General features: G+C 29.8%; 4 protein-coding genes across 5 annotated transcripts; all 4 read left to right on the top strand.

Annotated features, from left to right (window-relative positions):
- Positions 1-12,101: 12,101 nt before the first annotated feature.
- LOC126667062 (putative GATA transcription factor 22) lies at positions 12,102-14,374 on the top strand. The gene is made up of 3 exons (XM_050360026.2): positions 12,102-12,368; positions 12,462-12,881; positions 13,878-14,374. Exons 1-3 carry the CDS (start codon positions 12,156-12,158, stop codon positions 14,220-14,222), a joined length of 978 nt encoding a protein of 325 aa, XP_050215983.1. The 5' UTR covers positions 12,102-12,155; the 3' UTR covers positions 14,223-14,374.
- Positions 14,375-24,935: 10,561 nt separating this feature from the next.
- LOC126670131 (glycine dehydrogenase (decarboxylating), mitochondrial) lies at positions 24,936-31,441 on the top strand. Its single transcript, XM_050363795.2, has 15 exons — positions 24,936-26,415; positions 26,791-27,030; positions 27,110-27,187; positions 27,289-27,389; positions 27,472-27,667; positions 27,939-28,064; positions 28,511-28,696; positions 28,814-28,927; positions 29,361-29,513; positions 29,776-29,964; positions 30,138-30,215; positions 30,296-30,421; positions 30,501-30,599; positions 30,749-30,866; positions 31,082-31,441. Exons 1-15 carry the CDS (start codon positions 25,156-25,158, stop codon positions 31,174-31,176), a joined length of 3,159 nt encoding a protein of 1,052 aa, XP_050219752.1. The 5' UTR covers positions 24,936-25,155; the 3' UTR covers positions 31,177-31,441.
- A 6,627-nt stretch (positions 31,442-38,068) lies between these two features.
- On the top strand, positions 38,069-46,687 carry LOC126667734 (serine/threonine-protein kinase EDR1). 2 transcript variants are annotated; one of them, XM_050360792.2, is made up of 13 exons: positions 38,069-38,710; positions 40,044-40,469; positions 40,669-40,772; positions 41,194-42,347; positions 42,784-42,824; positions 43,375-43,477; positions 43,603-43,648; positions 44,788-44,866; positions 44,954-45,052; positions 45,195-45,263; positions 45,366-45,415; positions 45,540-45,716; positions 46,153-46,687. In XM_050360792.2, exons 1-13 carry the CDS (start codon positions 38,261-38,263, stop codon positions 46,229-46,231), a joined length of 2,877 nt encoding a protein of 958 aa, XP_050216749.1. In that variant the 5' UTR covers positions 38,069-38,260; the 3' UTR covers positions 46,232-46,687. The 2 variants fall into 2 exon arrangements, with proteins under 2 accessions (XP_050216749.1, XP_050216748.1); XM_050360791.2 differs by having other exon boundaries at positions 38,070-38,710; positions 43,375-43,443; positions 43,548-43,648.
- Positions 46,688-48,967: 2,280 nt separating this feature from the next.
- On the top strand, positions 48,968-50,893 carry LOC126670716 (uncharacterized protein ycf36). The gene is made up of 4 exons (XM_050364528.2): positions 48,968-49,476; positions 49,575-49,603; positions 50,372-50,428; positions 50,539-50,893. Exons 1-4 carry the CDS (start codon positions 49,008-49,010, stop codon positions 50,743-50,745), a joined length of 762 nt encoding a protein of 253 aa, XP_050220485.1. The 5' UTR covers positions 48,968-49,007; the 3' UTR covers positions 50,746-50,893.
- The last annotated feature ends 4,957 nt before the right edge of the window (positions 50,894-55,850 follow it).

Genomic DNA, 55,850 nt, shown 5'->3' with positions numbered 1-55,850 from the left:
ACAAAACATAATTTATATCAAATGAACATTTATCATTAATTCATCATACAAACTTATTTATTTGTTGCATGAATGAATAACTATTGCATTGGATAGTTATTCTTTAAAGTTTTTAGTTGCCTCTCTTTTGGTTTTAGTATTTTTTTTTTCATTTCATTTATAATAAATAGTCTTCTTATTTATTAAGTTATGAAAAATTGTAATAAATTTTTTAATATTGAAAAGAAAAACGCTTGTAGAGAAAATTAGATTAACGATCTTAATAGAAAGTTGAATTGCGCTTATATCATTTAACCTATAATTAGTTGGTAATTGTTATAATTATATGATGTAATTTTTAGTTTACATTTGATTTTAAATTAAATTATAAAACAATTTAAAAGGTTACAATATTTATATGATTAAATTCTTTGACAATTTCAATATTTGATGGAGAGAAAGTAATTAACTAAATAATAATAATAATAAAACAGATGGAGAGGAGTTTTGGGCTTAAAAGGCTGGTTTATGAAAGCTCAAGAAACCCTAGGTTTATGGAATGAGTTTTGAACCGAAAATAAGTTTTCTTTCACCAACTGGATCCATTGAAAAGCCTGGCTCAGCCCATAACAACGAATCTAGTACTGCATTATCCTTAGAGAAAATTAGACAATATACGGTCTTGGGCCAAATTATTGTAAATTGTTTTTTGCTAGTTTAATGCTTTTAAAGTGTGAACTATTTATTTATTTAACTTTACATTATGATTTGGGAATGAATAATCCTTTCTGGTACATTGCTATAGAGAGCATTAGCTTTGATTTTATGTCATTGATGTGATTTATTTTATTTTTTAACAAAAAAACTAAAGATGGAATAATGTGTATAACTATATGTAGTCTACTGGTTAACTGATAGTTGTTATAGTAACTTTTTGTATGTGGATCAATTATGTATCAATTAGGAATAGTATATGCTGTCTGATGGTTAACAAATAGTTAATTTAAAATAATTAAAGATATATAAATTGTCTGATGGTTATTTAATAGTTAACTTGAAATAATTAAGGGATATTATATGTTGTCTGGTGGTTAATTAATAGTTAACTTGTTTTATTTCAATATTAAATCCTTTTTTAAATTACTGGTGTATCGTCAAATGTTAGTATATATTGTTGTTAGGTTTGTGTAAGATGACTTTATGATGTTAATAGTATTTTTTATTAGATGTAGTTTACCAATGGTTATCTATGTGTAAACTGACAGTATACCAGTGTTTTTCTTTGACAGCGAAGAGAAGGTGGAACCGAAACCAAAGATGAAGGGGCTGCAGTAGGATTAGATGTGTTAGCAAATTGGAAGATTTAGATTTAAATTTTACTTTTTAAATGAAAACAATTGTAATTATCTAACTGGTTTTAGGCTAGTTTTTTTTTGCCCTGTTGTGAATTTTTTTGTTATTGTTGAACATATCATATATTTTGGTTACTAATTATTTAACATTTTTATGTTATATTTTCATTTGAATTAATAAATGTGTTTGTGTGTAAATTGTATTTAATATAGATGTGCTAATACTAAACTATTAGTTAACTAAAAATATCCAACTAGTTAACTGCATAATGTTATTCCACGTGATTGGTTATTTTTATTTTTCCAACCAACTGTTAAATTATAAAAAACAAATTGATATTTTTTAAATAGTAGTTTTAAACTATTAGTTAATTGAAAATGAACTGTTAGTTCACATAAAAAATCTTTAAATTAGTAAAATGATATATAACATGGAATGAGATTGAAGGCTTTCATTATCATCAATGTCCATAGCTTGTTGATTTAATTCCAACTGATATTTGATGTTTATTTCAGCTTCTCCAAATTTAACCTTTAATATACCAAAAATCAAAGTTTTTAAAGTTTCAAAATCTGCATCGATCGTCTTTAACTAAAATGCCTTTGATCTTATAATTTGAGTAGTTTAGATTTTCATCCAATAATCCGTCATAGTAAACAAGAACCTTCAATGTTGTCATTCCTGCAGTTATTTAAAAAATAAATCATGTTAATAATTATTTAAGTTAACCTTTAGTTAACCATTAGTACACCAATAGTTAGCTTACATAACTAAAAATGTCAGTTGATATCCTCTTTAATATTGCAACATTCAGAAAAAAAATATGCATGCAATTGCATGAACAATCAATTCTTTAATTACTATGAAATACGCTTGTAATTCACTACTTATAACACAATTTTTAAGCTGCTGTTTTATTAATTTTGGTTTGTTTGAATCACTGAAGTTTTTGAATCATCACTGATTCGAATCATTAACAACACATAATTAACCAATTATAATACATAATTCAGCCTACTTGTACATGAAAATGTTTGTTTTAATTCCAGAAACCACTTACCCGATTGAAATGCTGAATTTATGAATGTCTTCTATTGCTGCAATTTTTTTTTATGTCAAGCGGTTGAATTTTTTAATGTCTATTTTTGCTGGAAATTTGATATATTGTAAATTGTTTGATGATTTTCTATTTTCAAATCAGTTCATGTATTTTAAGAAGCTTTTAATCTCCGTTTTTTATGGTATTTTATTAGCATTTATAGATTCTAAGAGATTTTCATCATCTTTCCATAACAGCATCCTTCCATAATGGTTGCTACAAATAAGCATTCTAAAAGATTCAGCATCTTTTCTTTCCACATCATCACCGTATATCTCATATTAACAAAAGCTATTTGTGCAATTTATAATATATTAATTAATGTTGTCAACTTTATTTTTGACCATAATATATTTCTTAATAAGTTTCTCTATGTTGGGTACTTATTAATTTTTCTCTTATCCTTAACTCTCAGCCCACAAGTATCTTTTTACAAAACTTTATTATAATTCCATGCAATTCTTATATTTTTATCTATATTTTAAATCAAAATTGCTTCTGTTTTCTATCAATTCTATGAACCAAGCATCATCTAACAGTTTTTGATTTAAATTGCTCCTAACAAAATGTATTTAATTAAGACTGAACCTATTTTAAGTTTATGTACTTTTTATTTTTTTAACTTCATTTTTGATCGCTTTTGTTATTTATTTGGTCTCTATATTTTTAAAAACAGTTTTATGGAATTGTTCTATTTTTTTTATTTAATTCTTATATTTTTAAAAACATGTTTAGTCAGTTCTTAGAGTGCATCACACTTCACCATTTTTACTAACAGAAGGAGGCCATAAAACTGTTTTTAAACGTATAAGGATTAAATGAAGATTTTTTTTTAGAAAGTAAAGAGAAAATAAAGATATAGAAAAACTTTAGTGTAGGTCTTGCATTTGATTAGGATGGGGAAAGAATATATTTTGCAATGGAAAATATATAAATAGAGAGTATAATCTTTGCTCAGCATAATTTAAAATTGACCCACATGTTTCATCTCTAATTAGCTAAAGAATCAAACATTAACATAAAACAATAAAGATTAGTACACATTTATTTTAGGTAATTTTGTGCAAGTGTCGCTATCATCAAACTAATCATGCAAATCTAAATTTGATTTTAATGGTCAATCTCTTGCATATAAAATAAAAGGGAGGGAGTGATTAAAATGAGTTATACGTAGCATGTCTCTTGATCTTATAAATTATATTTATATATTATTAATTTTAAACTCATTTTCTATCAAATGTAAGACCACATTTAACGTTATCTATAAGATAGAGAATCTCATGAAAATGTAACATTTGGGTGGTGACAAATTAAGGAGTCTTGTGGTTCACTAATGCTTCAATTTCATGTACTTGCATACATATCCTTAATTTAAAGCATCTCTTTGAGACTACTATTTATATTTATTCTTCTAAAAGTCCTTTTTAATGCCGATATGTGATTTGATTGGGTGAAAGTTGACAATGGGATCATGATCTTCCAATACCAATGACAAATCAAAATTATTAGAAATTAAAGGCAATTTTGGACTGAATAAATTTTATAAATTTTTATGGCTAAATCTATTTTAAAATCTAAAACTAATTATTTTAATTTATCAGATACCTCAAATTTTATTTAGCTTTCTCAATTTTCTAAACTTTCACTTTTTGATTAAGCAGGTCCCTAAACTTCTTTTTGGATTCTCAGATTCCTATATATATATATATATATATATATATATATATATATATATATATATATATATATAACTTCTTTTTTTCCAAATAAATCCATTTTTCTAAAAAGTAATATTATTTTCTTATGTGTTTAAATGCCTAAAATGTATAATACATTATATTTTAACTTAGATTTGATTTATAGATTTAAAATTTCTTAATTCTTATCTTAGTATCTTTAAAAATTTGCAAAAAAAAACATATTTTTGAATTTTGAAAAAATAAAACTAAATTGAACCAAACTTTATCCATTTAATTCATCTAGATTTATATGTTCTTAACAAAAACCCAATTAGTTTCTACATTTTTGATACTGAACCAAATCCATTAACTGTTTGCACATCCCTATTTGCAACCACATTTGGTTTTAGTATAAATGAACTGATCCATTCATGAGTTGTTTGGTGTTTGACTCGATAAGAAATCACTCGAAATGAATTCATTTCTTTATCTAAATGAACGAGTTCAAACTTCTATTTGTATTTATTTACTAAACAAGTTGAACTTGAATTTATTAGTGTTTGACTCGTTTATGTTCACAAACAACTCGTGTATGAAATCATTAAATGATTTAATTATGAGCTTGAGAACGAGCTTGTATATGAACCTAGTTATGAGTTCATGAGTTTGTTCGTATATGTGTTCGATTAGGATCCCATGAATTGGCTTGTATGTAAGAAAAACAATGCATTTTTTATATAAAAAGAAACTTCGAAAATTGAGTTCGAGTACGGCTCATCTAGCCTTTAAATAATTGAGTTCGAGCTAGTTTAGCACGTATATGAGTTCGAGTTTGAGCTCCTTGAACGTTTAAATAAACAAATTAACACGAGCTGAGTATATATGCGCTAAAATGACTAGGCCTAATACTTCAAAAAATCCCGGCCTTTTAGCCCTTTTTCAATTTTACCCTAGAAAACTGGTCAATTTGATCGTGTTTTGCATTTTCTCGTTTTAATTGTACCCTAATTTTTTAATTTTTCACAATTTTTTTATTTAAATGATGAAATCATTTAATTAACTAAATTTAAAGATAAAATTAAATTTATTTCCATTCAAAAAAGTACAAATAAGTCTTTTATTTAAAAAACTAACTAAAAACCATATTCAAATTAAAACTAATTTAAATTCTTAATTAATTAAACTAAATCTAAATAAATTTTCTACATATACAATTAATATATGCTAGACATGGAGAACGATTTTTTTAATTTTTTTCCAAACGAAAAAAACGTACTTTAATATTTCAGGATACAATTGAAACACAAAAATGCAAAATATGGTAAAATTGACCAGTTTTCAACGCCATGATAGAATTGAAAGGGGGCTAAAAGGTCGGGGTTTTTGAGACATTAGGCCAAATGAATATAATAAAACTTAAATAAATCGAGCTTGAACTCAATATTCAAAACTAATTGAATATGAACACCCCAAAATTCGGCTTAGTTCGGTTCGTTCACAAAACCTAGTGTAAAGGTGTAATATATTTAAATATAGCCGAATTAATTGATCGGATAAAACAATTTTATGTTAATTTTTGGTTAATTTGGTTTGATTATGGTAAATAATTATATTTTTCTAATAGTCTAATAGTGAAAAAAATTCAAATCTTTACAATTTATTGCAATTTAATCCAACCTTTGTAATTTTATAATATAATAACCAAATTACATATTTCTGTTGCAATAATAGTCAAATTAGTGGCCGAACTTGTTATTTTCAATTAGACTATTAGGCTATTATTATTATTTGATAAATAATGATATATTAAAGCCACAAGAATTCAAAACTAAAAATCTTTCGCACAAAAAGTGCAATTTAACTATTATAACAAAAATTAAAAATTTGAATTAAATTGCAATGATTGTTAAAGGTTTTTTTTTTACCATAAGGCCTTTTCAATTGATTTGGTTAAGTTGGTTTTTATCAGTCATATATTTTAAAATGAATTGAACTGAACAAAGTGACCTAATTATTATTTATATCATCTTTCATAAGTCCCATTTGTTTTTATACACATATTAAAGAAATATTTATTATCTTTGTTTATTTTTTTATATTTTGTCCTTATTAATGATAGTGGAATTTTTCATAAAATTTATTTGAAATGACCAAATGAAAGGTAATAACAGAAGTTCAATATAAGATTACTCTAAAAATAAAAATAATACTTTTAAAATGAATCATCCCAAAATAAGAATATGAGACTTTTAAAATGAGACGGAAGAAGAATCAATTTACATCTTGAATCTATATATAATGAGAGTTAATAGTACGTTAATTTTATTTGGTTATTCACCTCCGAGTAAATAAATATATTTCTCAATTCAATTAAATTTGGTTTGTATAAATTTCAATTAAAAAAAAAATTAATTCAGTTAAGTGGTGGAACCGACCTATGCGCGCTAATTTGGAGAGGCGTAAAGTTGACAAAACAGTTGAAAACATGCTCCTAAATTAGGCCTAATGATAAAAAAATCCCAAACCTTTTCGACTTGTTGTAATTATATCCAAATCTTTTAATTTTTGCAATAATATTCAAATTGCATTTTTTGTAATAATAATAGTCAAATTGATGGTTAAATTTGTTGTTTTCAATTAAGATATTAGACTATTATTATGTTTTGATGTATAATAATCCCAAAAAAAAGGCAAAAAATTCAAAAAAAATTCACATAAAAAGTGCAATTTGAATATTATTGCAACAAAATAATGCAATTTGGATATTATTATAAAAATTAAAAAGTTTGGATATAATTGCAACAAGTCATAAAGGTTTGGTTTTTTTTTTCTCATTAATTAAGCTTTAACTTTATCGATAGGTGTTGGAGTATGTTTATGATTACTCGATCGAGTAATTGTAATCAAGTGATCCAGAATTAAACGTACAAGTCATCATTTAAAATTACTTTTATGAAATGTAAGACTAATTATTTGCCAATCCACCAAGAAACGAAATTATTTTCTGAACATTAATTTCTTTTAGAGAAAAGGGGCAGATATGCCCTTAATGTATATATCAAGCACCAATAAGCCCTTCAAAATGGGATACTTAACCCATTTATACAAACAGTGTACATGTTACGTTCCCCTTTCCCATTTTTATGGCTATATGCAACAAAATGCCCCATTTAAAAGTTGCTTAATTATCTCCCCACCTTTCATTATTTGCCAAATTCAGATTCAGCACTATAATCCGATATTGTTTTATTCAAAATAAAACTGCCAAATATGACAACATTCGGTGCATGACCGGCAATTGTTTTAGGCCATAAATTGTAAAAAAAAGAAAGGTTAATTAGTCAAATATGGAGCTTAAATCGCTAAAATAGGTAAAATTAATTGAGACATTTTTATGTAAATAATAAAGCAGCAATTTTAAACCCAAGATGTTACTTTTAAGGGCAAACCCTATTGTTATTTGCTAGAGGACTGGATAATGGTCTCAGTTAAGATTTATTCATGAACACTTACCTTTTTAATAATCTACGAATTATATTATCACGAGAAAAAAGAAGTGCATCGATCATGTTACTAGAAAAGAGTAGAACCCACAATTATAACTTGTCAGGCGTGGAAAGATTTTAACAAAATTTTATTGTATCATTATACGTCAAGCTAGTCATCATTGTTCACTGATCATGTGAGAACAAAGTTAACTTAAAACCCTAAAAAAAAATATTATGCGGGTTTTGTTAGTCTTATCTAGCAGATCAACTAAATTAATTTAACTGAAAGCAAATAATTTGCAGCACTTTCGAAGGTCATCATTAGAGTATAAACGAGTTGGACTATTAACGAGTACTCGACATTTGAAAATAAATTTGAAAAATTTGAGTGGAGTTCAAACTACTTGAAGATTAATTAATTAAAGAGGTTTGTGAGTCTCACGAGCAGAAACGAATCTCTTAAACACATAAAATTATAGTTTATTTTACATCAAATACGGCTGTCTTTAAATAACTATTTTAATTTTCTTTTATTGTCGAGCTTAAGCTCGAGTTCGAACTTGAGGATTACGGATGTCATTCAATCTCAAGATCGAGCTTAGAAATTTAAGTCTATTTGAGCTGGAACTCGATCTAGAATTTGTATAACACACTTGAGTTCAAGTTCGAACTTGGTCTAATTTAAGCTCGGGTCATTTACACCCCGGAGTCATCACACGTCGCTTTTGGGTATACCTCATTTGTTCTATCCTGACATAAGGTGAAGAAAAGAAAAGAAAAGCAGAATGCCATTTTTGTTATGATCTAAGCGAAACAAAATTTAAAAGATGAGATCAAAAAAGTAAGAAGTTGATGAAGAAACGGTACTGTGGGGACTAAAAGAAAGGTCCAGATTAAAGGATATTCTCCCATGCACAAATCCTTACCCATCATATATACATCTCTGAATTATTACCACATTCCAAAATTCCATTAATTCATGACAGAACTCGTACAGTGCAATTACATGCTAGACAAATATTGAGTCATGATCAATGATTTTCAATCAATTAATTAATTTGAGCATATATAACCTCTCATATATATATATATATATACATCTGTAATTCCACATTAATCATATAATTTTTTTACAATTTATGTGATACTAAAATTTAGCATATATATATTTCTTGAAGCCTTTAAGTTATATAAAAAGTTCATCAACTTGAAGATTTGAATGGCATTAATGGGGTGGTATTGGAAGGACAAATAAGGGCATGTAAGATGTAGGGTATATGAAGCTTAAATGCTGAATTGGGGCAAAAAAAAAATGCTAGTTGGAGTTTTAAAACAGTGTTTAAAATAGAGGCAGTGATCATATAGTGCAGATAGGGTTTTGTCTTAATTTGGGTCGAGTAGTAGCATTCTACACCTCCTCTTTTTTTGTCTTGTCTTAATTTGTTTGTTTTTAATGAGTGATATGAAGTCACGTGAAAGCCTTTCGAGCCTCTAATTTATCTCGTTACTAGGGTGGTGTGGAAAAACCGATCAAACAGAATAATCAAATTGAAGTGGTAGTTTGATTTGATTTCATTATATATTTAGTATTTTAGTTCGGGTTTAGATAGAAAAGTTCTAATTAAAATTTTGTACAAATTGAACAGAAATAACCTGATATGAACTTAAAAATCAATCGAATCGGCTAGTTTCTCACATGTATATTTCGAAGTTGGGGGTTTGATCGCAACTTTTGCACATGCTATGTTTACTTGATTTAAAATTTTTAATCCGGATGATAAGTAACTGACATAGTACAACACTTGAAATTATAAAAATAAAATAAAATTAGTGTTGAAAAAAGCAAATTTTTAGTTAAATTCGTTCTGAGTTAAACGCACGCCCTGCTTACCACCACATATAATAGGCTAACAACACTTCATATCCATTTCGGTTTTATGCTGGTGTGAAATTAATGAAGCAAATTCTAAATTCTAGTCGCAAGTGACGTTTTTCTAATTCTATCCAATCTCATGGAATTTTTGGATTAATTAACATTTCATAAAAGTAATTAATTTTTTTTATTTTATTAGTGAGTTATAGCTCAAATGGTATAAATGCTGAGTATTAAACTGCTAAATCGTGGGTTAGATTCATTCCACAAGTGCTTCAACTACCTGATCATCAAAAAAAATTTCTTTTGTTTTGCCAATTTAGAAAGTATTTGAATCGATAAAGTGTTAATGTGTAAATAACTAGTTACATGGTATTTTTTTGACAGCCGATAGATTAATAAATTTATTAAAATTTCAGTACGACATAATTATTGTAAGAAAGAGTAATCTTACAAAATTAGTAAAACTATTATATTAGCAGTCAAAAATCTGTTACAGCGGAGATAAAAGTACCAGATTTAAATCATTAGCAAAGGTAAGTAAGGAGTACATTGAAATCATTAAATTGGAAAAAAGATCATTCATACCCCTAAGATTTGGAGTCTGGATCAAGTAAACCCTCAACGTCCGGAAAGATTCACCCAATACCCTCAACGTTTGTAAAAATAAAGAATCAGGCCCTTTGGTTTAATGTCATTTCACTACTCCTAAGACTCCGTTCGTGTGATCCTACGTGGCAAAGATAAAAGGATCATTTATGCCGTTAAGATTTGGGTCCGGGATCAAATGAGCCCTCAACGTTTGAAAAAGATTCACTTATGCCCCTAATATTTGAAAAGGTTCACTTATACCCCCAACGTTTGAAAAAAAATGAACCATTAGCCCCCAGTTTAACATTGTATCATTGCTTCCCAAACTCCATTAGTGTGAATAAACGTGGCCAATTTTTTGTGTTTTCCATAATTGAACTACATGTTCGAACAATTAATCGGTAATAATTGTCTGCTATATTGAAGACGATTAAACGTAATGAATAATGAAACATACATCATAAAAAATCAGTTTATTCATCTTCTTCATGTGTTTTGATTCGAGAATTACATTACTCCAAAAATTGGAAACCCAATAATTATATCAAAAATTAACTAAAAGGATAAAAATTGTATTCCTTTTTATTTGGCGTTTCATCTCATGCACTTTTCCTTCTACCTCACCAAACACTTTTTTTTCTCTGTTTCTGGCATTGAAAGTTTCATCAAACAAGATACTGATTAATGAAGAGAATTTCTTATTCCATTGTTGGAGAAGGACAATCTATCAGTTTAGTTCGGTCTTGTAATAAAATGACTTTGCAACGACAGACTATTGTTGTTGAGAGATAGATCGTCACCGTGGAGAAAAATTTGACGATAAACATTAGCCACGTAGGACGCTAACGGAGTATGGGAAGCAATGAGACGATGTTAAACTGGGTATCTAACTGTTCATTTTTCAAACGTTGGGGGCATAAGTGAACCTTTTCAAACGTTAGGGGCATAAGTGAAATTTTTTTAAACGTTGAGGGCTTATTTGATCCTAACTAGACCCAAACCTTAGGAATAAACAATTCTTTTATCTTTGTAACGTATGATCGCACTAACGGAGTATTAGGAGCAGTGAAACAACATTAAACCGAGGAGCCTGATAATGTATTTTTACAAACATTGGGGGCATGTGTGAACCTTTTCGGACGTTGAGGGTTTACTTGATCCAGACTCCAAACCTTAGAGGCATGAATGACCGTTTTTTCTATTAAATTAAAATAGCTTATTCATTCAAAAATATATATTTTTAAAATTTTTTTCATTTATATCTTAGATTTTTAAAATAATTGATTTGACTCTATTTCTTAACTTTTAATTTTCATTGTAGCCATTTCTCAAAATGAAAATTTTTACTCTAAAAAAATCCGAATATGTCCTTACGTTATATATGTAGTCTAAATAAATCTTTATTGTTTTTAAAAATATTACAAATTGAAAATATGTGTCAAATATGAAGAGTATTTTAACTTTTTTTCAAATGAAAAAAGAATTAATTAAAAAATGGGTGCCATTAAAATTGAAAATAAAAAAAATTAAAAAATTAACGATATTAGAAAGTTTGAGATAAACAAAAAAAAAAGGAAAAGATTGATTTTTTCTTTTTGATGATAAGGCAAGCAGAATTATAGTAACTAGTATATTGTGCAACAATATACATAGGAGTATTTATAAAAGAATTATTTACATATTAAATCTCAACGTTTTCTATTTATAGCAATTTAAGTTTGACATTTAAAACATTGTATTACAATACCATTTCTTTTCAACTTTTTAGCACATTTCTGTTGTTTAACGTTGTTTTATATAAAACAACCTTGTTTACTACACATTTTGTAGCTTTATATTTTATAAGAAATGACTATATGCTATACAATGTCAATAATTAAAGGGATAGAATGTGTCATGCGATATTTTAAACGTTGTGCTTAAATCGGTTCAAATGGAAAGTGATAAGATTTAAAATAGAAATTACGCTGCATAAAAGTACCCTTATCACTATTGTTTAAGGTCGTTTTAGCCCCTGTTAATTTTTTTATATATAATCTCCATCTTTGGCTACACTTACATAACAGACAATAATTCTCTTTCTCCCTCACACAATGACTCCACTCTATGATCTCAACAAATTTCCAACTGTTGAGCTACAAGAAGATCAACACCTGCAACTGTTCTTGCCACCTCATCATCATGCTTCTTCTTCCTCCTCCTCCTTAAACCCTACTAATAATTTCTTTACCAGTACAAATTTTCAAGCTCATAAAGAATATTCCACCAAACTAACTGGGGAATCCTCACACCACCATGATCACCAGGCAAGATTAACGTACACATCAATTTAATTTCACTTACTTGTGAATTCTTTATCTTGTTTTATTAAATCCTCATTTATTTGTTTATAATCACAGGTTGATAACTACAAATCAGAATATCATAGCAGATCAAGTACTGAAGATCATGTAACCATTTCTTCATCTTCATCATTTCAAGAAAGTACTGTAAAACATAATAAAATTCAGAAACTATCCTCGTCGTGTAAAAGAGAGCTGGCTGAAGATTATGATCTCCATGAAAGTGGCGATGGATCGGAGAAATGGATTCCCTCTAAAATGAGGTTGATGCGAAAAATGATGAATTGCAGCTCAGAAGCTGATAATAATAATAATAAGCCGCCGATGAAATTTACACTCAAGCTTCAAGATCTTCATCAGCAACATAATAATGACATAAACTCCTCCGCCTCCTGCAGCAACAATGTAATTAGGGTATGCTCCGATTGCAGCACCACCACCACCCCTCTGTGGAGGAGCGGCCCTCGGGGCCCTAAGGTGATCTTCTTCCCAAAATATGTGGATTATTAGTGTATGTGGTACCAAATCTTTGTCTTTAGGGTTAATTTGATACCCATATATTAATTACATATATCAAAATGGTGTAGTAAGTTTACTTTCCATTTCAGGCCACCATATATATGGACAAATTCAGATAAATGTGTGATAATGTGGTATTCAGAGACGAAGATATTTATTCAATAATCATCTGCCATGTTAATATGTTTCAGTCTGAATTTATTCAAGAAACATCGCCCTAAAGTATAAATCAAATTTGGATAATTGATTTTAGAAATCACTAAACTTTTGAATTATTTAATTTTGATCATGGAACTTTAATTTGTTAATTTTGTTTCAATATGATTAATTTTTTTATTTGAAACCAAATTATGCACGTGTCATTCAATCATTATTTGATTGTTTATGCTAAATCATGCCAATTATTATGTAAACACATAAGCAATCAACTCAATATTTATTTAATTAGCGACAAAAAATCCTTTTTGATTAAATGAAATCATAGGCCAATTTTAAAAAATGAAAATTTAACTTAACAACTTAAAACTAACAACTAACGTAATTAGATTCTAACTCTGTAAAAAGAAATGAAATCATAGTTCCACGACTAAAATTAAATAGTCAAAAAGAAATAACTCAAAAGTTTAGTAATTCTCAAAATCAATTACCTTTCAAATTTACTTAACATGACATTAAATTAGAACTAAAGATAAAATTGTGGTACCACAGGGGCTAATAATCCAAAAATGTTATTTCCATGGCTCCAAATCATTCATTAATCATGATTCATGTACATTTATGATATACTTTTTTTTTTTATGATTGGGGAGGGGGAGCGCTTGTGGGAGAAATTGAACCCACGACCTTGACAGTTTGCTGTCTAGCGCTTATACCATTTGAGATACAGCAGCTCGTTGGTACATTTATGATATACTTATAAACAAGTTTTGCTAATTCTATGCATAATTGATGCAGTCCCTCTGCAATGCCTGCGGGATTCGTCAACGGAAGGCCAGACGTGCAATGGCCGCCGCTACCGCCGCAGCTGCAGTGGAAAGCGGCACGGTTATTACCACGGAGGCATCATCTTCAAAGACTGTTAAGGTAGTTAAAGAAAAGAAAACAGCACAATGCAAGAAAATCTGCAAGGCTCATGATCATGCACCTCATAATCAGGTAGGTCAAAAGACAAAGATTAGCTTGAAGAATTTTGCAATAAGTTTAAGCAAGAATTCTGCTCTTCAACGAGTGTTTCCTCAGGATGTGGAAGAAGCAGCAATACTACTTATGGAATTATCTTGTGGTTTTATTCACAGTTAGACTTTTTATTTTTTAATGAGGAGTTTTCTTAATTGTAATAGAAAAGAGAAGAGGTAGATTATTAGAACCTAAAAGTTTTAAATTTTAAAAATAAGTTATTTAGCACTAGATTATATTAGCGGAAAATTTTATGATAAAAATAATTTTTTACACCATTTGGGTTATTTGTAATTTTATCCTGCAATAAAGTGAAAAATACTAAAAGAAAGCGCATTGCATTTTTAACAAATATTAAATTAAATTAGAGAATGTCACAAAAATACCACAAAAATGGCTCAACATTTCATACATTGTCACCTAACTCCATTATTTATCATTCCTATCAAAAAAGCACAAAAGTTTACAACAAACACCATTCCATTAAAAAGGTGACACATGGCAAACATGACACTATCTTAATAAAAGAGAATAAAAACAGCTAGCACTTGTGATTTGTGTGTCAGAGTGCGTCAGCATGCGTCATAGCGCGTCAGCCTATAGCACGCAAGCATCAACAAATTAAAAACACAGTTTTGTAATATCATCTGATACATCTCCGATACATCTCTGATACATCTCTGAGATGTCCTTGATACATTCTCCAAAAAAATAAAATTGATAGTTATTTATTTATTTTTTAAAAATATATTTTGATTATATATCGTATTTTATTATTCATGTATATTTATAAATAAAAAAAATCCACAAAATTATTCAAAGTAATATTTATAAATATTAGAAAGCTGGTTTAATTAACTACAATAAATAATTATGTATCAATGATGTATCAAACAAATATATGTAAAAAAATATACAGTGTATAAATTTAGTAAAAATGTATCTATCATGTATCTATTTAAAGACATTTAAAAATATATGTATCGTGTATAAATTATGTATCATCGATGTATCTATTAAATACATTTAAAAAAAATGTGTTTATTATGTTTATATTTTTTTTATATAATTCGGCGATGATTTATTTGAATATATCAGATATGTATCCACTCTACAAATAATACTCCAATGATGACAGTCCTTGAAACTATAGAACTTGACAAATCAAAAGTGTATCAGCGATGTATTAAATATGTATCATATATGTATCAGAGATGTCAAATTATATGTTTGATAATTTTTCAATTTTCAACGTAATTTGACAATAGTCTTTTTAAACACGTATAAATTATGTATCAGGTATCACATATGTATCCGAGATGTATCAAATATTTATCGAATATTTTGTATTTCTACTCATTTTTTCCCTTTCTTCCACCTTGGACTTCCGGTCAAACCATAAAACCGAGCTGATCAAATATAAACAAAACAATAAATATAATAATACTAATTAAAATGAATTAATTAGTTCATTTTAATTAGTATTATTACATATATGTTTATAAGCTATTTTAAATATGAAAATGAACCAATCAAATTAGTCAGTTAGTTCAATTAATGTATCAAATTTGTATATATCATGTATAAATTGTGTATCAGAGATGTATTAAAAATATATTAAAAATATATTTGAATTAATGTATCAAATATGTATCTATCGTGTATAAATTGTGTATCATATATGTAGCGGATAATATATTCGAATTAATTCACATAAAACTAATATAAAGGTATTATACTCATTTAATCGAATAATCTAAATAGATTTTGAAACGAAAAGAAATTGATAGTGGAGAATACCTCATCAGTGACCTGGGCTACTTAAAATGGTGGATGGTTTGAATTTTAAAGACTTTGTGGCTTTCTTAAATGCAAGTACGGAACAAAAAATAGGACGTAAGTATTGACCAGGCTGATAATGTGACATTTCTACTATTTATGATTAATAATTTTCTTTATTTGTTGTAGTAAGGAAGATTTCGTATAAATACTGGTGGTGTGGGTTATTAGGATGGCCGAAAACTCACTGAGATTGATCTTATGGGCTTTGACTGGGACAAATGCTCCATTCCATTCTCGCACATATGCAGACCACTTATATAGTTGCTTTCAGTGTAAATGTGTTTGAGTGAAATTATAACAACATCAGCAAAATGGTAAGGTTGAATCTTAACGATTTTGAACTTTTAATACCAAACTGCTGTATTCTCTTCTTATTCTCCTATTACTGCCATTATATTACTGATTTTAACGAGACTCTACTCATCTCTTCTTTTTATCTTTGTTTATAACGAGATCGGCGATGGCAGAGCTGAAACGGGCTTGACGGCGGCGAGCAAGGTGGCCCGATTGCTACGGCTGGGTGGCTCCGATTGGAGAGCTCGGTAACTTGCTGGGGACGAAGTTTCCGACAGAGAGTGGCTGGCGAAGAGTATGAGAGTAGTGGTGGTGGAGAATGATAGTGGTGAAGGATAGAATAATGGAGAAGAAGAAAGCAATTATGAAAAAAAAAAACCCAGTGAGTGTTACATAGGTGAACACGTGTAAATTTAAGAAAAAAGTGGTGGTGGTTGAAAATAAATGAGGAAAGGTGGTGATTATGTAAATTAAATAGTGATAATGAAAACAGAATCATAAAAATTGTAAAGTGCGAAAATAGGAACAGTTTTTCTTGCTTTTTTGTTATTTTCTCATTAAATTAATACTAACAGTTAAAGATAAGTTTATTTTATCTTAATCATTTGATATCTGAAAATAATATTAAAATGATAATTATAATAATTTTAACGCGCATGTAAGTTGGTAAAACGATCTTCTAATTTAAGTGAGGTTTAAGTGAAATTGCGGGTTCAGACCATACTTATGTATGCATCAGTTTATAAATTCGGAGTTTTGAGTTTTTTTCTTCCCGCAAGGGGCCTATAAGACTGAAGAGGATTGATCTGAATGTGGAAAGTATAAATATGTCGTCTTATTAAAAAAAACCTCATAAACTCTACACCAAAATAAAGATAATTATAATTATTATTTAAAAACTTTAAATATATATATATATAATCCGTAAACCATATTTATAATAAATATTTGAATATAAAAAATAAAATTGGAATTATTTTTAAAATACCTCATTTTGAAATATATTTACAGATTTTTTACTCATCTTTACATAATTTCCCTCTCTACCCTCATTTAAAATATAATATCAAAAAAATACGCTATTTTCTATTACGGCTTTATCTCATTTTAAGTCATTTGATTTTCATAGCCACTACATTTTTTCTCTCTCCTCACACAGATTTTCTCCTTCGCTCTACTTTTCTCTCCCTGTCAAATTTCTCTCTTCCTTTTAACTTTTTTCCCTATCAAATATTTCTTCCTCTCTTCTTTTCTGATCGCCGCTTTTTTCCATGTTGTCGTCGCACGTCTTTCGGTTGATTTTTTGTCGTATTTTTTCACCGTCGCGTTTTTTCGGTGGATCTCTCATCGTCGCGATTATTCCAATGATTTTCTCGTCGTCGCGTTTCTTCCGATAAAATCTTCAACGTCATTTTAGATATTTTGTAATTTTTTAGTTTTTTTGTGATAAATTAGATTTTTTGTAAAGAGATTGTTGTAGATCTATAATTTTTATATCTATAGTGTATATATAGTGTTTTTCTAGTGCATCTATATTTTTATGGTGTATTTGCAGTGTTTATGTTATATTTGCAGTATTTTTATGGTATACACTATAAAAACACTGCAAAAATACCATACATATACTATATATACACTATTTTGACACTATAAAAACATCATAATTATACTAAAAAAACACAATAGATATATTATAATACACCATAGCTACACTAAAAAACACAAAAAAATATATTAAAAAAACACAAAAAAAATCTATAAAAAATAGAAGAAATTATTAAAAAGTGAAAAAAAAATATTTATGAAAAAAAAAATATTTTTCGTAAAAAAAGGTTAGAAAAATAAAGACAAAAAAGATAATATGAAACTATAAATAAACTAAGAAATAATGTAGTTTTGGAAATTTCCTCAATAAAATTCCCGTTCATATTTTTCCATGCAATACTAGTATTAATATAAGTGTTCGTGGTTTGCTTAAATTCATGGATTCAACATAATTTGCTTTTATCAGTTCACCCTATTTATCCTTAATTACATTTTTTCCATTACTTTGTTAAACTTGTAATATTTTTTTAAAAAATTGATATTTTTGCTCTTTTTAATTTAGTGCCATGTTGTAAAATTGTCAATTATACTCAAAGTCATACCTTTTATTTTTAATTGTATCCATAATTATCAAATTAACTTTTTTTCTTTAGAAAAAAGATTCAAAAAATCATTCATTTTAAATTTTTCAAATGAAAAATAGTTCAAATAAATCATTTATAAAGATATTTTTTGAATTCCTTTCGAATGAAAAAAAGCCCAATTTATAAAATTGGTGCAATTAAAATCCAAAAATGTGAATTTGGATACAATTTGCGATTTTACAACATCAATTGAAATTTAAAAGGGATGAAAAATCGAATTTTTTTGGGTCTAATTATTTAAAAACCACCCACGTTCAATTGTTTTTTCGTTTACACCCACACGTTGAAAAAAAAAAACAATTGTACCCTTTTTTGGATTTTAGATTTCATCTCTACCACAATAAGAGTACACTTAAAGATTTAATTAATTTAAGGATGACAACGTTAAAAACTACTAAATAGAAATATCATATATTTTTTTATTTAAAAAAAATACAAACAAGTCCTTCAACTTTAAAAATATTCAAACAAATTCTAATAATCAATTGTTTTTAAAAAAATTGTCAAAAAATTAAAAAACACTTCCGACTCACCACCATACTTTTCCGACTTACGAACCCGTCACATAAATTTTTACAATAAAATTAATTTTATTTTTTCCGGTTCTCCTCCTCGAAAGGACGAAGGAGGAGCACGATCTGCTACTCATTTCATGAAGGAGGAGCAACTCGGTCTCCTTCTTCGAGGAGAAATTTTCTTCGAAAAATTTAAATAATTTTATTTTATGTAAATTGTATTATTTTATAGATTTTCATTTTAAAAAATTATTGATTATTAATATAAATTAAATAATTATTATTTGTTGAATTTAAGGAAGAAGGTGAACTTGTCCAGTTAATAATATTTATATATAATTAGTATATAAATTAAAAAGTGAAGGATCAATTTAAATTTTTTAAAATGGAAAGAGGTCAATTTAATGCTTTTGGATAGAGACGAAATCTAAAAATTTTAAAAAGAGTACAATTGATTTTTTTTAATATGTGGGTATAAATAAAAAAAAATAACGTGATTGATTTTTAAATAATTAGACTAAAAAATAATACAGAAAGTGCATAAATTTTTGTTTTGGAACAAGAAAGAGATTTTGATAATGGATCGTTGAAGATAAAAAAAAATATCTGTCAATGGGGCTGAGAAAAGAAAGTCACCACGTTCTTTTCTTTTGGTGAAAAAATCAACATATGCATTCTTTTTTATAATAATAATGGACCGACAGAATTGTTTATTTTTTAAAATTAAATTAACATGACTAGATTTGATGGTTAAAACATGGTTAGCAGAAGATGCAAGCAATTAAGTAACTAGAACCGTATTTTGTTGGCCCTTTTTTCATTTTTTTTTTACCAAAGGCAAATATTGATGGTGCAAATTTATTAAAGAGAAAATGACAAAACTATACAAAAAAAAAAGCAAATAACAACATTACTCAATCAGACAAATAATTACATCAGCACATACAAAATCTGAAAAATTACATCAAATACATACTTCATAAAAAGCTGACACGTTGCAAGGAGAGAAGGGTAGAAAAAAGTCAAAAACGCGCCAGAATAGGTCAAAAACGCGTCAGAAACGCGTCTGACATGCGTCTGACACGCGTATTATAACCGTGCGTCAGTCGCGCGTCAGTTCGTCAAACTATTCAAACATGTATCATTTATGTATCTGTTATGTATCGGATATGTATCAAGAACATATCTGACTATTATTTTTTCATATTTCTAAACTAAAAATAAATAAATAAATATATTATTAATATGTATTATTTATGTGTTTCTACGGTGTATGTATGATATATTTTAAATTAGAAGATATATGTATCACGTGCTTTAATTAAAAGTTCACTCATCAAATAATATCAATAATATTTTGATATCATAAAAATAATAAGTTATGATTTTCTTAACTCAACTTTTATCAATGTAAACATCTTTATATATATATGTGATATAAAAAATAACTAATAACAATATTTATCCACTTCATCAAATTTATCGACATTGATAAAATTACTATATATATTATTAAAATGTATTATTTATGTATCATTTGCTTTAATTAAAAGTTCACTCATCAAATAATATTAATAACATTTTGATATCATAAAAATAATAAGTTATGATTTTCTATATCATAAAAATATGTCGCATGCTCTATAAATTGTATAAATTATTTATCAGTGAACGTATTAAGGATATATTTATCATGTTTTAATTGTATATGAAATATGTATCTAAAAATACATCTAAAAGACATATATATTTATAAAACATATATTTGAATATTCTTTGAACTGTTTCTGATATGTATTGATGATGTATCAGAGATGTATCGAAAATGTATAGGAGATGTACCGAAAATGTATCTCGAAGACATTGAGGTACCACCATTGACGAGAAGACACATATTAAGGATATATTTATCATGTATAAATTATATATTAAAAATTTATCTAATAAATTCATCTAAAAAACCTGTCAAACACATTTAATGAATTAATATATATTTAAAAATAAATGTATTTGAGCTGATTCTGACATGTATCAGATATGTATAACATATGTATCAGATTATGTATTTAAGATGTATCTTGAAAACAGTCACACACTACTAATGAAACTTATTGAAAAAAATATTTCAAATACATCTATGAAACACATTTAATACTTAATCTTATAGTTATAAAAAAATAACAATATAAAAAATGATATATTCACATAAAAATATATAAATAATATATTTCAAATACATAAATAATACATATACTATGCCAATTCAGACTGGAAATTTTCAAAATTATCCCCCTTTTATTTGACTACGGCTCTTATAATTCTCAATTAGCCTTTAATGCTATTAAATTAAAAACTGAAGATGAAGTTGATTCGCTGATAAAATATATATATAACTTGTCAATTTTATATCTCATAATAAATATATATAAAGTGCACAAAATCCATACACTTTTTAATTGATGAAGTCAATCTCAATATGTTAATCACCCTTTTCATAACTTTCTTCAACGGTCAAACTACTTCTACTAATACTATACAAAGTCAATCTATTCCCTCATAATTCTCAAATGCAATTGTTTTACACCAAATCGAACCAATCTCACAGACCGTCTTCAGTTCCTTGAGCATTTTAAATTTAATAGAAGAAAAATCCTCCATCTTCATCTTCAATTGTTAAGCACTCTACATTATTTATGCATTGCTCCACAAACTCTTCACTATTGCTCGTTCTACACAGACTGCAAAAACACCAATTAGAGATTACAAATGAAATATTAGAGATAAATTAAGGGTACATTTGAACTCACCAATTGAAAAGGTGAGAGGGTTTTTTGTAGCCTAGAACAAGGACAGACACATCTAGCTTCTTCACTTGGTTCATCACTGTGGCTAGCCTTGACCCTTAGATCAATAGTGCTTCTACTTCAACCTGAGTCATTAGTTTCATCAAAATTTAAGTGCCAAAATATATATTATTAAAATATGGTACATATAGAGAGACAAAAAAGATAGTCACATCTGAAAAATACTCAATTCCATCACCATGCTTCAAAAAGAATGAAAAAAATAAATAAATGGAGAATTAAAAAGAACAAAAAAAACTGATGAATTTTAGGTTATAAGAAAAGATGAGGTTTTGATTTAATGAGTGAGGAATCAAAAAGAACGAAATAAATAAATAAATAGAGAATTAAAAAGAATTAAAAAAAATTGATGAAAAAATTAACCATGGCTGGAAGAAATATGAAAATAGAAAGAGGAATAAGGAAGAAGAAGCAACATGTATTAATTTATGCAAAAAAATGAATCAAAGATATGACAGGTGGAAGTCTAGCATCAATTATATAAGAGATGTAATAATTTACCGTTTTTAGCTTATAAAAGTAAAGAAAAAGTTAGCATTGATGAAAGATTTGAAGAGTCTTAGCAAAAATATGAGAAAAGCCCGCCATTAGCCCATTTGTGTAATTTTTTCTTTATTAAACATATATATAATGCACATATAACATAACTGTAGTAGGTGAAAATAAATTCCCGAAAAGGAAAGATTATTGATGGCTACGAGTATTGGGAATTATGAGGAGATCTCACCTACCATATGAGCGTAAAAAATAAAATAAAAGAAATCTCAAAGAATTAAATATGAAAGCTATGTAGACTAAAGTATCTAACATATATAGTTGCAATATTATAAGTCCATATGTATAAAATTGACTAATCCAGTGCTGTTATATCGCGCTACATCAGCCCAAATAACTTGATAAAATTGCAACGTCGGCTGAAACTAAAAAAGTTTAAAATGTGAGTGATTTTTTTGGCCATTAATAGGAAATAAAGCAAATAACCATTCTATTAAAACATTATAACGGAAAAGGTAGTCACGTATGAGGGAAGGGTTTAGAGTGACACCAATAATGTTTATCCAATAAAAACCACTCACGTTGAATTATTTTTTTATTTATGTCCCGACGTAAAAAAAACTGTTTGTATTTTTTTTGGTTTTCATGTTTCACTTCTGCCCCAATATTAATTTTTTTAACAATTTAATTAATCTATAAATGAAAACATTAAAAACAACTAAATAGAAATATTATGTCATATTTTTTTCTATTTCAAAAAATACAAACAAATATTTCAATTTTAAAAACCTTTAAATAAATTCTAATAATTAATTAGTTTTTTAAATTTTATTAAAATAATTAAATAAATTAAAAACGCTTCTGACATACCCAAATACGATTGACGAACTCACCGCGCCGCACCAGAGAAGGAGCAGCTCGCTCCTTTTCCATATCTGAGAAGGAGCGAGCTACTCCTTACCTGCTTCCGGTGAAGGAGCATGTCCATCGGAGAAGGTGCAACAGCTCCTTCTTCGATGGGCCGCGACCGTTTAATTTTTTCAATTTTGTAAATGGTGTGTTTTTAGGATTTTTGATTTAAAAGTAATTCATAAATTAAATAAAAAATTATTATTATTTTTAAATTTTTTTAAAGAAGAAGGTGTTTTTATACTATTAATAATATTAACATTTAATTAGAATATAGGCTAAAAATGAAGGATTAGTTTAATTTTTTTTCAAATGAAAATAGATCAATTTAATACTTTAGGATATAGGTGAAACATGAAAACCCAAAAATAAGTACAAACGGTTTTTTTCTTACGTCGGAATATAAAAAAAATATTAACATGAATAATCTTTAAATAATTAAGCCTTAAATTAAATAACATTAATTTTTAAATTATTTTTCAATTAAATTCAATTAGGGTTCCTGCCATAAAATTAACTATTGCATCTTTAAAGCAAATATTTTCCTAAAACTTTACTCAAACATGGGATGGGCCATTATTAGTTATAACCCATATACTAGGACATATCTCAGTATGTAGAACCTAGCTTTTAATGGACTAGATTCCCACATATTTTGGATCCAACTCTAAATTTCTATTTCTCACTAAAATAAATGAGATCTTCCCAATTTTGATCAAAATCATCCTTCTTATCCTTCTTGGAAATTTTAGGGTTCTAAAATTATGAAGATTACCAAAACCATACCCACCACAAAAGAACACAAACTCCAATGTCCATGACACATGTTCTTTAGTTACAAAATCACCCATAGAAAATCATTTTCACTAATTAGATAATTTCTTATTTATGCCCTCCAACCATTTCATTGGTCCCACTTTTTAATTAAATACAAACAAAAATAATAAAAATCTAGTGTTTCTCACATCCAAGTGTTTAAAAAGTGACTGTTCCCTTCAAAGATTTATTTCCAAATATCATTTGGGATTGATAATAAAATAAACCATAAATCTCACTAATAAAATTAATAATTTTAATATAAATATCTAATTTTAACAATTTTGACGATAAACTGTAGTTCTTTTATGGTTCGGAATATTGAGCAATTTTTAATGATATAAACGCTAAAATACACATTATCATAATGTAAATTTTTTTAAAAGATGATTAATATTAAAAAATTATAAAAATATTAATTTTTATAGTAAATTATAAAAAACTATAGTTTTACTTTGAAATTATTCATATTATTGTACTAATTGTTGGAGTCTTGTGATTGATCTAAAAACCCTAGCCCAATTAGTTATTTTAAATTTATTATATAAGTAAGAGATAGAAATGGTGTGAAAGAGATTCTGCCACCCATGAATCTGAGATTACCATTCAATAACAATTTGTTTTAAAGATCCAATTTTTATTTGTCTTTGAATGAATGAAAATGGGAAGCATTTCCATCCATTGAAACTCAATCTCATTTCCTTCAATTTCTTCCATTCATTTATTTTTCTTCTTCTCTTTTGATAATATTTTCTTTTTGGTAACATTTTCCTGCAAATTGTGAAAATAAAAGAATATAAAAGGTTCTGTCTTTTTCTTCATTGGTGCTTAGTCACTCATCACCCACCATCACCACCACCAGATCTTGAACCCATAAATCTCATATTTTTTTAACATATATATATATATATACTCTCAACTAACACATAATATTATTTACACACACAAAAAATCACTACATTATCACCAACCCACCTCTCAACTTGTATACCATGGTGCAGAATTAATCATATTCCCTTTTGCTCACCAACCAGCCTCATTGCCCTTTAGCTTCTCATAAAAAGATTTAATCTTTTTTCTTTCTATACTTAACCCAACAACAAAAAACATAATCTTTGTTTGTACATTGATTATGGAACGTGCAAGAAAGTTGGCTAACAGGGCAATCTTGAAGCGGTTGGTTAACGAATCAAAGCCACATAACCACCACAGCCGGTTCGAGTCATCAACTGTATTGAACTCAGCTTCTCCTGTGTTGTACACTCCTTCAAGGTATGTCTCATCCTTGTCTTCGTTTGCTTCGAGGAGTTCTAGATCAGGGTTCTTGTCCGGAGGTGGCAAAAATGTGGTTTATGGTATTGGGTCACAGGTTAGATCCATTTCTGTTGAGTCTTTGAAACCGAGTGACACTTTTCCTAGGCGCCATAACTCAGCTACACCAGAAGACCAGAGTAAAATGGCTGAGTTATGTGGCTTTGATAGTCTTAACTCGTTAATTGATGCCACTGTGCCTAAATCTATTAGAATTGACTCAATGAAGTTCTCAAAATTTGATGGTGGTTTGACTGAGAATCAAATGATGGAACATATGCAAGATTTAGCATCAAAGAATAAGGTTTTTAAGTCATTTATTGGTATGGGGTATTATAATACTCATGTTCCACCTGTTATTCTGAGGAATATTTTGGAGAATCCTGCTTGGTATACTCAGTATACTCCTTACCAAGCTGAGATATCTCAGGGGAGATTGGAGTCTTTGCTTAATTATCAAACTTTGATTACTGATCTTACTGGATTGCCTATGTCGAATGCTTCGTTGCTCGATGAAGGAACCGCTGCTGCTGAGGCAATGGCTATGTGTAATAATATACTAAAAGGAAAGAAGAAAACTTTTGTTATTGCTAACAATTGTCACCCCCAAACTATCGATATTTGTAAGACTAGAGCTGAGGGTTTTGAGATTAAGGTGGTTACTGCGGATCTTAAGGATATTGATTACAAAAGTGGAGATGTTTGTGGTGTTTTAGTTCAGTATCCAGGGACTGAGGGTGAAGTTTTAGATTATGAGGATTTCATTAAGAATGCTCATGCTCATGGTGTTAAGGTTGTTATGGCATCGGATTTGTTGGCGTTGACAATGTTGAAGCCTCCTGGTGAATTAGGAGCAGATATTGTTGTTGGTTCAGCTCAGAGATTTGGTGTTCCAATGGGTTATGGAGGTCCTCATGCAGCTTTCTTGGCTACCTCACAAGAGTACAAAAGGCTGATGCCCGGAAGAATTATTGGTCTTAGTGTTGATTCTTCAGGGAAGCCTGCTCTGCGTATGGCGATGCAAACTAGGGAGCAGCATATTCGCAGGGATAAAGCCACCAGCAACATCTGTACTGCGCAAGTAAGATATTATTATTTTTATTATTATTAATTGGCGTGTTTATTCGTTTGGGGCCAGCTTGTATAAAACTAATGAGAAGTCACTCCCATGCTATGTAGTACGGAAACAGAAACAGAAACGTAAAATGATGTTTATACAAGAATAAGTTATAAATATAAAGTTTTGGAGTATTAGAAGCATTTTCTTTTCAAAAATGTTAGACCGCAAAGTTTCGTGCAATATAGCTCCCGTGTTTCTCAGAAAATTTTGAGACTATTTCTACAAATTGTGTTTGTAACAATTTACTTTTCCTTTCCCGAATCAATAGAGCAGAGGCTAGTATAAACACTGCAGTTAGTTTTATTTTAGTTAAATGGAAACTTTTCTTCTGTTTAGGCGTTGCTGGCAAACATGGCTGCTATGTATGCTGTCTATCATGGACCTGAAGGCCTCAAAGTCATAGCTCAAAGAGTCCATGGTCTTGCTGGAGCATTTTCAGTGGGGCTGAAGAAACTTGGATTTGAAGTTCAGGGCCTTCCCTTCTTTGACACAGTGAAAGTCAAGTGTAATGCACATGAAATAGCTGATTCCGCATTTAAAAGTGAGATGAACTTGCGAGTCGTAGACGCAAACAATGTAAGTTTAATTCTATCTATTTTATTATTCGACTACAAGTCAGTGTCACATGGTTTTTATATTATAATTTGCTTTTCAGATCACTGTTGCCTTTGATGAAACAACAACCTTGGAGGATGTTGATGCTCTTTTTAAAGTGTTTGCTGGTGGCAAGCCTGTAAGTATCAACAAGCATTTCTCATGGTGTTTCGATTTTGGTGGTTTGAGTTGGTCATAATGCTTGACCATAAAGCTAATGACTTTTGTTTTAAATATCAGGTTCCGTTCTCTGCCGCATCTCTGGCACCAGAGGTTCAGAATGCAATTCCTTCTGACCTAGCAAGGGAGAGCCCCTTCCTAACGCACCAAATATTTAACATGTAACTCTTGCACTGAATATTTTAGCAAGATCGCTATTTGAAAGCAACTATAAATTTCTTCTGTTTTCTTGATTTTTATCAGGTACCATACAGAGCATGATATTCTCAGATACATTCATAAGTTACAGTCGAAAGATCTCTCTTTGTGCCACAGTATGATTCCATTGGGGTCTTGTACGATGAAATTGAATGCAACCTCTGAAATGATGCCAGTGACATGGCCTAGCTTTGCCAACATTCACCCCTTTGCTCCTGTTGAACAGGCTCAGGGTTATCAGGTAGGTTAATTCTGTATTATTGAAACAGAAAATTGAGATGTGTTGCATACGGCCCCATGTTAATTGATTTTATTTACTTTATTTCTAGCTTTACATTTATATATTTTACTTTTTTTTAGTTAATTTGTTTACTGATTTTCTTTGATAGATATAATTTGAATCTATTTCTATAGATGATCTATCTTATCGACACAGTAGCTTAATTCAGGAATTGAATCAAATGGCATGAACAGCTCAAATGACCTTTCTTTGAATTGTTATCTTATCTTAGGAAATGTTCGACAACTTGGGTGATTTATTGTGTACCATCACTGGTTTTGACTCATTCTCGTTGCAACCTAATGCCGGTGCTTCCGGAGAGTATGCTGGACTAATGGTTATCCGTGCTTATCACAAGGTATTACAATGCCTTAATATAAACAGTTCTCTTATACCTCATAGGTTGCTGCAGTAGTTTTTTTTTTCATGGTACCCTTCCATTATATGCTTCTTTACTGCTGATAGTTTAATTCAAGGATATTGACCTCCTCTTCTGAGTCTTCCTTCCCCGTTAAATAGTATTTTTTTCAAGAGAACTTTATGAATCTAATTCATGGTGCAATGAAGTCAACGCTTCTAGTTTTAGCATAATCTTTTTTCAATTAGAAATTCCTGTAGCATAACGTCTGTTTTAAGTCCACTCATCATTGTAATTGCTCATAAATGATTTGTTCTACAGGACATGAACGATATTTAATTTTACATCTGGTTTGTCAAATTTATAATTCTTAACCATTTAATCCCCTTTTAGAAAAAGAAGAAAAACAATTACTGTATTAATCTCCCGTTAAATCAATGCTGCAGTCAAGAGGAGATCATCATCGCAATGTGTGCATTATCCCTGTTTCAGCACATGGGACAAATCCTGCCAGTGCTGCCATGTGTGGAATGAAGATTGTTGCTGTTGGAACTGATTCCAAAGGAAACATTAATATTGAAGAACTACGAAAGGCTGCTGAAGCGAACAAGGACAACTTATCAGCACTAATGGTATAGATATATTGTTCCCTTAATGATCTAATTTTTCACTATCAGAAATTTCAGCGTGAGGAAGTATAAGAGCTTCTTTCGTAATATCAGCTGTCTTACTCTGATTTAAAATCTTAGGTCACATATCCTTCTACTCATGGAGTCTATGAAGAAGGCATTGATGAAATATGTAAGATCATTCATGACAATGGAGGACAAGTATATATGGATGGAGCAAACATGAATGCACAGGTCTGATTTCCCTTTTCGTCTTTCTTTAATTTACTCTTACATGTTACAATTTTACCTTATCTGGTAAAGTTTGTAATAGAATCTCATATATTATATTTTAGAACATATTCCTTAGAAAACACCAAATCAAGTCACATGCATTTCCAAATGGATCAAGATCTTTTGCAATGAATTCTTGAATGGAGGATTTCTGCATTTCGTTATTTGTTATACGAACTCCATTTGAAATTTCAAACGAATATCCAAAACGATGCTGCTTCTAAGTTTCTACTTTTGCCAAAGCTTTTATCCATGAATATTTATGATTTTTCTTGGCAGATATCATATATTTTTAAAGGAATAACTGATTGTTGATCTCAATTTAACAATCTACGTAATATCAGCATTATTTTCATTTACATCTGTTAATTTAATTAAACTTTTGGCCTTTTAGGTGGGTTTGACAAGTCCAGGTTTTATCGGTGCCGATGTTTGTCATCTCAATCTCCACAAAACATTCTGCATTCCACATGGAGGTGGTGGTCCTGGCATGGGTCCTATTGGTGTGAAGAAGCACTTGGCACCTTTTCTACCTTCACATCCTGTGGTAATTATTCTTTTTAGAATAAGCAACTCACTACATATCATCTAATCTCAATTTGCCAATTGTCTACTTAATTTTATAGGACTGCAGATCCTCGTTGGAAAACAATTTTCATTCTTTATTGCATATGTTTAACAATACATCACTTAGAAAAATTCATGAATTGATAATAAGAGCAAAAACTAGTTTTCTTGATTCTTATTGCTGGTAATTAGTTGAGTAATCACCACTTTAGTTTCTAATTTCTTTTTCCTTTATATTGAAGATATCTACAGGTGGCATACCACCCCCGGAGGAGGCTCAACCACTGGGATCCATTTCAGCTGCACCATGGGGCTCTGCACTTATTTTGCCGATATCATATACTTATATAGCTATGATGGGATCTCAGGGACTGACTGATGCTTCAAAGATTGCCATTTTGAGTGCTAATTACATGGCCAAGCGTTTGGAGGTTTTTTCATTTTCCATCACTATCTTCTCTTTATTACTATATCTATAATATGTTTAACATGAACCTGTGTCACACTTTCCGGTTAAATTTGACTTGTGAGCTCCCAGTAGAACGTTTTTTATAGATGAATTTGCACTTTCTTTAACTTTTTCTGCTGTGGGTTTGCTTTGCAGAACTATTACCCTGTTCTCTTCCGAGGAGTTAACGGAACATGTGCCCATGAATTCATTATAGACTTGAGAGGCTTCAAGGTATTTATAACATGTCATTTTTGTTTTAACATAATCCTTTTAAATGTACCGTGAATTTTGACAAGGCATTCTTCTTGCAGAATACCGCTGGTATTGAACCTGAGGATGTTGCTAAACGACTTATGGATTACGGATTTCATGCACCAACAATGTCATGGCCTGTTCCAGGCACACTCATGATTGAACCCACCGAAAGTGAAAGCAAGGTAAAATCTGTGACGATCTCATCTATTTTCATTTCTTTTCTTTGTTACGGGGTTTTAACCAAATTCATCTTCTTTTCAGGCTGAATTAGACAGATTCTGTGATGCACTTATCTCCATTAGGGAGGAGATTGCGGAAATCGAGAATGGAAAAGCTGATATCCACAACAATGTTCTAAAGGTCAATGCTTTGATCTTTTTTCAGTAACAAAATGCATTTATAATGTGGACTATGGAGTTATATTGGCATTGAATTGTAACATCCCATGCTACATAATTGTTCTTTAGTTCATGAACTTCCAGCAACTACCTAAAACTGTCAAAATGCAGGGAGCTCCTCATCCACCATCTTTGCTGATGGAAGATACATGGACGAAACCATATTCTCGGGAATATGCAGCGTTCCCTGCTTCCTGGCTTCGAGGTGCTAAGTTTTGGCCCACCACAGGTATGCATCTCGTTTTTTTCATTCTTGAAAAGTTTGAAACTTTCCGCTTTCATTGATCCTAATGTACTTTATTTTCCTGAAATATTATTCTACTGTCCGTGTTTTTCATTCTTTGACTTTGCATTATCAAATGCCACGGTCATAGAATGGGATAGGAAGTACTGTGTCGACTAAGTATTAGGGCGAAACGTTAATGATTTTGTGTCTTTTATTAGGACGCGTTGACAATGTGTATGGTGATCGCAACCTTGTCTGTACGCTTCTCCCAGCGTCACATTATGTGGAAGAAGCGGCTGCGGCTAGTGCTTAAATTGCTCATATCAATGTTAGTTGATGCGCAAATGTTGCTTGGCAAACACGGAAAGTCTGTGAAAGATGTTCTCTTTTCCTCTGTATATACATTATCCATATTGATATTTCTTGCTTGTTGCAGCTGAAAACATTAGTTTCAGATTATATGGATAAAAAAGCTGCTTTAGTAACAATTGTTGCTAATTGCAACATATCTGTTGTAATTAATATTTCTTTCCATCTTTAATCCTCTTGCTAGTAGCTCTTAATTGACTACAGCCCCATATTTATGTCCCAGAGGCATTTTCTTCAAATTTACATACTATTGGTAATTTCTGCCAACATTGTATATGCCAACAAAGGTTTATCTCACCCTACCAATTTGGCACATTGGTGGTTTTGAGCAAATAAACTCACAACTTCACAAAATTGGATCAGTTTACCCAAAAATCTTTCGGAATTTGTATTTTTAATGTATGTTTGTTGAGTTGTTATTTGAGGTAAAATGATCAAACTTTATAACGTTGTGATTTTATTTGTCAAAAATCACCATTTTGAACTCTTTTAACTCTTTTTTTAAAGTTTGAGGGGTGAAATGAACTTCTATTTTACAAACAAAGGAAATCAACTACTATATAGACGTACTGATTCCTAAAGTAATGCATTTATTGAAAAGTACTTATTACAAAAGGATCTGTAGAGAAAAAAAGATCACTAACTGTTTGAAAGTGTTTCATCGTATAGAATTGTGAATTATTCATTAATTGTGTAACATGTGGCACACGTAATTATCAGACAATTTATAATTTTACATATTAAACTAGGTTGATCTAACTATATTTCTTTTAGTTCTCGCCATGTGTACATGTAATATTTTTTGTAATTGTATGTTTATGATTTAACATTTTTTTTATTGAACTTGAAGAGGTACTTTTTATATTTTATGTTTCTAACAAAAAAGAGAGCAACTATTAACAATAGCAATTTTTTGTTGGCATTACCAAACAACATTTTCAAGCTGTGATCTAACTTCATCAAATTGTGATTGTATTTGTCAAAAATCACCAATTTGAATATTTTTAGCCTTTGTTTCAAGTTTGAAGGGTGAAATGAACTTATATTTTACAACAAAGGAAACCAACCACTACATACACACACCGATTTCGGAGAAACATATTTATAGAAAAATATTAATTATAAAAGGAGACAGAGGAAAGAAAATTTACTAACTGTTTGAAAGTGTTTCATCATATGAAATTGTAAATTATTCATTAATTGCGTAACACGTGACACAGATAATTATCGGGTGATTTATAATTTTACATACTAAACTAGGTTGATCTAACCATAGTATTTTTTTAGTTCTCACTATGTGTACATATAATATTTTGTGTAATTGTGTGTATATAATTTAACATTTTTTTATTGAACTTGAAATGTATTATTTATATTTTATGTTTCTAACAATAAAGAGAGGAATTATTAACAATAGCAATTATCTTTTTGGCATTATCAAACAAGTTTTCTATTAGAAAATGACTAATAGAACTATGGACATGTTTGGACCAATTTTTTTTGTTGTTGAAAGAGATACACCTATTCTAATTATTAGTGGAATTAGCTGGATTAATTGTTAGTATTAAGTAGTTATTAAATAGGCGAACAACGGCCTGAGAGAGCGCGGTTCGAACTTTAAACCTCATACGAATTTAAATTAGCAGACATTAAAAAATTAAATGAAGGCTTAATCATTCATAATGATATCTTTTGGCACAAATTTTCAAAATCGTCAATTTAGCTCAATTTTTATTTTTCAATTTTAATTGTAGCCATTTGTTCAAATTAAACTAGATTGAAATTTTTTTAAAATACTTTTCATATTGCTTCATATTGTTCTAAACTGTCTTTTTACGATAAAAAATCTCAAACATGAAATAATATAAAGAGTATATTAGAATTTTTTTTCCGCTTCAATTTTAATAAATGACTACAAAACCAAAAATAGGCTAAAAGTGAAAATTTTCAAAATTTGGACCATAAATGATAAATGTCAGAAATATAAAAGTGTTTTTTAATGATTAAACCTAAAATGAAATGGTGAAAAAAGTTTATAAATTCCAAACAAACTTTATGACTGATGGAACAAGTATTTTAAAAATCGGCCGGCTGGTCGAACCAGAATTCGATTAGTGGTCTAATTCTAAAACAACAAAAATCGGAATTTCGGTCGAACCGAGTAAACCGACAGTTGAACTTCGTCATTAAATTAAAACATTTTTATTTAAACAAAATTCAATAAACCAGTTGAATCAGAAACCGATGGCTTTACCGATACGGTTTTTAAAATAATGAATGTAACTATAGATGTCTTGAACTAGTAGCATCTTCAAATAGTCATCACAAAGTTGAACCAAACTATTACTATAGTTTATCCTTATCGCTATAGGTTGCGACATTTTAATCTGAGAATTGAGAATTTAGTTTGGACATTTTCTATTTTTGGCAAGAACAAAAACCATCGAACTTGCTATCACAAAATCCAACTAAGTGCCAGCCAATTTTTGGTATCTCCACTCCAGGAACTGCCTTGCAATTTACGACATTCATTCAATCCAAAAAATAATGTCAAAATTGGTAGCAAAACTTATCCGCTATTCATAAATATCCAATTCATAGATTTTCGACTCTAATTCCACATGAGCACTCTTTCCGTTTCGGTCTTATTTCTCTTCTATTAAGCTCGATTGAAAATTTTGGATGATCAAAATTTACAAAATTTATAAATGTAATCACTAAAAATTCGGCATTGAATATTCAAAATATTTTTGAGAGTCGATATTCAACTCAGCTCCATAGATTTATTAAATTCTCAATTCAAATGGTGCATTAAGGTTTAGGGTATGTGTTTAGAATTTTAATGTAAAATAAAATATATAAAATATGTTAAAAGTCATAATTTTATGGCTTAATTTCTTAAAAAACCCCCACCTTGCATTTTTTTTTCGTTTATACCCTGACCTTGTAAAAACACCATTTGTACCCAATTTTGAGTTTTTATGTTTCATCTCTACCCAAAAGCATTAAATTGTACTCTTTTCATTTGGAAAAAAGTTTAAAACAATTCTTCATTTTTAACTTATATACGAATTAGATATTAATGTTATTAATAGTACAAAAATACCATCTTTTTAAAAAAATTAAAAATAATAATAATTTTTTTTAGTTTTTTTAAAAAATATTTCGAATTTTTTTTTAATTTTTTCAACTTTTTTAAAAATATTTCCGACAAAAAAATTAAAAATAATAATAATTTTTTTAGTTTTTTTAAAAAATATTTCGTTTTTTTTTAATTTTTTCAACTTTTTTAAAAATATTTCCGACAAAAAAAATTAAAAATAATAATATTTTTTTTAATTTTTTATTATTTTATCAAATTAAAAAAACTAATTAATTATTTGGATGTATTTGATTATTTTTTAAGTTTAAGGATTTATTTGTATATTTTAAAATAGAAAAAAGTATGTTTTAAACTCTTTTCCAAATGAAAAAAGTACAATTTAATGCTTTTGGGTAGAGATGAAACATAAAAACCCAAAATTGGGTACAAATGGTGTTTTTACAAGGTCAGGGTATAAACGAAGAAAAATTACAAGGTGAGGGTTTTTTAAGGAATTAAGCCTAATTTTATTTATATTGGCAAGTAGAATAAAGTTGAATAATTTGTAGTAGTAGTTGTTTGGACGCATATAATCAATTTGCATAATCATGGTAGGTATTGATAAAAAAACTTTTAAAGGTCATTCACACATAATCTTCCTTTTATAAAAGTTCATTTACTCCCGCATAATTAGTTTAATAATATGCATTTTTCTTTTTGATAATTAGGAAAAAGGGAGTGTTGGTGGGAGGAATCGATCACACGACCTAGCAGACTGTTGTTCATCGCTTATACTATTTAAAGAGACATTCTTAGATAGATTCAGTTTACCACGTTATCCGTGAAATGGCTTATCACATTGTGACACGTCACTAAAATAGTGGCATTGTCGTAATTTTGTTTATTTTTTTACACATTTGAACAGTAATATTACGACAGTGCCACAGTTTTAATAACGTGTCATAATGTGATAGGTTTAATTCACGGATGACATGGTGACTGAGTCTATATAAAAATTTCTCCTATTTGAGTTATAATTCATTATTTATTACTCTTTCCGTCCCATTCTAATTGACCAAATTTTCTATTTTGAGTGTCCCATTCTATTTGAAAACTTCTATTTATGGAATATTTTCCACACCACTTTTATTCTTTTACCTTCATCAATTAATGCATTTTAAAAGCATTTTTTAAAAAGTGATGAACCATTTAATATAATATGAGGATATAAAAGTAAAGTTACTAAAATTTCTTAAACAATGTGCAATGAAAATTTTCTCAATTAGAATGGGACACAAGGAGTATTAAATTGTATGAAATTTAACTTTAAATATTCTTTTACTATTATTTTTTAATTTTACTAAATTTATTATTTTAGCAATTTGTTACTTATGCTCCTTCCTTTTATTGTTTGAATAATTAAAGTTGTTTCAACGATATTTTATAAAATAAACAAATATTAGCTTAAATTTATTTTAAAACAAAATTAAGATAGAAAATTGAAAATGGAAATGAATGCTAAAAAGGTAAGGTCAATTCAAAGCTAAGTCACAGGCCTCTCGTTGGCTTCTGTGGTCGTATCATAAAAACAAAAAGGCTAAACTTATTTTTAATCACCTGAACTTTTCATAGTTTGTTTAGCTGAATCTCTTACAATTTTATTTTATACTAATGTCAAATTCCTTACATTTGAAGGTTTGGCCCGGTTGGCCAAAGTTCTAATACACTTGCAGACAATATATCTATTTAAAATATATCTAATATTAACTCCTGCTAATTCCGCTACCAATTAAAGTAGGCAATCTTTAAAAGATATTGTGTAATATTTTTTCCTCTAAATTTCAGCATACAATTTAAAATTAAATTTATGCATGATTCAATTATAACAATTAGTATTTAGTCCAATATAATTATTTGATTATAAGATTTTTTTTATGTTATTTTTTCCCTCAAAATTATAATTACATATTTAGATTAACTCATTACTAGGTAGAATTCTACTATTTACAATAACTACTATAAACGACAACTAACTCGCCATCTTGCAAGTGCATTGCTTTATTTACGATGACAATAATAAACTACAATTAATTCGCCGTCTTGCAATTGTATTGCTTTACTAGTAAGCGTCATTTTGACGAAATGATGTTTGCATCTAACATCCAATCAAAGTCTTTTCCGTTTTTTGTCGTCTTACGTCTATAATCTACAACTGTATAGTGTCAGTCTCTAATAATTTCATAAATCTTCACTTTATGTTTGAGATAGAGTTTGAACTTAGCGACCGTTTGGTTCGTAAAAAGAAGAAGGAAGGATGGATATGGGAATGGATGATTCTCGATGTTTGTATTTGGTTTATCTAAAATCACTAGATAATGGAAATGAGATACTATTTCAATGGGAATCACCCATTCCCCTCTATTTTCATGGAAATGGACTTTGCATTCATATAAAAAATAAAATTTAACTAATAATTTAATAATAAATAATAAATTTAATAATATAAAATTATTAAAAAGAAATTAAATTTGATTTCATAAAATAAAAAATATTTTTGAAAAAATTAAATTTAAAAAAAAATTGTTTTTTTAGAAAAACAAAAAATATTTTATAAGAAAAATAAAAAATATTTTTAAAAAATAAAAAATATTTTTAAAAAATAAAAAATAATTTTTTTAATTTAAAAATAATATAAATTTATAATAATAAATAATATTTAAAAAAAATAACACACTATCATCCATTTCCATTGCTATACTAATTTATTGAACTAAACAAGATATGAAAACAATTATTCCCATTCTCATTCACATCCCCATTCTGATTCCGAATGTTGAATCAAACAGCCTTTTAGAGACTTCAGAGATGTTAGAACTCATTCTTTACCGATTGAGATTACCGATTTTAATTATGTCATTTAAATAAAAATGATATTATTTACTTTAATAATAAAACTCAAATAGAATTTAATAAATATTTTGACATTTAGTGAAAAATATACTACTTAACAATTAAGCTAAACAAAATGGGTTAATGACATGTTTATCTATAAAATTAAAAAAAATTCTTAAATTAGCTCCCGATTAAATTTTTTTCTGCATTTATGTCATGCAGACCGCGGAATATTTAAGTGTCTTGGGGTAAACCGCGGAAGTGTTCCGCGGTCTGCAGACATGGCTCCACCTGGACGCAGGTGGACGCAGGTGGAGCCACATTGCCACATTGGACAAAGCAAACCGCGGAAGTGTTCCGCGGTTGCTTTTCCCATGTGGCTCCTCCTGACTGGCCAGCGAGGAGCCACGTAGGCTAGACCGCGGAACTTTTCCGCGGTTTACACAAACCGCTGAACAGTTCCGCGGTCTGTAAGAGACTAAATGGAAATTTATTCATTTTTAGGGATAATTTAAGAAATAATTAGCAAATGAGACACACAATTGTCATTAACCCAAACAAAAATGGCTCGATGAGATCAAAACTCTCAATCCATTTAATTAAAAAAGGGACAAGGAACGGTTTTTTGGATAACTTTATCTTAAACTAAAATCTCGCATTATTTTTAATGATGCGCGTTATTTCGTTAGCTAAAAGAAAATATATTAATTTCCCATTTTCATGACATCACCAAAACAACGCCCACCATAGGATCGAAACAAATTACAGAAATAAACGGTGAAGATGAAACAAATTGCAATGAGAATGGAAGCAGAGGAACACAGTAATGGTAGGCTAAATTGACTTGTCAAAATAATAAAATTTAGAAATAGCGTAGTGAGAGAAACAGAGTAATGGAGGGAAGAAAGAAGGAATGTGTTGAGCAGTTAATTTTTTAATTAAAAAAATTTAAAAGAAGCTTAATGAAGAAGAAGAAGTGTTCTCTATACGGTAACAGAATCTTCTCATAAATCCAAATTATAATCAATTTTTTTAGTTAAATCGTTAATGATCGATGTCGAAGATGAAGCATCTACTGAGAAAATTGCATATCGGCGGTGGAATCAATGACCACCACCGTTTGCAATCGGAGGGGACGGCGACTACCTCCACGGCGGCGACATCTACGCAGCCGGCTGTTAACCCTAGCGCGACAGTGTCTAGCTCAGCTGCGGCAGTTGATTTATCATCCGCGGTGGTAGATGGGGTGGAGAGTAGAGGGAGTAATAATAGCACCGGCGGTGGTGTGGATTTTAGTTTATTAGAAGAGGAATTTCAGGTACAGTTAGCTATGGCTATGAGCGTATCGGATCCGGATACGCGTACGGATCCTGAGTCGGCTCAGATCGACGCTGCTAAACTGATTAGCCTTGGTTGCTGTCCTGTGGCTAGTCCGGCTTCGGCTCCGGCTTCCCTTTCTGTTGCTGATTCTGTTAATGATGACTCTCTTTCGCTTCGTTATTGGGTAAGTGTGATTTAGATTTCAGTGACGACTTGTTTTTTTTAGGATCTCACGCGGTTACGACTTTAATTTTAATTTTTCATCTGGATCATTTTTTATGCATTTGGACTTCTGTTTGTATGTTTGATTTTGAATTATTATCTTAACTTGGGGTTAATTACTTACATTATCATGTTATTAATTTTTACGTAGAGAACTCGGATTTTACTAAGCTTAAATTCGTTTAGCTATATTTCTTATATTATTAGAAGTCTGTTGTATTCGAGTTGAGTTTCTGTATTCTAGCAGTTCTTGACGTTCTGTTCCAAATTGATATTTTTGATTTTTCTGGATTGTTTTGCCCGTATGAAGTTAAAATTAATTAATTCAATCTCCTGGTTTGAGTTAATGTGCTGTTGACTCTTAGGGCATATAATGTAGGATGTTTATTGTTGAGAACTGGGATTAATTGCATTCCATAATTGAACTGAGTTAGTTTACATTAGGAAATAAAGGTTTTGGTGTTTATGAGAAGTACTAGTTAATATATAATCAATTTAGAGATGGTGGGGTTGCTTTTCAATTTCATATATTGGATTTGAATAAATTTCTCCTTTTTTTAACGCTTTAATAGGGTCGAGGAACTTTGATTGAACTTAGTTTGCTCATAAATAATCAATTTTGAGGGAATGGAATTGCTTTTTATGTATTGAATTAGAATAAATTCCTCTCTTTTTTACGCTTTATTAGGGTCGGGGAGCTTTGATTGAACTTAGTTTGCTCATTAATAATCAATTTTGAGGCAATGGAATTGCTTTTTATTTATTGGATTTGGAATAAATTCCTCTTTTTACGTACATTTTATTGGGGTCGAGGTGCTTTGATTGAACTTAGTTTGCTCTATTGCTCATGAAAACTGAAAGCAGTAATCAAGCATTTGACCTAATTTGTTTGTAGGTTTATTGAAGCTCTTTATATCCTTCATATTGTCAATTATAGAGTTATTTTCTGATATCTTTTTGTATGTGTCCTAAAAGAATGTTACAGTCTAGAATTCACATGTACTGAAGTCGGATGAAATTCTGTTGTTGGCCAAAATGGGATGAAGCTCTGATGCAAGGGCATGCATGCTTTTTCTATCTTTTCTTTCCTTATGTCAGTCATGGAGTAGAGGTCTCATTTTATTGGAGTCAGTATATTGAACAATGGAGGATAATACTATGTCTGGTCTGAAAATTGTAAATGAGCATAGTTCTGGCATTTTTCTCGAGAATTTTATGCAGCAGTTCTAGACTTGTGAGGTCAAGATGTCTTATTTCACCTGTTGAGTTTCTTATAATTTGTTTCTTTCGTGCAGAGCTATAATGTTGTAAATTTTAATGAAAAGGTAATGGATGGCTTTTATGATGTGTATTGCATTGCCTCAAATTCCATTATTCAAGGCAAGATGCCATTATTAATGGATCTGCAAGCTCTATCCATTTTAGATAACGTGGATTATGAAGTGGTTTCGGTAAATCGCTTTGTTGATCCTGAATTGAGAGAGCTGGAGAGAAAAGCTTTTGTCATGTCCTTGGAGAATGGCTTGCTGTTGAGTAACTTGATTCAGAAACTTGCTGAGCTTGTTGTTGACAGAATGGGAGGTCCAGTCGGTGATGCTGATGAGATTTCATTAAGATGGGCCGGGAGAAGTTTCGAGTTACGGAATGCTCTGAACTCCATTGTTATTCCCCTTGGACATATTGATGTAGGACTTTCTCGCCACCGGGCTTTGCTTTTTAAGGTTGTGAGATCTATTTAACTCATGGTAGTAAGTGAAACTGACTGATTTTAGAGCATGTGGGAATCCTGTTTTTTTTTTTTTCCAACTTTTTAACATCTTAACCTTTTTCTGCAAGTTGCTAGATACTTTTAATCTTGTATGAATTTTCAGTCTTTCATAGAATTTGTTTTCTTAATTGTGTCAAACCTTCTTCTGTTAGGTATTAGCAGATAGGATTAATCTTCCTTGCATGCTGGTTAAGGGGAGCTACTACACTGGCACCGACGATGGAGCTGTAAATCTGATTAAGATTAGCAATGGAAGGTGATGATCTTTCACTTGATTTTTCTTTTTTAATTTAGTATCATTCTTGTCAAGTGGCATGAATTATCTGTTATGATTTTTTGTATATGTTAGATACTATGCATACACACAAATTGATGCCGGATGTTTTCTGATATATCGTGGTGGAGTATGATTCTGTGTGTATTTTCATGTTGTTGATAGTTAATGTTGTTGAAACAATTTAAAAAGAGAACTAGTGATTTTTGGATGTTACCTTTAGGGAATATGATCAACTTTGGTCAAATGTCAATTCATCTATATTTTGTGTAATATGTAATTTGCTGAAGTAATTTGTTGGATTTCTTCTGCTGATTTTAACAAATGACTCTGTCCTTTCTACATGTTTTTTTCTTTATTAAAAGTAATGGGAATATTTATAATGATGATGCATTTTATGCAGTGAGTACATAATTGATCTCATGGGTGCTCCTGGAACATTGATTCCTGCCGAGGTGCCCAGTAGTCATCTCATGAACACTGGTTTTGAGGTAAGGGGCTTTGCTGATTTTACCGAAACTGCCCAATGCCCACCTTTGTTAGTGGGTCAAGGACCTAGAGATCTAGCAGTTTCATCTGATATGGAGAAAGTTGGCCAGGCTGGCCCTGCAAGGACAAAGGAGACATTGTTTGTAGGTGTTAAACCCATTGAAGCTCATGCAAGCCAGGTTGAGAAAAACCAAATTGAGACATTTGAACAGGAGTTCGCGAAACTTTTTCCATCATCTCATAAATTAAATCAAAATCCATCAGACGCTGGAAGCTCAACGTCAGCAGAAAACATTAAAGTCAATAACGTCTCTAAGTATGTTATCTCTGCTGCAAAAGATCCTGAATTTGCACAGAAATTACATGCTGTCTTGTTGGAAAGTGGTGCATCTCCTCCTCCAGATTTGTTTGCAGATATGAAACAGCAGGATATGGGTGAACATAAGGTATTTGAACCAGTTTATTTGGAAAATGGGGTATATCCAGATGATAGATATAAGTGTCATTCTGGTAAGAAATTATCAAGGGATAGTCAGTCTCTTATACGCTTAACTAAGGATAATTCACCGAACAGTGTCAAGTGTGATACTGAGCAAGGATGGATTCCTGAAAGGAAGGAAAAACAACAAAGAGAAATGGTGGCGAATTTCCTCAATTCTCAGGCGTCTTTGCCCTTTGATGCTACAAGTAATAGAACCAAAGAAAAATGGCAGATAGGCGGTGTGGGTACAGATACTGTTTTTAATAACCCGCCAGCAATTCTTGGAAGAAAAGTTCATGGGAATCCAGTCCTTGAACCTTCTTTGTCTTTAGCATTAGATTCTTGTCGGTTACAATCTAAAGATATCATAGCCTGTGATTATAGCCGGTGCTTTCCAGAAAAGTTTGGGAGGGCCTTAAATATCGACGCAGGCAAAGAATCTACAGCGAGGTTGACTGAAACGGCCAACAGTAGTCTGCATATTTCTTGCAATGGTTACAATGATCAAATTCAACCAATGCTGGGTGAGGTTGCGGAATGGGAAATTCCATGGGAGGATTTGCAGATTGGTGAACGTATCGGTATAGGTATGAAATCATTTTTATATAGTTATGTAATTTTGGATAGAAGAAAAAAAGTTGGAGTCATTTTTAAATTTTTGTTTTGCGTTTGAGAATTGACATTAGGGCCGAGAGCTCTTCCATCTTCCAACATTTCTTATAGCTTTTTCTTTAGAGTATGGTTTTTCCCTTAATAGTTTTACTTCCGTGAGGATTTTGGACAAATTGCTCTTATTTAATTGCTTAATAGTCAGGAGCTCAAGGGCTGACCAATGAGTAAAATGTATTACCATTAAGACCCCTCCTACTATTATGGGACCAAGGCGTCTCTGATTGTTATCATTTATCATTAAGAAGATACCTGCTTAATTTTTGAAGATGCAGCTGGTTTCAAAGTATGATGTTTGTATAACTGCTATGTGCTTGTTTTATAACTAGTCTCAGCTGACATCCTGTTATGCAGGTTCCTACGGTGAGGTGTACCATGGAGATTGGCATGGCACTGTAAGTGATGTCCTCGCACATAGTATTGTTATTATATCACGTGCATGCTATAAAATAGGTTATGCTCATCTTGTTGGCCTCCGTTATATAACATGTACATGCTTGTACTTAGGGGCACATTGATTGCTTCTGAAATTACCAGCTTTGATATTTATACATAATTTTTATGATGTTGCGAAGCTTATAACTTTTTTATTAGGAATAATTACTGTTACACGTAAGTTTATATTTGAAATACTGTTTCCCCCCTCAGTTTTAAAAAATCACTATTTCCCCCACTTTTATGTTTCAGCTAACTAAAACCCATAGTATTCTTAAAAAACTCATGGGGGAAACAGTATTTCAGACGAAACCTAGTGGGGGTAATTGTAATTAACCCTTTTATTTATAGGCAATGGTTCTGCAATAAATTTCACATGAATTAGTTGGTTTGTTTGGATTTGCTGTTTGAAATTTTAGCTTATAGTATGACTTCTAAAGCGTTTAGTATTTTATTTCTAAAGGCTTAGTTATTTATCTTAATGTCATATATTTGGTTATGCATGACCAGGAAGTTGCTGTAAAGAAATTCTTGGATCAAGATTTATCTGGAGATGCATTGGTTCAGTTCAAATGTGAAGTAAGCACTTATATTGCATGCTGGCTTTTGTATGGTAAAATGAACCTCATTATTAAGATTTTCTTTTCTTGTAATAGTCAATTTAACAAAACTGAATTATGCAGGCTGAGATTATGTTACGATTGAGACATCCTAATGTTGTTCTTTTCATGGGAGCAGTTACTCGCCCGCCGCACCTGTCAATACTAACAGAGTTCCTGCCCAGGTGTTTTTTTTCTTTCTCTCTCTCTTTTGTGCTGTCTCGGTGGCCATTTATGTCGAAATATTTTAAATTTTTTGGTGAAAAATTGAAGTACCAGAAACTAAGATTAATTTTGTAAATCTGTTGATCAAAATATCAATACCATACTTTAGCTTTTAAAACCCATTGATTCAAGGAATACTAGTAATTAGACATCCAACAATTGTTGATTTACTAAGAATATGGAATTCAGGAACAAAACAGAAAACGCTCTTTATTATTTATTCAATCAGTTACTACCTCTCTAAAGTTCAACGTTTACATATATATAAGAAAATAATAAAAGTCTAATCTTAACTCTAATCCTATACTGAGAAGTAAAGCCCTGGAAAAACTAATAATATTAAATATATTAATCAAAAACGTTAAAATGTAATTTTGGAGACCTAAACGAATGAATTTGGCCAAAAAGCAACGAGGCTCATTAGCAAAGCTCATGATATTATTTGTTGGCCTGTTCTCAATGAAATTGGTTCCAAAAATCGCCTAATTCACAGACTTTCACATTCGGGCAGAATTACTAAAATTCCACTAATATTTTCCTAAATTTCAAATCCACCTCATTATTAATTAAAAATATTAAAATGCAATTTTGGAGGTCTAACCTAATAAATTTGGCCCAAAACCGACGAAGCTCATTAGCAAAGCTGATGAGTATTATTTGTTGGCCCGTTTCCAATGAAATCAGACCAGAAATTGCGCAATTCGCACACTTGACATTCTGAAATTACGAAAATTCCACTATTTGGATTCTTAAATCCAATTTTTTCATTAATTTCAAATCCACATTCAAAAATGTTCTTTTGAATAACATTTGAATTTAAGCGGGGCTGGCCGTAAATGCTTGCATTTTTATTCTACGCTTATTTTGTTCAATCAGTTATTTCAATGGAATCTGAAGTCCCTTACTTTATAAATTCATATGTAAAAGAATAAAATACATTGTTTGTAATACTATTGCAAAGAAAAAACATATTTAATGGTTATCCTAAGTTCTCTCAAAAAACATTAGTTTTATCATTGTCCTAGTTTCTTCATCTGAACTTTATATTATAACTTACTTATTTATTGTCATATTCTTATCTTGTTTCTTTTTATCATAGGGGGAGTTTATATAGGCTACTACATCGTCCCAATCATCTACTTGATGAAAAGAGGCGAATGAGAATGGCTCTTGATGTGGTATTAGTTGGAAAACCTCTCTTCCATTTTGTGGTTTAGATTGTCATATTTTCTTTACTTTCTATCAAGCAAAATTACCTTTTTCAGGCCAAGGGAATGAACTACTTGCATACGAGCCATCCTCCCATTGTGCATCGAGATTTGAAAACTCCAAACCTCCTCGTTGACAAGAATTGGGTTGTTAAGGTTTGATGAATCTAAATTTCATCTGTCAAATCTTTTCTTTTTTGTGCTCTTTGTGTGAATGAAAAATGACATGATTTCTTTAATTATTCTGGAGGATATTAGAATACCTTTTTCCAAACACACCGCATACTTATTTCTGCAGGTCTGTGATTTTGGATTGTCACGCTTGAAGCACCATACTTTTCTGTCTTCAAAGTCTACTGCTGGAACAGTAAGACTCTATCATACATTTCTGATGGGTTTTCTCTCGTAATTCTATTGTCTTATTCTTTTCAACCAAATGACAAGCGTTAAATCTATTTTTTTGATGAAGCCCGAGTGGATGGCACCCGAAGTCCTAAGGAATGAACCCGCAAATGAGAAGTGAGTGAACTTAATACTTGCATATGTCTTAATTAAAATACTAATTATGCATGTTAAGAGGATATTTATATGAAAATAATCTAAAGCATGTTTCTCTTACAAATGGGATTGGCTTCTCTGTCAGATGTGATGTCTACAGTTTTGGTGTGATCTTATGGGAGGTGACCACCTGTCAGATTCCTTGGAAAGGGTTGAATCCGATGCAAGTTGTGGGAGCCGTTGGATTCCAGAACAAACGACTGGAGATTCCTCAAGATGTAGATCCAATAGTTACGCAGATAATACATGATTGTTGGCAAAGGTGAGTTCTAGGCTAGGCAAAACACATTTTTTTGTCCATGCACTTGTCCGCTTTTTGATATTGAGTCCCTACTCTTTTGTCAACATTGAGTCCCTACACTTTTAGTTAGGTCCTTCCGTCATGAAAATAATGTGCGTGTACTTCACACTGTTAGTGCGACTCAGATAAGTTTTTTATTTGTCTTTTCAATTTTATCCTTATTAAATTTTAGTCCCTGTACTCTCATTGTAGTTGCCATTAATCTGAATTGACAATGCTAACACTTTTGGAAGGACCCACTATTTAAAAGCGTAAGGAGTCAAATTATGAAAATAAAAGTGGAGGGTTTCAATGTCATAAACAAGACAGTGCGGGGACCGAAAAAATGGTGTTATGCCTTTTTCTTATCCAAAAATCGGATTATATGTTGATATTCAACTTTTCACTGGTTTTGCAGGGAGCCACACTTGCGGCCCTCTTTTTCACAGCTTATACCTCGTCTGCGTCATATTCAAAATTTACGTGTTGAAAGATGATGGCATTGAAGTGGTGAGCTCGGTGGTACTATAGTTGAAGTTGTTCTCGAGCTCGAAGAGCTGGAGCAATTATAAGTCTTTTTGAACAGGTCCGGGAAGTGTTGGTTCAATCAAAGTGGGGACTCAGCGCAAGCCCGTTGGTTCAACTGCATAAGCGCAGTGAAGAATGTCATTGGAAAGTTGCTTTCAGTAGCTTATATAAATAATTAGTATCATTAACCTTACTTGTAAGAAAAATTCTTTTAAAAAAGAAAAGAAAATGAAAGTGAAGTGAAGAAACAAACCAGAAAAAAAAAGAATAATTATTCATTTTAATTTTTCTTCTTATGGGGAAGGTCTTTGTTTGGGTAGGCAATCCCAACTAAACTGTATACATGTGATCTCTCCCACAAGTGATTGTTGTGAATCAAAAAAAGCCAAAGAAAAAAAAAAGAATCACCGAAGTGTTTATATTTATTCTGCATGTCTTCATTTTCTTGTATACTGGTACGAAACCCTCTCTTCGCTTCGTCATTCATATTTTTTCATCAAATGACAATTCAAATTGAACAAATAAATAATTTATCATATTAATTAAATATTATATAATATGAATATAAATATAAATCCCATACGTAGCAAATTAGTTAAAATATAATCTCTTAATCTATTTTTTTTTCAACTCTTTTGTTAAAAATATTTTTTATAATAACATAAAAAAGACGTTCAATACGGAATTTATACTTAAATTGGCGATATTATGAATTTTGAAAATGTCATAGTATCATTTCCGTATACAAAACCAAAATTTTCATCTTAATTAAAAAAATATTCAAAATCATAAGTCTTTAACCAATAGCTCTTATCCACATAAGCAAAAAATAGTAATCAAATTTAATTTTAAATTTCAAAATTTATTGTTTTTACATATTTGAAAGAATATTTCTATTTTCTATTTAAAATTTTATTATTTTGATTCATCTTTACTGATTCGACTCCTGCTACACCAACAACTTAAAAAAAAGATTAATAATATAAAAAAGAATAAAAAAGACAAAATAGAAAAATAGTATTTATATAGAAAAATATAAAAATGTTTTTACTCCCTAAGCCAGAAAAATAAAGTTTTTTGGTATTATATATGTCATAATATTTTGCTAGCTTATGTGTTATTTTTTTCCAATAGGGGTAATATGTTTGTTTTTAGCAAAAAGAATAAATTAGGGGCATAAAAGGAACACAAAAGTAATATTCACATGGTAACTGAATTTAGTTTCTAGTAAGGGCAAGAGAATTAACACTTAACAATAAAAAGACAAATATGGATATAAAAGAAAAGTAAAAATATGGAATTGTATGGCACTCAAATTTATTGAAATTTTCCATTAAGGACATAGCAAATAAGCTGATGATTAAAAATTTAAGGGGCATTAAAGGAATCCAAAATTACTATTCATAGTTGGGTTCAGTTTTATACTATAGATATATAGATTTTTACATTTGCTCCGGAAAAAAGATTGAAACTTAATGTATAAATGGTTCTCACGTCTAGTTTTTGTAGTTGTCAACATCACGTTGTTCTTGTTTATTATTCCAGAATTTATTGATGAATGAAAAATAATATAATAAAAGTAATATATGATCTCATGACCAAATAAGAACAAAATTTTGTTGGAATAAATATTTTGATTTCTCCTTTTCCAATTAGACCGTCAATGTGCTCGATCCGTTTAAATTTAGTATTTTTTGATTATTATTGTCAATGGATTCTAATGATTCTTTGATCAAAATCGAAAGATCACTTCCCCCACCCTCAAAAAATGAAGATGACAAATAAGTTTTTTTTAAAGAGAAGAGAAAACAAAAAACAAAAATTAGAGAGAGAAATGAGTTTTTTATTTTTCGAATCCCCCATGTTGCTCTTATTAATCGTGGCTGTTGATTCAATTTTTTCATGAAGCAATATACACTTAATCATGAGTTTGATATTTGTCGACGTTTGTTTGCTTTGAGCTGAGCTTTGATAGTTTTTTTGTTTTGATGAAAAGTTTGGATAGTTAATTTTCATTTCAAACTCAATTTGAATATGTAATAACTTAGAAAGGGATTGGGATTCTCTCAAATTCAAATGAACTTGAGGGGGGTCATGTTCACGATCTACACCGTTTATTGTAAAATGAATGGTGTATATTAATTTGATTAAAATTGTACTTTTTATTACAATGAACGATGTAGATCGTGAACATGACCCCTCAAGTTTTTTTTAAAACTTGAAAGAATCTCAACCCCTTGAAAAGACTATGACTGGATTCTATATATAAATATGATATACATGCGCGCTTGATTAGTAAATATAATATCCGAACTGGATTCAAATAAAACTTAAATTAATATGATTTGGTTGGATCTGATTCAGATACGGTCTAGTCCAAAAAGTATGAAAAATTTCAACAAATTTTTAGCGTGAGAATTGGAAAAAAAAATGAGATCAAATAATTGATTTTAGACATTTTGGATAAAAGTATTATGAAAATAGGCATTTTGAGTTGTTTTACCACTTCAATTTTTTTACTTAGAAATGGTTCAATAATTTTTTATCACTTCAGCTCTAATTACTCTAAACGAGCCAAATTAGTGAAGCTATGAGGGTTTTTTTTATCCAAAACTATAAATTAATTCTTAATTGATATTTTATGAAAGTTGAGGGGTAAAATGAACCTTTGATGGAGAAGATTCAACCAAATTAGCGAAAGAAGCTTCGGAAATCAAATCTGATAAGCAAGAATAGAGTTCAGCCATGGGAATTGTACCTCTTCTCTTTTCCCCATCCACACCCAATTTTCTTCTTCAACCCGCCCTCTCATTCACCGGACCAAATTTCCGCCACCGCAAAACCCTAATTCCCAAAACACCCTTTTCATCATTTAGAAACGGCAGCAACACTCCGTCTGAAACGGGGTGTCCTGTTCCCACGGAACAACAGCCGTTAAACGAGTACCAGGATCTCTCTACTTCGTTCCCGTTTTCTTGGGCTTCCGGTGACATTGTTGAGTATGGTTCTCGTTTGTTCCTTACCGGAGCTTGCTTTGCTTTCTTTGTCGGCTTACCTGTAGCCTGGTATGGCTCTATTAGGCCGGAAACTGAGCCGTTTAAGCCGATTTTTGCAGCTGCTTCGAGTGGGATTCTTGTGGTTAGCCTTGCTGTTGTGAGAATGTATCTGGGTTGGGCTTATGTTGGCAACCGATTGCTCAGTGCCACTGTTGAATGTAAAAGTTTTAAATTTTTTATTTGAACTAGTTTCTTTAGATTATTTTAATGTATTTGACTTGATGATGCGGTTTTTAATTAATTTCTTCTCTTGCAGATGAAGAGACTGGATGGTATGATGGTCAGGTACATGAATTTTATTTGCAATGCAACAGTATTAGATTTTATGTTCTTATGAAAATAATCCTAAAATAGAATAACTCCGTTGAATTAATTCCAACAAAGGTTCATTTTGTCCCAAAAGATCAAATAAGGCCAAACTCGTGGTTTTGAACAAAAACACATTAAAATAGGCATTTTGGCTCTTTACCCTGAGCTGAGATGATGGGAGAAAATGATTGGAGCATTTTATACGAATTAAAGTCGGGGCGGTAGAAATAAGCCAATTTTTATCGAAAGCCACGGAGTTGGCCTTATTTGATTGTTTGTCCTAAGTTTAAGAGGCAAAAATGAACCTTTGTTGAAATTAATGCCAATGGTTTAGATGTGCTTGTTCCGGTAAACCAACAGTTATCTCTATTGTTTACTTTTAAGCACTATTTATGTTGCACGAAGTTAGTTTGCTGAGTCTGTTTCAGATGTTTCATTTTTGGAACGGTAATTTAATGGAATGGAACTGTAAAACTCATATTTAAATATGTTAACCTATTTTTATAAAAAAATATTGTTTTGTCGTTTTCCCTTTTAATATTTTTAAAGGTTTCGGTTGGCATGCTATATAGAGCATGATTTGTCATGGAATCATGATTCTTGAATAAAATAGATCAAGAAACAGTAAGAAAAGTGAAAACTTTACACACTAGAAATGCAACATGTTAGTCAAGTTGAGCTATAAATTGCAATGCGCAATATAATCACAATGTTGTTCTGAAATAGACTGCAATTTCTCAACAGATATGGGCGAAGACTGCTGAAGTTCTTGCACGAGATAGACTTGTCGGTTCATTTTCAGTGAGTGCTATAAATCTTTTGAGTGTTTTGAGTTATCTTTGATAGCAGACACGGTCCAGAGATCAATTCGTGTATAAGACTAATATTAATATCTTCCGTTTATGAAATAGGTTAAGCCTGTACTGAGCAGATTAAAGAACACTCTCATAATCCTGGCAACATTATTATTCGTATGCGGTGTTCTCTTCTTCAATGTTGATGGCTATGTAACATCTAAAGTGACTACGAAGGACAGAGTTATACCTGGTGTTTACAATGACGAATCAGCCAGATCGTTCGAGCCAGACGCATTCTGTGGTGAGCCAGATCTTTCCTAGTTGATTATATAATTTATCAGTTGTTAATACTTTGTATAGGCTAGTATATCTTGTACAGCTTTACATGTAGCTATAAATGTTGTATACTGTGACACTTTCTTCCATATGGAGGAAATATATTGACAATTGAAGAGCATTAAAATATGTATATTTGCCGCATCAACTTGTAGCTCGTGGTTAATTAACAAATTTAGTAGCCGATTTAAAAATAACTTCGTCGTCTTAGCTAAATTATTCTCTGGTAAATAATACTCATATACATAACTTCGTCTTAGAACTCTTGAATCCAAGCTTCTTCTTAGCTAATTTCGGTTTGTGTTCAAAATTTTGATTAATTAATCAGTCTAGTCCCGGAATTGAAGGGACTGAAATGGTTAAATAACCAAAACTGAATATGTTAATTGAACAGGGACCAAAGTGTTTAATTTTTCTGTTCATAATCAATAAAGGACCGTTACCACACACACAGTTGTAGGAATTAGACAGTAGGAAAATTTTATTTGCCAACTAATTGATCATAGATTGCAAGCAAACTGATACTTAAAATTCTTTTATATTTGTAAGGGAACAAGTTGGAATCCATTGATTGATTTAATTGCAACAAATAATTTATGATAAAAAGAAAACCTACCAAAGCCTCGAGCCATTGCATCTTACATAATATCTAGTAATTTATTATGTAATCTACTACTTTATGTTTTTCTTAATGATTAATGTTGCCATCTATATTTTAATCGGGGTTCATATGTATATAAACTCATCATAAGAGTATTTTCCACATTTTCAAGCTAAAAGATGTTTGTGAGTATATTGTCCATGCAGTGGCTCAAATATTGTGCGCGCCAGACAATGTTCTGCTAAGATTGTGAGTACAATTCCTCCTATAAGCGTAAAAAAAAATCCGTATTACATATCTTTGCGTACAATTTTATTTGCTGGTGTCAGTGACATGTCGAGTCGGATAAATTAAACATATAAGATGGCAATTTTTTTGAATATATTTATTAATTTTATATGAAACATACAAGGATTAATTGCAACAAAATGCTCAACATTTAGCGTTTTAAACACAATTCTAATTTTTGGTAAAACAATTGTTAACCTTTGTATTTTTTACAAGTTAATAAATACTTACATAAAATCAATCGGCGGTAAAATTATAGTGTAATATATCACCGTTTTCAGAAGTATTTTGGTGTACCCAACCTAAAACTGAAGCCTGGTTTGAAAAAATATTAATCTTTAATACTTTGGCACACATGCAATAAAAAAATAGGCTTAATCACAAAAAAACCCCACCTTATAGTCCCTTTTTAGTTGCACCCTGACGTTGTAATTTTATCAGTTGCATCCTAATTCACACTTTTGAATTTCAATTCCACCCTCAAAATCAAATTGAACTCTTTTTCACTCGAAAAAAATTCATAAAAATCTTTATAAAGTACTCGTTTGATCTCTTTTCCACACAAAAAGTTAAAAATAGATGACTTATTTTAACTTTTTTCAAATGAGAAGATATCAATTTAGTATTTGAGGGTGCAATTGAAAACTAAAAGTGCGAATTAGGTTGCAGCTGACAAAACTGCAAGTGCATTTGAAAAAAGGCTAAAAAATGTGGTTTTTTTGGTGATTAATCAAAAAAATTATTAGTAAGTAATAACATTTATTTGTGGATCATACCTATAAGAAGATACGATACACTGTACCCATTTTCGTGGGTGTCCGAATTATTTAAACATTAAATATATTATTAGAAGGAAATATTATAATTTATTCGAAAATGATCACAATATATAAGAATACAAATGCGTAATGAAGACGAGATTATGGTTATAACAACTATTAACATCACAAAACGACAGTCTTTGTGTTTGAATGCATTGTATATGGACTCCGTTTTGCGCCTGAACATTGGACAAATTAACAAACTGAAAAAAAGGTGCAATCAGATCTGTATGGTATGGCCTCAAAAATACTGTTATGGATAAACAGATAGGCTTAATAAATAATAATATTACTGCAAAAAATTAATTGGAATGTTATATGATTATAACATAAATTTAAAATTTAACAAGATCATTCATTAATTTTTACATTTTGACAAATCGAAACATTAATCAATTTTCGTTTAATAACGCATACGTAGCTATCGGTACAATATAAATTTTGGTGTCCACGTCAACATTTTTTAACAGTTCATAGCTTGGCGTTTTGATTTGTCAAAATATAATAGTTGGTGGCTCATTTAATTAAGTTTTAAAGTTTTTGTTTTATTAACAAACCATGTTATAGTTTATAATTAATTGAAATATTGGCAAAACAAATTTTAATGTTTCAAATTTGTAGAAATTTAATTTCAATATTTAAAATGTTATAAAACTAATTCTAACATTTTTATTTTTTGCATTTTATATTCTAAATATTTTTCGACAATTTTTTTGCATATGTGACAACCATATTAGAAATATATATTGGTATTAAATCGCAATGTTTTGAAAATGTTACAAATAAAATCTTAAATTTTTGCATTTTTGCACTTTTTAGCTTAAAAAAGATGACAGAATTACTGAAAAATGAATTGGAGGTATAAAATGCAAAAACGAAAAATGTTAGCTTATGTTATGTTTTGTTAAGTTTTAAACATTGTAATTAGAATGTTATAAAGTTGAAATATTAAAATTTATTTTGCCAATATTTTTTTATAATTTAATATATTGTTATTCTATACTAGTTTCGCATTACGTGCTATGCACGTGACTCGTAACGTAACTCCTCAATGAACATATTAGTAAATCTATAATAATTATATCAATTTTGTATTTATAATTAATATTAAATTAGTTAAGACTTTTTGTAAAAGTAAATTTAATATATTCGGTTATTAAATTTTTTCCATACTGAATTTATTCTTCTTTTGATTTTATAATAATCATAATTAAATAATTAACTTAATTTTATTAATAATATCTTTAAAAATAATAAGATAGAAATTTAAATTATAATATATTGACCAAATATAGTATTTTAATTTTGTAGTTTAATCAAACTAAAAAATAGGTATTCCTACTAATTTGGAGACAATTTAGTTATTGTTTACAGACTAAAAATTAAATTGGAAATAATTTAGCTACCTATTCTAATTAGGATTCTAATTACAATAGTGATTAATTAAACAACTAATTAGTTAATGACCATAAAACCTTTATTTATTAGTAAACTAAAAAGGATTATTCAGTAAATTTGTCTGTCCTCCCATCCGTGCTTTTATATATAGTATAGATAAAAACACCATAACTTGTCAATTTTGAATTAGTGTACATATTTTACCATCGAAATTGATGCTGGATTAAGGTATAAATTGATCAAAAAATTGACAAATTATTTATTTTTTCCTATGAAATTATGAATTTTAAATTTTTTTGATCTTTGTGCTAAGTTAGATGTGGGAAATGGGCATTTGTTGATAAAAAGAAGCATGTTGAAAGATATGGGTTGAATTAAAGCTTTGTCCATGCAGGATGATGGACGAGGTTGATTCAACAACTGTCTTTTGCAGGCTTCAATTTTGTCATATCAGATTCAGAGGATATTACTAAATTCCTTTCTATTTTCTTTATATACCTATCCAATAATAATTTAATATCATTATTGGTCGGCTAGCAATTAGCAAATCTACTAATTTATCTCCAAATGCAAAACCCTTTGTTCCTTTTTAAGAGAAAAGTATGGGTTTGGCATTTGGCAAGGTTTTTTATAATCCTGCTCATGCAATACTTTTACTTATATCTTTTTCTGTGCACTATATTTCTTTATTCACTTAAGGCTGGCAAGATGTTTGAAAATTAATGTGGAAATAAGATTCATTGTGATTTTGAGATTTACTTTAGCTTACATTATTCAAAAGAATAAAAAGTCTATACGCCTTTGAACTTATAACACAAAATCATTTAATCTAATTTATATTTTTTTTTTAGCAATTAACCTCAAAACTCTTCATTTTGGGTCAGATTTACTCATAATTTATATTTTTATTGTAAAAAATAGATTTAGAATAATTTTATTGTAATAATTAGAGAACCCTTTTAAAATAAATTCGCATCTCTCATCTCCGATTTGTGTTTTACACATTTTAAAATAATATTATAGGATAATCTGATCCAAAAATGGAGAATTTTGTAATTAGTTGATTAAAAAATATAAATTAGATTAAATGATCCGATGTCACAAGTTCAGAGGCACGTTAACCTTTTGTTCTTATTCAAAATGATAGAAACAGTGATCAAAAACCGGACTAGATGGAACAGTTATATCAGGAACTGTTTGGCAATCTTGTCTCAATAACTCTTAAAATTGAAAATGAGGTCTAATCGGATTAAACTAACAGTTTAATTGATGGTTGATATGGTTGAATCCACTGTTGAATCGGAGGTTGATATGATTAGGCCATCAATCAAGTCTAAAATTTATTTATATTTATACTATTTCCATCTCAAGATGATAGTCCATTTAGCTATATACAATAATTAAGAAAAATATTGTTATTTTTTTAATGGATAAATAAAAAGGAAAATATAGTTAAATTTATTGAAATTTGTTATTTTATTTATTTATCTTTTTTTAATATATAATAATATATTATTAATTAATCTTTTTACTAGTGTATTTTGAATTAAAATTAAAAAAATTATTATTTTATTATAAAATATGGATCAATTAATTTGTTTGAGGATGTTGATAAAAAAAAATCATTTGAGAATCACTATGCACATCTATCGGGGAATATATTAGATTTCTAATTTTAAAATTATATAGCAAAAATAAAAATGACTTGTAATTTAGAATGATAAAAATAATAAAGTGAGCTATCAATTTAGAATAAAATATTATCCATCGAATGATAATAAGAGCATTTTTAAATTTAATTTGTTTTCACGTATCAATTTTATAATTATTTTTAAAATATCTGAATTATAAATTTATTTACACATTTTTCACTCATATTTTTAATATCATCCTTGCAACCAAACAAACATATTTATAAAAAAATCCTACTACATATAAAAGACTTACGCTTATTTTTGGTCATTTTTTCCATATAAATCACA

This window comes from Mercurialis annua, linkage group LG2 (assembly GCF_937616625.2).
Source record: "Mercurialis annua linkage group LG2, ddMerAnnu1.2, whole genome shotgun sequence".
NCBI classification, from domain to species: domain Eukaryota; kingdom Viridiplantae; phylum Streptophyta; class Magnoliopsida; order Malpighiales; family Euphorbiaceae; genus Mercurialis; species Mercurialis annua.
This window is presented reverse-complemented; position numbering and strand designations above follow the sequence as displayed.

What these genes read in the sequence shown, in the direction of transcription:
- LOC126667062 (XM_050360026.2), top strand. Translation starts at nt 12,156, where the DNA reads ATGACTCCACTCTATGATCTCAACAAATTTCCAACTGTTGAGCTACAA. An exon ending in CACACCACCATGATCACCAG is followed by an intron (nt 12,369 to 12,461) that starts GCAAGATTAACG and finishes TTATAATCACAG; the next exon opens with GTTGATAACTACAAATCAGA. An exon ending in GCGGCCCTCGGGGCCCTAAG is followed by an intron (nt 12,882 to 13,877) that starts GTGATCTTCTTC and finishes TAATTGATGCAG; the next exon opens with TCCCTCTGCAATGCCTGCGG.
- LOC126670716 (XM_050364528.2), top strand. Translation starts at nt 49,008, where the DNA reads ATGGGAATTGTACCTCTTCTCTTTTCCCCATCCACACCCAATTTTCTT. An exon ending in CTGGATGGTATGATGGTCAG is followed by an intron (nt 49,604 to 50,371) that starts GTACATGAATTT and finishes ATTTCTCAACAG; the next exon opens with ATATGGGCGAAGACTGCTGA. An exon ending in GACTTGTCGGTTCATTTTCA is followed by an intron (nt 50,429 to 50,538) that starts GTGAGTGCTATA and finishes TTTATGAAATAG; the next exon opens with GTTAAGCCTGTACTGAGCAG.
- LOC126667734 (XM_050360791.2), top strand. Translation starts at nt 38,261, where the DNA reads ATGTCGAAGATGAAGCATCTACTGAGAAAATTGCATATCGGCGGTGGA. An exon ending in ATGGAGATTGGCATGGCACT is followed by an intron (nt 42,825 to 43,374) that starts GTAAGTGATGTC and finishes ATGCATGACCAG; the next exon opens with GAAGTTGCTGTAAAGAAATT. An exon ending in AATGAACCCGCAAATGAGAA is followed by an intron (nt 45,416 to 45,539) that starts GTGAGTGAACTT and finishes CTTCTCTGTCAG; the next exon opens with ATGTGATGTCTACAGTTTTG.
- LOC126670131 (XM_050363795.2), top strand. Translation starts at nt 25,156, where the DNA reads ATGGAACGTGCAAGAAAGTTGGCTAACAGGGCAATCTTGAAGCGGTTG. An exon ending in CCACCGAAAGTGAAAGCAAG is followed by an intron (nt 30,422 to 30,500) that starts GTAAAATCTGTG and finishes TCTTCTTTTCAG; the next exon opens with GCTGAATTAGACAGATTCTG. An exon ending in TAAGTTTTGGCCCACCACAG is followed by an intron (nt 30,867 to 31,081) that starts GTATGCATCTCG and finishes GTCTTTTATTAG; the next exon opens with GACGCGTTGACAATGTGTAT.